The sequence below is a fragment of the Amblyomma mixtum genome, chromosome 4 (genome assembly GCF_055824585.1).
Source record: "Amblyomma mixtum isolate Tamu chromosome 4, ASM5582458v1, whole genome shotgun sequence".
Taxonomy (NCBI): domain Eukaryota; kingdom Metazoa; phylum Arthropoda; class Arachnida; order Ixodida; family Ixodidae; genus Amblyomma; species Amblyomma mixtum.
Genome location: NC_143015.1, coordinates 78,397,078 through 78,469,166, shown reverse-complemented (window position 1 = coordinate 78,469,166; position 72,089 = coordinate 78,397,078). Strand labels below are relative to the sequence as shown.

General features: G+C 45.9%; 2 protein-coding genes across 2 annotated transcripts; both read left to right on the top strand.

Moving 5' to 3' along the window:
* Nucleotides 1–20,066: 20,066 nt before the first annotated feature.
* On the top strand, nt 20,067–27,175 carry LOC149347142 (cytochrome P450 2C7-like). The gene is made up of 5 exons (XM_089541504.1): nt 20,067–20,302; nt 21,259–21,383; nt 22,366–22,472; nt 24,620–24,924; nt 27,169–27,175. The coding sequence occupies exons 1-5, from the start codon at nt 20,067–20,069 to the stop codon at nt 27,173–27,175; spliced, it is 780 nt and encodes a 259-aa protein (XP_089397630.1).
* Nucleotides 27,176–29,686: 2,511 nt separating this feature from the next.
* On the top strand, nt 29,687–48,594 carry LOC149347141 (steroid 17-alpha-hydroxylase/17,20 lyase-like). Its single transcript, XM_089541503.1, has 3 exons — nt 29,687–29,931; nt 43,714–43,904; nt 48,413–48,594. The coding sequence occupies exons 1-3, from the start codon at nt 29,741–29,743 to the stop codon at nt 48,592–48,594; spliced, it is 564 nt and encodes a 187-aa protein (XP_089397629.1). The 5' UTR covers nt 29,687–29,740.
* Nucleotides 48,595–72,089: the final 23,495 nt, after the last annotated feature.

The following is a 72,089-nucleotide window of genomic DNA, read 5'->3' as shown; positions in this document are numbered from 1 at the left end:
GAGGCATGGGAGCTGGTGGAGCGACAGAGGGAAGGGCCTCTGCCACGCAGTCGGCAATGACCTTTTGAAGGGGCGCCAAATTTTGGGACAGCTCGCAGTTCGTCGGAAGTAAAGATATCTGGCGAGCAACTTCCTCCCGGATGAGTCTTTGAGCTGCTGCAGCAGCGTGGAGCTCCCAGATGTAGAGGAGAGACCAGAAAGTGGTTCCAAAGTCCCGGAAGGTGGTGGAGTGATGAGGCGCTGCTTGCGCAACTCATCGTAGCTCTGGCAAAGGTTGACAACTTGGGCAACAGTAGTCAAATCCCGGGACGTTAACATTTGAAAGGCGTCATGTTCGATGCCTTTCAGGATGTGCTTGATCTTGTCTTTTTCGGACATCTGTGCGTTGACGCGACTGCAGAGATGGACCACATCTTCAACGTAACTTGTGAATGTTTCGCCGAACCGCTGTGATCGATCGTGCAGGCGTTGTTCGGCGCGGAGCTTGCGTACAGCAGGACGACCAAACACGGTGGTAAGGTTAGCCTTGAATGTATCCCACGTCGTGATATCGGCTTCGTGGTTTCGATACCACAAGTTGGCAACTCCGGTCAAATAAAAGATGACATTTGTTAACTTAGTGACGTCATCCCACTTATTGTAGGAACTCACTCGCTCGTGTGACGCGAGCCAGTCGTCGCAGTCTGTGTCGTCGGTGCCGCTAAAGAGCGCAGGGTCGCGCTGGCGCAAGGAGCCAGAGCAGACAACCGGCTGGGTCATCGGGGCGGCTGGGGGGTGTCCGTCTTCAGCCATACGAGCTCGTCTTGGCATACGTGAGGCAAGGAGACCAGGTAGCACCTCCACCAAATGTAGAAGAAGGACTTCGGGGACGGCGTCGAGGTCGGCGTTGGAGCGGGGCGACCAAGACCAACACGATCTGCGCGATGGCAATCCCACAACCGCTTCTTCTTTATCGGCGTCCAGCGAAGGGGTCCATCTTCTTCTTCACAAAAGCAACACTGACTAAGTCGTCTGAGGTCATACCCCTTTCTGCATGCCACACCTGTGCCACACCTGTGCCGTTTCCCCCCCGGGTGTGCTCACCTTGTGGTCACGCTAATGCCGCACAATTTCTTTTTTTATTTTTTCCTTTTTAATTTTACTATGTAAGCTCACATTTTTTTTCTTATATTTTTTTCTTTTTTTACATTCCTTCCAATACTTCCCCTCAACCAGGGGTGGGTGCACTATAGCTCGGTGCGAAGAAAAAGCACTACTTTAAAGGTTTTCTTTTACCTATTTCACTTTTTTTTCGAGGTTTCTTCCTTGCTCTGTTCATTTTCCTTTTTTTTCTTCTTTTTTTTCTGTTGTCTGCTCCCTCTGTTGGAGGGTCATATTTTATTTTTTTGCTCTCGCGGCCAGGAGAAGGAACAAGTTTTCGCATTTTTCTACGAAAGTTGTTGCACGGCCACGCACCTGTCGAGCACCTCCCAGCTGGACACGACTGTCAATAAGCAAGCCTGTGGTGCTTAACAAAGCAGAGGCCGCATCTGGACGTTGTATTTTCTGACTGAGTACCTGTTCCTCGCACTCTTTTTTTTTTTGGTGTATGTGTGTGTGGTCGCACTGCCTCTAATAATTTTTTATGCGTATTTTTCTGCTATGTGCTTTGTGTTTCCCACTTACCTGTTCTGTGTCCGCCCCAATAAAGGGGATGCATTCACAATGTAAAATCACTCCTGAAGAAGATCGGTCTTCCGATCGAAACGTCGAGTTTAATAAATATGTTTCCTTTAACGAAGCGTATACTTCGCTATATATTCTTATAAGCAGTCTAGTACTTCACGCTTTCGCAACCTATATATATATATATATATATATATATATATATATATATATATATATATATATATTGTAGTGTCCCAAGTGTGACAGGTTCCGCTACCGCCATGCGCCGACACTACGCTGCCCCTGACGACGACGAAGTTATGCGCCGACCCTACGCTGCGCCTGACGACGACGAAGTTGCCCCACTCTCTTGGTGCTGGCTACGCCCGTCTACGCTGCCAGTGTGCATCTCAGTAAGCGCAGTCGGGTCAAAGTGGCGCAGGATAGGAGGCGAAACCAAAAGGCGGCGCAAGGTGTCGAAGGCGTCATCGCAAGCAGGCGTCCAAGCGGAGAGGTTGGAGCTGCCTGCGAGTAGCTGGGTCAGAGGAGCGATGATCGAGGCGAAATTCAAGATGAAGCGACGGAAGTACGAGCAAAGGCCAACGAAGCTACGGAGCTGCTTCAGTGAAGTGGGCTTCGGAAATTCGGCAACTGCACGAAGTTTGGCGGGGTCCTGAAGAATGCCGTCTTTAGAGACTACATGTCCTAAAATGGTGAGTTGTCGGGCAGCAAAGCGGCACTTTTTCAAATTCATCTGGAGCCCAGCGTCAGTAAGACAAGTCAGAACGCGCTCCAGGCGGATGAGATGAGAAGAAAAGTCCGCAGAAAAGACGACGATGTCATCGAGATAGCAAAGACAACTCTCCCACTTGAGTCCACTAAGGATAGTGTCCATCAGGCGTTCGAAAGTTGCCGGGGCGTTGCAAAGGCCAAACGGCATGACGTTGAACTCATATAAGCCGTCAGGTGTTATGCACTTTTTGAGCGATCAGCGTCAGCCATGGGCACCTGCCAGTAGCCCGACCTCAAATCCAGCGAGGAGAAATACTCAGCTCCCTGCAAGCAGTCCAGGGCGTCATCGATTCGTGGCAGGGGATAGACGTCCTTGCGTGTGATGTTGTTGAGCCGGCGGTAATCAACACAGAACCTGATGGCACCATCTTTCTTTTTTTACCAACACAACAGGAGACGCCCAGGGACTGTGGGAGGGCTGTATGACACAACGACGGAGCATGTCGTCCACGTGATCAGAAATGACGCGGCGCTCAGAAGCCGAGACACGATAGGGGCGCTGGGGAAGAGGGGCGTGTGTACCGGTGTCGATGGTGTGCGCAACGACAGACGTACGGCCCAAGGCAGTCTGAGGAAGATCGAAAGAAGAACTGAAGGGCTGGAGGAGGGCGACGAGTTGATCACGTAGCGCGGATGGAAGGGCGGCGTCAATGGCACGGTGGAAGACGTCGGAGGGCGGTGGATCATTCTTAACATCACAAGAGCTGAGCACATCGACATCGAAGGAAGCGGTGGTATCAAGAATAGGGTAGGGAAGGCAGGAATCAAGTTCTTCAATACTCCCGAGGCATTCACCTCGGAGCACTGCTGACGGGCACGAAGATGGGTTCGAGACGTAAATTGCACTTTGTCCGTGGTCTATCGTCAGAACAGCAAAGGGAAGCAGGAGGCAGGGATGGCGGGAAGCGGTTTCGGAAGGCGTGAAGAAAACAGTTGAATGAGTGACGCCGGCCCAGGAGAGGGGTACGAGGGCAGCAGAAAACGGAGGAATGTCGGTATCAGTCTCGACCACAAGTTTGGCAGACTGCGTAGGTATGGATGGATGGATGGATGGATGGATAGGAGCGCCCCCTTTGAAACGGGGTGGTGGCAATTGCCACCATGCTCAGCTTTTCTTTATTTATTATTTTTTGTTTATTCTGTTGGCAATTCTCATTAAGATTCTCCATCACCTTTGCCTACGGTTTCCTACAATTCTAACCTTATGCCACATCTCTGCTTTTCAGCCACCAATCCTCCAATCGCTTTTTGCTGACTTCCACTGCAGATTTATTTACATGACCATTGTTATCTTTAAACCCTAGGGCCTCAGAAAGACTGACTGTGCCTGCATCGACATCCGGAAGGATACCATCACATTTGATTATGAGGTGTTCAATTGTTTCCACAGATCTACCACACACTGCACATGTGTCATCTTCTTCGTTAAATTTCTTTTTGTAGCTGCGCGTTCTAAGACACCCTGATCTAGCTTCAAAAAGTAGGGCACTGCCTCTTGAGTTATCATAAATAAATTCGTTCCTGATCTGCCTTTTCCAGAATCGATATAGTTCTACACTATGTTTCTTTTCCATTGAATTCATCCAATTTTTAACTTCCGCGTTTTTAACCTGTCGTTTAATGCTCTTTCTTTCTCCGTCCTCATGACCGGCATACTTACTGGTTAGTTTTCTAGTTCTTTTCCGCCACTGTGAGTCAACGTTCTTTCTGTATAGATATTTAAATACCTTAGCTGCCCATCTGTTATCGGCCAATTTCCTCAGGCGTTCTTCATATAGTATTTTACTCTTAGCTTCCCGTGCCTCGAACGATGCCCAGCCCATATCCCCCTGTACTGCCTCGTTTGTGGTTTTGCCGTGGGCACCTAGTGCTAATCTTCCAACAGCTCTCTGATTTACGTCTAATCTCGACTGAACTTCTGCCCTTAAGCACAGAACCGCATTGCCGAAAGTAAGTCCCGGCACCATTATTCCTTTCCAAATACCTCTTAGTACTTCATATTTGTTGTACCCCCATAATGCCCTATGTTTCATTATCATGGCGTCTCTTCGTCCTTTTGCCCTAAGAGCCTGTTCATGCTTTTCCGTGTATATCTGCCCTTCGTTTAGCCATATCCCGAGGTATTTGTATTCGGCCACTTTGGGTATTTCGTGGCCTTGTATTGTAAGCACCTGATCAGTTGTATCGTTAAAAATCATCACACCTGATTTAGTTGCGCTAAAACTGAATCCTAGAGCGTCTCCTTCGTCTCCACAGCAATTAACCAAAGTTTGTAAATCTTCCTGGCTATCTGCTAACAGTACAATATCGTCCGCATACATTAAACCCGGGAGTCGCTGCTCAACTACATTTCCGCCTAATCTGTACGATAGATTATAACCCAGATTACTTTCTTCTAGCCTTCTTTCCATATTTATCACGTAAAGCATGAACAGCAGCGGTGATAGAGGACAACCTTGCCTTAATCCTTTGTGCACCCCCACAGTTGTGGTACTTTTTTTCCCTTCCCATGTAATTTCAACTTCATTATCTCGGTAGATTTCCTGTAGAAAATCAATTACCTCATCACCAATACCTAAATCTTTCAATATGCTCCACAGGAGTTCCCTGTTCACGTTATCGTATGCACCGCTTATGTCCAGAAAGGCTATAAACAGAGGTCTATTTTCCGCCTTAGCTATTTCTATGCATTGGGCAAGCACGAACAGGCTATCATCTAACCGCCTACCCCTTCTGAACCCATTCTGAAGTTCTCCGAGTATCCTATTCCCTTCTACCCATGACTGCATTTTTAATTTCACCGCCTGCATTGCCAGCCTGTACATAACAGATGTTATCGTAATCGGACGGAAGGATTTTATGTTCATCTTATCTCCTTTCGTCGCAAAAGGAAGCGTCACACAGCGGAGAAAAGGCAATTTCAGCTCGAGCGCAGTCAATAACGGCACGATGAGTCGAAAGGAAGTCACATCCCAGGATGATGTCGTGTGAACAGTGAGACAGCACAATAAACTCGATGGTGTACAAAACATCTTGAACGAGGACACGGGCCGTACATGCGGCTGAGGGATGAATGCGCTGTGATGAGGCGGTGCGAAGCGAAAAGTCAGAAAGTGGGGTAGTCACTTTGCGGAGTCGGCGGCAGAGAGCTTCACTTATAACAGATACTGCAGCGCCCGTGTCGACGAGGGCGACAACCTTGACACCTTCCACGAACACTACGATTACATTAGCGGGACGACACGGAGGACTTGAGGAGTTCGAAACAAGCGCAGTTCTTGCCCCCGGAACTGCGGCTGTTAGTTTCCCTCAAGCGCGGAGCTAGAACGTCGCAGCATCGGAGAAGAGGAACGGCGTCGAGGGGAAGGCGATCGGTGAGTGGTGTAAATTTGGCGATCAGGGGAAACAAAGGGGGGACCAGGTGGCCTTCTCGGCGAGGATAGTTCGGCATCGTACGGGTAGGAGCGCAGATCAGGAGGCGCTGGCGGCAAAGCCGCCCGACATGGCCGGGCAGACCACAGGCGTAACAGATGGGTCGGTTGTCCGCAGTACGCCAGGGATTCGTAGGATGTGGGCGAACCCTTGAGAACGGAGCTTGAGACGGGGGCTCAGACGGCGGCGGAGGACGGAAAGAAGGGGCGGCCTGGTAGGAATCGGGTGCCGGCGTATGTCGTGGCCTGGCCACCGCTTGGGCGTACGTCAGGGGTGCTGTCACAGGCGGGAGCACAGGGCTCGACGGTAGCAGATCAGCGACTTGGTCTTGCACGACACGGCGAATGGTAGGAGCCAAAGACGGGGTCGAGTCAGGAACTTGGCGGGCGGGGTCTTGAATATGTGATATGAGGGAAAGCTGGCGAGCTACCTCTTCACGAACGAAGACTTTGATTTGGATGAGGAGAGGGGAGTCCTCAGGAGAAGTACCACCCAGGGCCAGTGTGGAGAGGGCCTCGTCGCAGACACCGGCACGCCGTGTAGAAGCACGCTGCTTGCGGAGCTCGAAGTAGCTCTGGCAAAGCTTAATAACCTCACTGACCGTGGTGGGATTTTTCGCGAGGAGCATCTGTGTGGCTTTTTAAGCCCCTGTGTGGAGGACCTGCGGGTCAATGGCCGCAGCCCATGGACGTAGGATGAGGGGAGAGTCCCCAGGGAACGATTAACATTCTCTCGTGTTTGCTGTATGTGCCACGACTCGAGTAGAAGCCTCCTGCGTGGGTTAGCTTCCGTTTCCAATACAATGGTGCTGTCGAAGTCAATTGGGTGGTCACACCCTTCACAGTGTTCGGCCACGGCGCTGCGTTGACGATTCATGCTGACGAGGAGCATGAATCGTCAACGCAGCGCCGTGGCCGAACACTGTGAAGGGTGTGACCACCCAATTGACTTCGACAGCACCATTGTATTGGAAACGGAAGCTAACCCACGCAGGAGGCTTCTACTCGAGTCGTGGCACATACAGCAAACACGAGAGAATGTTAATCGTTCCCTGGGGACTCTCCCCTCATCCTACGTCCATGGGCTGCGGCCATTGACCCGCAGGTCCTCCACACAGGGGCTTAAAAAGCCAAGCTGCGCTCGCCCGTAGTCACACCGTGAAGAAGGGGCCGAGCCGGTCCCGAAACGTCGTGTTTTTCCTGTATTTTACTTGGTTGGCGTCACTTACCTTCTCCTAGCATCTGAAATGCGTCGTCAGCGATGCCTTTGAGGATGTGGTGGATCTTGTCCGCTTCTGGCATGGCGGCGTTGACACGTTTGCAGGAGTCAACGATGTCCTCAATGTAACTTGTGAAGGTCTCGTCGGTGTGTTGAGCGCGGTCCCGTAAGCCCTGTTCGTTACGGAGCTTGCGCACCTCAGGGCGGCCGAACACTTCCGCAAAACTCTTCTTAAATACGGGCCAAGTGGGTAGGTCCGCCTCATGGTTTCGAAACCAGAGGTTCGCCACGTCCGTGAGATAAAAGATGACGTTACTCAGCTTGATAGTGTCATCCCACTTGTTATAGCTGCTCACTCGCTCATACGATGACTACCAGTCGTCAACATCTTGGTCGGCAGTGCCACTGAAGAGGACAGGACCACGCTGCCGGATGGCGCCGGAACAAATGACGGTGGTTGAACTGGCCGCCGGTGTTGGGGCAGTCTCATCTGGCATGGTTGACACAGGCGGCAGCGTACGGCTCCGGAGTTCCAGGTTGGTAGGGGACGTACCCAGCACATCCACCAATTGTAGGGGTGCGTTTATTAGGCGTCCTCAAGAGACCGAACCGCCGTGCAGGATCTGGCAGCGTATACGGGCGTAGCCAGCACCAAGAGAGCGGGGCAACTTCGTCGTCTTCAGGCGCAGCGCAGTGTCGGCGCATAACTTCGTCGTCGGCAGGGGCAGCGTAGTGTCGGCGCATGGCGGTAGCGGAACCTCTCACAGTTGGCACACTACAATATATATATATATATATATATATATATATATATATATATATATATATATATTATAGTGTAGCAGCCGCGCTCTCTCACTGTGGTGAACTGTGGTAGTAAAAGAGGACGACGATCCTTAGGTGTGAAGCTCTCTCGCAGCCCGAACGTTTGGCTCAACCTTTGCTGAACGCTGCAGAGCGACCTAGGTCCTGCTAAGTCACAATCCCCTCCTACCTTTGGTGGAGGCTGCTGTAAGTTCCCCCTCTCGTCCTCATCCTGGAGCTCCGTAGCCGCACCTTACCTTTGCCGCCCGTTATGCCTGAAGTCACCAGCCAGACAGCCCCCATTCCGTCGCCTACCATCCTCTGTTCTGGCGGGCTCCGGCAGCGAGATCCCAGCGTCTTCAGCGGTGCCGACGACTACGATGTTGGCGACTGGTTGGCGACTTACGAGCGCGTCAGCGCCCACAACAAGTGGGACGATACCACCAAGCTTGGTAACGTGCTCTTCGATCTTAGCGACGTTGCCAATTTGTGGTTCCGCAACCACGACGCCGACTTGCCTACCTGGTCGTCCTTTAAGACCAGCTTCTCGGAGGTATTCGGCCGCCCAGCTGTGCGCAAACTGCGCGCCGAACAACGCCTCCGCGCTCGCGCTCAGCAGACCACTGAAACCTTCACCAGTTACATAGAAGATGTTCTAGACCTGTGCAAACGCATCAATTCATCCACGCTGGAGGCCGAGGAAATTAGTAACATCTTGAAGGGTATCCCAGACGACGCGTTCCAAATGCTGCTCGCCAGGAACCCACAAACAGTGGTGGATGTCATCCAGCTTTGTCAGAGCTATGACGTCCTCAGGAAGCAGAGGAATTCTACTCGCCGACCCGGCGTGCTCGACGAGTCCTTTCCTGCGCCGGCGGTCTGCAGTCTGGTCTCTGACTCGGCCTCACTGCTTCCCCAGATCAAGGCCTTCATACGGGAAGAGGTGGCCCGCCAACTGTCCCTCCAGCCTGTGTCTGGCGACCCTGCGCCAGCCCTCGATCCCGCACTGCGACGCACTATCCAAGAGCAGGTCGCCGACGCTTTGCCTTCTAGCCCTCGGCTTACACCTATGGCTGCCCCCCTCACATACGCTGAGGTTGCCGCCAGACCCCGCCGCCACGACGCCTATGTTTCCCATCCATCTGCTGCGCCGCTACCACCTGCGCCGCCACCTACCTGTCGTCGTCTGCCGCCTCGCCGTGCCGTCATGAACCCGTGGCGCACCCACGACAACCGCCCCATATGTTACGCATGTGGCTTGCCGGGCCACGTCGCCCGACTTTGTCGCCAACACACGCCGAGTTTCCGGGACGGGGCAGGCCCATTCCACTACGACCCTGCGCCTCCTTCGCTACATGTTTGCTCCGGCACCACTGCGGACTCCTTCCATCTTGACCGCTCTTCATATTCTTCACGCCTGTCGCCTTCTCCCCGTCGCCGATCTATCTATCCCATGCGCCGGCGATCACCTTCTCGTCCGGAGGAAAACTAACAGCCGCAGTTCCGGAGGCAAGAACTGCCGTTCTATCGAACGGCCCAAGTCCTCCGTCTTCACCAGCCAATGTTATCGAAGTATTTGTTGAAGGCGTCGCCGTTCTCGCCCTTGTAGACACGGGCCCTGCTGTATCCGTTACTAGCGCAGCCCTTTGCCGTAGACTCCGTAAAGTGACGACGCCTGTTTCGAACTTTTGCCTCCGCACTGCAAGCTTGCACCGCATTCAACCTCTAGCGTCATGCACAGCTCGCCTTGTTATCCGGCATGTTGTGTATATCGCCGAGTTTTTCGTGCTGTCCTGCAGTTCTCATGACGTCATTCTGGGCCGTGACTTTCTAACCCTTCATTATGCGATCATCGACTGTGGCCGTGCCAGCATTGAACTGTCTCCGCTCTGCGCTACTCTGCTTTGCGACACCTCTCCCCGACTCGGTAAAATGCTGGTCGCTGCAGATACAGACATCCCTGCCTTCTCTGCAGCCCTGGTTACCCTCTCTTGCGCCTGCGATCCTGATTGAACTGTTCTCTTTACTCCGACTGATGCTGCTGTCCGTCGCCACTGTTTCCTCCTTCCGTTCGCTCTTCGGACTGTCTGCGATGGCTACAGCGCAATCTATGTCACGAACCCTTTTTGTTGTCCATCCACGTTTCTCCGCGGCGAATGCCTGGGACATGTCGAATCAGTCGATCGCGTTCTTCTATACTCCGTCTCGGAAGAACCTGCCCCTCTCCACATAGATGCTATTGGTTCGCCTCCTGCTGCGCCAAACCAAGACACCGTTTCTTTTTTTTTTCGATCTATCGATGCCAGCCTTTCACCGCACCAACGTGATCAGCTCGTCGCATTACTTCAACGTTTCCGTCCGTCCTTCGACTTCCCGCACAGCTCTCTTGGCCGCACATCCGTCGTCCCACACAGCATTGATACCGGAACGCATGCCTCTTTGCGCCAGCGTCCTTATCGCGTGTCGGCCCCTGAACGCACCGTCATTACCAAAGAAGTGGGCGACATGCTTCAGCGTGGCGTCATCCAGCCTACTCACAGCCCCTGGGCCTCTCCCGTTGTTCTCGTGCGGAAGAAGGACGGATCCATCCGCTTTTGCGTTGATTACCGTCGCCTCAAGAAGATTACGCGCAAGGCTGTGTATCCACTTCCCCGTATTGACGATGCCCTCGACTTCCTGCAAGGCGCGGAATTCTTTTCCTCATTGGTCCTCCGCTCCGGCTACTGGCAGGTGCCCATGGCTGCTGCTGATCGGCCAAAGACGGCCTTTGTTACGCCCGACGGCCTCTACGAATTTAACGTCATACCGTTCGGCTTGTGCAATGCAAAAGCCACATTCGAGCGCATGATGTACACAGTTCTCAGCGGACTCAAGTGGCAGACGTGTCTCTGCTACCTGGACGACATTATCATCTCTTCTCGATACTTTTCGTCCCACCTGGTCCGCCTCGAGCTTGTCCTGCAATGTTTAACCGATGCCGGCCTGCAACTGAATTTGAAGAAATGCTGCTTTGCAGCCCGGCGGCTTACCATCTTGGGCCACGTCGTCTCCAAAGAAGGCGTCCTTCCCGATCCTGCAAAACTGCGAGCAGTCGCCGAGTTCCCCCGACCCACTTCCCTGAAAGAGCTGCGTAGCTTCATCGGGCTGTGCTCATATTTTCGCCGCTTCGTGCGCAATTTCGCTTCCATCCTGTCTCCCCTGACTGATCTGCTTGCTGGCGACACCAGCCTCTCGTCTTGGACACCAGACTGTGACGCGGCGTTCACCACGCTTCGGCGCCTGCTTGTGTCCCCTCCGATCCTTCGCCATTTCAACCCCAACCTGCACACTGAAATTAACACTGACGCCAGCGGCGTGGGCCTCGGCGCCGTGCTGGCTCAGCGGAAGCCCGGCTGCGCCGACCATGTTGTTGCGTATGCGTACTTTGACAAAGGCCGAGCGCAATTATTCCGTGACAGAAAAGGAGTGCTCGGCAATAATTTGGGCTATTGGAAAGTTCCGACCTTACCTATACAGTCGCCCATTCTCTGTCGTTGCCGACCACCATGCCCTCTGCTGGCTGTCGTCCCTCAAAGACCCCGCAGGCCGTCTTGCTCGTTGGGCGTTGCGCTTACAAGAATACGACATTGAAGTAATCTATCGATCTGGCCGTAAGCATTCTGATGCCGACGCACTATCGCGGTCCCCTCTACCTCGTGACTTAGAGTACACATCTTCCGCCACCACTGATGCCTCCTTGCTTGATATTGCCGACATGCCATTTGAACAACAACGGGACTCCTGGATCGCTTCCCTCCTCGCTCTCCTGTCTACACCATCTCAGCGACCTGCGACCCGCTCTCTCCGTCGTCAAGCCCGCCACTTCGCAATACGGGAGGGCCTCCTTTATCGCCGCAACTACCTTCCCGACGGGCGCATATGGCTCCTTGTCATTCCTCGGCACCTACGTTCCGACATGTGCGCCTCTTTCCACGCCGACCTCCAGTGTGCTCACGCCGGTGTGGTGAAGACCTACACGCGCCTTCGACTCCGCTTCTACTGGCGGGGAATGTACCGGTTCATCCGACAGTATGTTCGCTCCTGCCCGGAATGCCAACGCCACAAAACCCCTTATCGCCGTTCTATTTCTCCTATGCAGCCCTTGCCTTGCCCCACGCGCCCATTCGACGGCGTTGACATTGATCTCTACGGGCCCCTTCCCATCACTCCGGCTGGACACCGCTGGGTCATAGTGGCAGTCGATCACCTTACCCGCTACGTCGAAACGTCATCCTTGCCATCCGCGTCTGCGTCCGACGTTGCGTCTTTCATCCTGCATCATCTCGTTCTACGTCATGGTTCCCCTAAGGTGCTTCTGAGCGACCGCGGCCGTGTCTTCCTCTCAGACACCGTCGAAGTCCTACTTCGCCATTGCCGCATTGTTCACAACTCTACAACGGTCCACCACCCTCAAACGAACCGCATTACTGAACGTTTCAATCGCACATTGACCGACATGATGGCCAATTATGTTGCGTCGGACCACTCAAACTGGGACCGCATTCTCCCATTTGTGACATATGCGTACAAGACTGCCGCACAGAGCACTACAGGCTTCTCTCCGTTATTTCTTCTTTACGGCCGCGAGCCTACCTGTACCATGGGTACCGTGCTTCCGTATCGCCCTGATGTTTCCGAGTCTCTTATCCTTTCTCAAACAGCCACCTATGCTGAAGAATGCCGCCAGCTTGCCCGCTCTTTTACAACGCAAGATCAGAATTGCCAGAAGCACCTTCGCGCCCCTACCAGTCCGCTTCCGTCCTATACCCCAGACTCGCTCGTGTGGCTTTGGGTTCCCTCAGCCAGTCCCGGTCTCTCCACTAAAGTCATCTCGAAGTACCACGGCCCGTACCGTGTCGTCTGCCAGTCCTCTTCAGTCAACTACATTATTGAACCGCTATCGCCGCCCCAAGATGCGCGCCGTCGTGGTCGTGAAACAGTGCACGTTGACCGTCTCAAGCCATACTACGACCCGCCTATCGTGTGTGCGCCCTAAGTCGGCAGTATGCCTCCTTTTTCGCCGGGAGGTAATTGTAGTGTAGCAGCCGCGCTCTCTCACTGTGGTGAACTGTTCCCCAAAAAAGTCGGCGTTCTATTTATATTTATAAAATACTGCAGGCCTTGAAGTTGCCCAAACAGGAGGGGAATATAAATGATAATAATACAGCGGAACAATACAAGCCGAGATATAGAAAAGATTAATAAACATTGCACGTATTACCAAACCAGTCAACCAGCTGTAAGCGTAGTTGTAACGAGAAAATCAGCAGGAAGCAAAGTTTCCGCTTTGCTTACCTGCGATTTCAGCGCCAGCATTCGGCGCTCACTGGAAAATCCCGCGATCGTACGCCTCTACCACAACAGATGGCACGCGAGCAGCGAAGCAGACCCGCTTCTGGGAGGCCTGTGCGATGGATGCGCTGCCTTCTACCAGTGCGGGGCGCTTGTTATAGCGTTCAGCATTTACAGGCGAAGCTTGAGCGACGTCCAAATTTTATTTCTCTTTTCTCTCGAACCCGTCATCGGTCACTTGTGCTAATCTTTTAACGCGACAGAATTTACTATTAGGTGGTAAACCCAGAAACCACATCACTGAAAAATCCTGACTGATAGAGGGAGTAGTGGCGTAGTAGTGGGAGTAGCGGCGTCGCTGAAAAGAAATAGGGAATACAACTTGCACGGGAAGGAAACTTGTATTCCGCGCGCACGTTCTTTCTTGATGGCTAGAGCTTCAATGCCGTTTTGAAAGGAACTTCCTTTGCGTGCCCACGCTAATCTCCCTCCACTCGCTTTTGGGCGCCGTTATGAGAGAAGTCCGCGGCCTCATATGTTTTCTTGATGTGCTCGGAGGGTGTTTTCACACTTATATTTCGCTTGGTCTCGTGCTTTAGAGAAAGACGAGCGTGTGTGCGCGGCGTTAAACAAAACACCCAAAGAGAACGTTGTTCTCGTCAAGCCTAGTTTTAAGCCGAGAGTGCATAAGCACGTGGATATGAAGATAAAACTGAAATTAAAGACTTCCTTCGAAAGAAACGGCGGTGTTTATGAGTTACGAGTTTTTTTTCTTGCCTTTATATTTTGCTTGCTCACTTCGCTCTGTTTCCTTCCGCCCCGCATGCCAGCCACACCTTTCCGTTACTTTCTTCTTTTCTTTTTCAGCGGTGTTTCAGTGGCTCTGGCGCTAGGGTGCTTGCCCCCAGGTAGCAGGTTGAATTTTGTCGTGTTTAGATTTCGGCAGAATATGAAACCGAATTTTGCGATGCTGCTGCGCGTTGGTTAATCCCAGTCGCTGGAAATTAGAGACTTTTAGCATGGGCGTGCGGCAGGTGCGACCTATATGGTAAAGCACTGCCGTTTCCACCGTTGTCGCGCTTGCCTAGCCGCTTTTGCTGGAAGCTCGTAGTTACCGTAGATGGCGTATTTACCAAACAGACATATAAAGCGCTATGTTGATCCGGGGCCCTTCATATGGCGTTGCCCACACTCTACCTTCAGCCATGGGACGTTGAACTGATCTGAAAGGCAGTCCACATCTTGCTGTCTTTTTTCCGGGAGACATGACATTGCGGTGAGGTGATTTAGGCAAGAGAAGCACGAAAATAAGCTCCTACTTTGAGGCTACTGCGCAGGCGCCATGCTTTTTGTTCTTTTTTCCAAGGCGCACACCTGGACGATTAATGAACGTTGAAGCTGAACCATTTTATACATACCGAAATGAGATAGCTTAGTACAGCAGACGGTGAGGCCACTCACTCGGTTATCTGCGTAACTTTTTATAATGCAGAAATTTGACGAGCATGCTGTCTTTTGAACTGAGTAGGTGAGGGCAAAACTGAAATGAGAGAGACGATCGTTTGAAAGCATTTGAGAGGCACTGGACATCTGTTTGTAATTACATTAAGGTGCTTTGAATGCGCTGCTGTGAAAAAGATATATCATTGTCATGCAGCAGCATTCGTCCAAATGCTTATGCTGAACAGTCAGCATTACTGACGTAGCAGGATATCAAGGAAAACGAAGCAATTAGAACGCTTCCGAGAAAACAGTCAGTGAAATGCAATTCGACGATATGATGTAAAAGTAGAGCAGCCACATTTAGATAGAACTTCAGCGCTCGAACTTCGGCAAGCCAAATACCTATGCGAAATACTTTTAGAGCGGTTAAATTTATAGGTAATAAATTAATGGTTGAAAGATAGATTTTAATATTGCGCAAGATTCTGAGCTTTCTTCCTCCTTAAACCACGCGCTTTGAACAGGTACATTTATCAACCATTCTTCTGTCCTCGGTGGTGGTGCGACATTGTGATAGCAAACGCTGCTCAGACTAAGAACTCACCTTCCCGACTGGCGCCATTAATTTAGCAACCTCCTCTACAGTCCGCTCAATGGTCATTGTCCTTAAGGGATAGAGTAGTGCAACTGTCAGCTGTTTCGTGAGGTAAAAAGTTCATCACACTTGCATTCCTTCGCATAACATTGCTGCAAGCGATAGCTGTGAGTGCGGCCCGCAATACACGCGCGACTAACGCAGAAGTGAGAGGCAGCTGATCGCAGATTCAGCTGGATTCTTTTTACAGCTACAAGTGAGACGTTACAGCTTGTATCAGCTGTAACAGGACATCACAGCGAGTCACCAAGGGTGACTGTCACTTTTGTTGCTTCTGGGGCGAGTCATGTTCATAAACCTGCGCGTTCTCGTTGCGAGCTCACACTGAAGAACGAAATCGTGTTTCCGTGCCTCATCTTCTCTTTAATGATGCTTTTTTGTACCTGTTTTTAACCTTTAGTTGTATACTGTTGCAGCAGTTTACTGTGGTGATCTATCCTCCGCGTTCACTCCAGTTCATTTCGCGATCTTCTTTGGGCAGCACCAGCCAACGCCCTGACACGTGCACACCGTAAGGTGAGCCACATATCTTGGATTAGCATTCGCTCTTCACCCTCCTTTCAGCCATTATTTTTATCACCGGCACGAGGCAGATTGTTATTGCTTCTTGGGGCTGCCGTTTCATAAATGGCACTTTACCGCAGGGGGAAAAATTCCAGTTCAGCGGCACCAAACATCTGGCATGTTGTCTCCGTTTATCTTGTGGCGTATTCGAAATTTGTCCTCTGGAATGTTATAAATAACAGTAGCATCATTCGAGGAAAGTGACATGAGCTTGTACGTCGGCTGATACTCTTGCATATAATGTCATATGATTATACATCTCATATCTCTGTATTATTTTATCGCGTCGTACCCTTTCATCACCTGCATTGTAGCAGTTCGTGATTGTTACAGAAAGTGTATGTCGATATCTGCGTCAAAAAAGACTAGATGTGCAAACTACTTGCACATTTGCAACTAGAGCTCTTTGCGAAACCCCATCCATAGCATCGAAACATAACCTTTATCCACGCGAGTAAGGATGGAAGCTGGAAAGCGAGGTGAATTCGTTGCACTAACGCCCTAGGCTCTCATTCCGCGAGGGTTAGCGTGAAAGATGGGAGGTGAAGACTCCTCTTGAGTGGGCACACTCGATGCTAATATCAGGCGTTGTTGACATTACCGTGAGAGAAGCTGGGAAAAGAGGACAGGGTTGTGTACCCTTGATTCAACAAGAATGGCGTTAATATATATCTCGAGATGGCGTAAGAAGCTAAAGAGGCTGCAAAAGCTTCTGAGCTTTCATCGAGTCTAGCGCAATACGTGGCACATCGTTAATGCCATCGCTTTTCATAAACAAACTTCAAGAAGCCTGGTATGAAGCGTCGTCGCACCAATCTTCCATAATCTCCCATCTAGTTCATAAGGTTCTCTAACTTGAGATCCATCCTCCAGGGAAAGACTGGCTTAAAGAGTCGACAATACCGGGTGTTTTTTTTTAGAAGGTCCAAAATTTTTTAAAAAAGGTAAATTGCTTTAGATTTATTTTAGCACTGGGGCTATACTGGAGGCTACGGCGGGTGCCAGGCAAGAGGAAAACTGCTTTAATTAGTTCGCTGATTAATTAAAGATGTTAATTAACTTTTCTAATTTTTGTTTTAGGGGATATGTTGTATTCGCAGAATTGGAGCTCGTCCTCTAAACAGTCCAACCGAGAAAAAACAATTTTCATTAAAAATTTTTCACGCACGTTACCAGGCGCGAAAAAGTCACCCTGGTAGGCATCTTCACACCGTATCGCATCGGCGGGAGCGCCTCTGACGTAGTTCACTCCGCCCTGTGCTTTGCGTCACGCGTCCCGGACTGGCGGCCTGCGCTATCGCTGCTTATCTCGCTTCGCTCCGCGGCCTCACGGAATGCCGCGCTGGAACAAAAACGCATTGACACAAAGTGCAGGGCGGAGCGAGCGCTCACAGACGCTGTGTGACAGTGTGAAGTTGCCTACCAGGGTGACTTTTTCTCGCTTCGTTACGCGCGCAAAAATTTTTTTCATGAAAATCTTTTTTCTTGGCTGGACTGTTTGGAAGACGATCTCCAATTCTGCTAATACAACATATCCCCTAAAATAAATATTATAAAAGTTAATTAACGTAATCAGTTAATCAGCGAACTAATTGAAGTAGTTTGCCTCTTACCTGGTGTCCGCCGTAGCCCTCAGTATAGCCCCAGGGTTAAAATAAATCTAAAGGAATTTACCTTTCTTTAAAAATTTTGGACCTTCTAAAAAAAACACCCTGTATAAGATCAATAGCACGGCAGATGCATATCGTGGTGTGCTAGGACGAAATGGAAGAGCTGCTAGGACGAAATAGGGAGATCAATGTTAGGCCAGTAGGAAAGCTTTGAAGGGCCAGAAATAAAGAGGAAACGCCTGTTGAAGGCGTTTGCAGAGAGTTTGCAAAATATGGCAACCGTTTTGGTGAAAGGATGGGAAGGGAGATCGGCTGGCGCCTTGCGGGGCCAGCAGTAGCTTTTTTTTTACTGGCACCACATAAAATCAGGGTGCAGGGGTCGGTGGTAGCCAACAAGAAAACTTAATAACGAAAGTTTAACACCAGGATCAGTTACATAAACATGTAAGAGAGTTAGATGTCTTGAAATCGGTCGGCTGTTAGAGAAAGAAGAAATGCGTAAACGCTCAGCGCGAGACACACCTTAGAGATCTAGAGGATCCGTCTTTTACCGATGGCTATATCTGAGATGGGTGCAACAGAACAACAACGAAGAATCAGGGGGGGGGGGGGGGGGGTATGCTGATAAACCCATGAACACATTCAGAATGAAGAGAATTAACTTCAAATGAACATGTCTTGGTGCCCCGAAAAATTGTCAATAAAAGGACGCGGCTAGGGGTAGCCAGGCCCATATACGGCCAGTAATCAAATGCAGGCAAGGAAAAGAATATCTACTTAAATGTCTCAATGAGAATATAAAACAGTTGGGCATAGACGCTTTTTCTTGGCTCCTGTCATTAAAATAGTGTTCCACACAAAGTGCACTTTTATCTCAAAATTACTAATCGTGTTTTCTGAAACGTCCTTCATATATGAGCGCACACTCAAAGAGATTCAGTTCTCTCGCATGATTAGTTGTTGCTTTCGGAGACAAACTGGTTTGCCGTATGCAACTCTTCGTTCGAACCGAGCAACGTAGGTGTGCAACCCTTCACCCGAAGAAAGACACGGCTGAAGGGAGAAAAATATTTCCATTACCGTGATGGAATTGATGAATAGAAGTCTTTATTGTTTCGAATGGCCTCTAATAGAGCAAGGATGGGTGGGCCTCCTAGTTCGGCAGTCCATTGGTCTTCAGCGCAGCTTCCGCCCTGATCACCAGTGGTCGCTAGTCTTCAAGGTAGTCGTTGAGCAGAATGGCCTCCCATAGTTCCCCAGATATGTATTACCACCTGATATGGCGGGCTGAGAATCGAGCCTCTACCACTGCTATAAACGATTGCTTTTGTTTATGGAAGTTTAACGTCCCACAGCAAACCCGGCTATGAGGGACACTGTAGTGAAGGGCTCCGAAAATTTATACCACCCGGGGTTCTTTAACGTGCGCTGACATCTCACAGTACGCGGACGTCTAGAATTTCGCCTCCATCGAAATTCGACCGCCGCGCCCGAGATCGACCCCGTCCGTATCTTTGTGGTCAGCAGCCGAACGCTATGACCACTTAGCCACTGCGGCGGCGCTGCGAACGATTCGTTGGTTATATAAGAAACGTTATGAGGTAACTGTAGCCGAGGCGCAAGTGTTCTGAGGTATGGCTAATATTCGCGCAATGTATGGCTGTTTTATTGTCATAAGCTTCCGGAGCAGGCTTTCGATGAGAGATGGAAGTAACCGGCGTGCTTATAACGGCGTTCTTCGCACACAAAATGTGATCGAGCCGGATGTGTGTTGAGCACTGTGCTTCGCAGCGGGGACTGCCCTGAGGGCGTCAAAGTTAATTCGACACCTTTGGGTGCCGTATCGGCGTGGTCTGCTGTCCTTGACGGCGGTTTGGGTAATGTCTCGACTTTCTACCAAGCTCGGCGACATTATGCCAGGTGGCGTCAAGCGCAGGGTTCAGCGACTACGAAACGCCTGTTGTCACCAAGCAGCGCGTCACGGCCACAAAATTTAAATCCATATACTTGATGCAGCGAAACGAAATTGCGTATATCTTTTCAGTGAGCAAAGCAACTCACACCCTTACACGATTCGAAGAGGTACTGTATATAACGCCGCATTCTCAGTAGCATATCGCTCCCATACCACAAAGCCTTTATCGGAGGCTTTTAAACAGCCTTTATCGGAGCTGCACTCTCAGCCTCAGGATAGATAGCCACGATTGTTTTGTTCATGACCATTATCTCAATATTTTCTTCACCTTTTGCATACTCTTATGGACACCGATTACAAAAGGCCACAGTTTAATAACCAGCAAACTCACCATCGGAATAGATGACTTGGAGCAGATGAGACCACGCAAGCGGCTGCTAAAAATGATGTCGTACTTCTCTCTGCTCTTCTTTTTTTTTCGCAGTATGTTGATTTCCGGGGAATAAGAGTGACAATTTTTCCCGAAATCTAGAAAAAATTCCTTGGAGTGTAATTACTGATTAGGCACAAAAGTTCCTTTTTACTAGTAATAGGTGGTATAATTAGTCATTGTACTTTTTTTCATTTCCCTCACTGATTCTGCACCGCTGGAGAAATGGACCTGGATTCAAGAGCTGCAGTTTCAGCTGGTGTAGCCGTCCTGCTGACGTGCCTGTTGCTGCTGTGGCGGTATCGGAATAAGCGGCGCGTGCTCGTTTCTGTTCCTGATGGAGCTCAGACGCCTCGAAAGCCAGCTCAGGTTCCTCTCCTGGGAGGTCTGGAATTCTTCATGGAGGGAGTGAGTGCGCAGAAAGCATTTGCCTGGTCCCGCACCTATGGACCCGTCATCAGGTACTCATTCAGAGCACTGAGCGCGTAGCTGATGTTATAAACCTGCGTTTACTTTCTGACCCAATCTTCCCTCTTGCCGTCCCTTAGCGTTACACCGATCATTACCGTTTCTATAGTTCGCTGCGTTGTCATTAACCTAAGTTGAACTCTTTTCGCGATCCTCCTCGTTTCTATCTTATACATGGGTACCGGTAAGATATGGCTGTTATAATACTTTTCTCTTGACGGATACTGATAAACTGACATTCATGATCTCAGAAAACATGCCAAATGCGCACTATCCCATTCTTATCCTTCAGTTTATTTCACTTTCGTGAATATAATCTATTCTTTGGCCACTTTCTGCCTTAGAACACGTATTCCTTTACCACTTCCAGCGCCTCGCTACCAATCTTAAACTGCTGCTCCTTTTCGAGAATGTTGTTGATTGCTTTGGTTTTCTGCGTATTAATTTTGAGACCAAGCCTTCTGCTCTGCCCAAGTCACTATTCATGCTTTACAGATCATTCGCTGAGTAACTTCCGCAGTGTAATCACGATTCTCAGGTAGCTAAGGTATTGTTCGTAAGCTCTTATCCTCAAATGTTCGCTATTCGGGCCTCTGCATAGCTCGTAGACAAAGGCGGCGAATAGTATTAGCGAGATCGCATCTCTCTACCTGACAGCCTTCCTTATTGGACTTTTATTGCTGACTTTATGGAGGACTATATTGGGAGTGCAGTCGTTATGGATGTCTTACTTATAAATAGATATCTTGTTTCTGACTGCAGCGTATACATGCCTGCCGCCTGCATTTAGGGTCGAAGAATCGCATGCAAGTCACAGTACGTAATTGATAGTAATGTGCGCTCTCGATACATTGCGCATCACCATGACCTGCAAGGCAAAAAAACGCTTTATTTGCTGTCATGTAGGCTCGGAGAGTAAAACGCGATTTTTTTTTATTTCCATGCGCAGAATCAGAACTTGTCTGAAAGAGACAGTCGTCCTGAACGATTTAGAAACGATTAAAGAGTTCCTGAATCACAAGGATCTGCTCTACCGTTCGCCGCATTGGATCTTGAACGGCACCGTAGACTTAGGTAAGACCACCTTTGCAGTTTCAAAGCATGAAATGCGTGGGCTCTGTTCTTCTGCTTTGAGAGTCTGCACAGCCTTTTGTAAGTGAATAAAATGTATGAAGCGCAACAAACTATGCTGCACGTTACTACGAGCTCTGGAGGCATACATGCATAGAGGGACGTCAGTGATTCCGGTGGTGCTCCGTTTTAATTGTTGGCGAAGACGGTGTATCAATTGGCTTGCAATTTTCCGGAATTGTGCTTAAGGTTCAGGTCCTGTGATGACAACATTTCAGCTCTCTGACGAATGCTTGACCACTATGAAAAGAAACCACTTTTCTGCACTCGTAGTGCATATCCTTTCGTCCTTTCTCTCTGCCTTTCAATCTTTCAGCCTTTTTTCACCCCTTTATTTCTTTCTCTCTCTGTTTCCTTTTTTCCTCTCTTTCGGCTGTCAGAAGGTAACGCCTGTGGAATAGCGGTAGGCGTGAATGTCTATCACTGGGCTTTTTCTATCCAAAGTTCTAAGATAAATTGTGGAAGAGAGCCACTGAATTTTTTGAGGTTCCTCAAATGCTTCCTACCAGCGCAATGGCCTACGATTTCTCACGATAAGTTTGCCATAGGCGCATATATATTGTGAGCATTCTGAGCTTGCTAAGAACATATATATGCGCCTGTGGCAAACTTATCGTGAGAAATCGTACATATGTATCCGCTAGTGTGTACAGCACCATAAGAACAGAATAATCTTGATCGTAGAGGCAAAAACGTAAAAATGTAAAGTAGGTAGTGTAGCTCAGCATTACAACGCAACAATAATAGCAGAAATAATGCAACATTCATAACATATTCAAGCAAAAAAGGACAATCACTCCCACAAGAAAGACACCGCTATGCGTCTATACGTTTTCTTCCCGAGTTCTGTTTTGCAATTACTAAAGAGAACGGGATTATTATTCGAAACTAATAGTTCCAAAGTGCTCAAAATCATTATGCACAGGCTTCGCTGTTTATGAAGGCAAAGCATGGGAGGAAAACCGTCGTCACTCAGTGCAACTTCTACGCAAGCTGGGAGCCGGAAAACCTGAAATGGAAAAGATAATCGCCGTGAGCGCCTGCTTTTTCTTTCATCTAATCGCGCTTTTATATGATCAACATTTAAGCTCGTCAGTGGACATTTCTTCTGAGAGATCAGTAGTGACTTTCTATGAAGCAATTTGAACATGCAAGTGCTGTCATAATCTGAGAACATGCGCACTTTTCTATGTGCGAAACTTTGTTACGTTATAATAAGCTGTCAGTGTGGGCAAAATTGAATGAATCACTGCAGAAACTTGTTTAAGTATGGCGGCTAAAGAGAGCAGATCTCCAGCGAAAGTTCACAAATTTAGGTTTGATGAATATCAGGAGCCTGCGTTCAACACTTCACTGTTCCATTTGTTACACACACGATGCTTTGTTGGCTCCTTCGCGGTTGATGTTGCGCCGCTTTCGTGTTCGCCCTGTATGTACTAAACAGGACTTTTGTTGTGCCCAAGCCGTTCCCCTCTGCAGAAAACGTTTGCAGCCTAGCATTTTAGGCTGTCTTGGCTCGGAAAATTATAGCAATGCCAACAGCTATATATAAGTCCAAAATACGGCAGCTGAAAGGATAGGTTTTGATCCTAATAGTCATACCTTGCCCATGTGTGCTTTTTGCCAATCGAACTTTATTTTGATACTCCTATTATGTATTTATACCTAACGCTTCCCAAACGCATGTGGTATTTTAAGGATAATGCCACTATTCCTTTCTGAAGAACTGTGAATCCTGTTAACTCTTTCCCTACCATGGGGAAAATGACCATTTTCGGAAGGTTTCAGTAGATTTTTTTTCTGTAAAAACTACTTAATTCAGTATTGATTGCAATACCTAAAAACAGAGCTGAATAAAGGTGCTTTCTATTAATATACGTTTAAACAACAAATTGCATGTTGCAAGAAAAAATTTTATTTGCTAAAAACGAGACTTTAGAAAAAATTCAACAAAACTTGCAGAAACACGCTTGTCTATTAAAAGAAAAATGTTAAAAATTTTCTGGAATATGCAAAATGTTTGTTTGTCTGTTGGTCACTCTCTGCAAAAAAAAAAATCATTTCTATCTTGAATAGTATTGTTGCCACAAAAGAATACCTGGAAACCCTATTGTTGTGCATCGCAGCGCGGCCACCTGTGTTTCAGGCTGGTTTCCATCATCACCGATGTGATAACTGAATCATCTTCAGCACCTTGCAACATTTTCAGGCTCCTTGTTGCACAGGACGTCGATTAACTCACTCGCAGACGAAACGGAGCCCTGAGATTTGCTACGTCTTAGAGCGCGTGCCACGCATGCGGAGTTTACCAAGGGACTTCGATGGTACCGCATCTTCGGAGTGGTTTCAAAAAATGCCATTTTGGGGGGGCAAAAAAAAAACTACATCAGAAACAAAACTTCACTTCTCCGGCTATAAGCCAGATGCACATCGTGTCTGTAAGCAACGCGGAAGGCTCCGAAGTCGAGCGGCGAAGGCGTCATCTGCGGGGAACATGGCGGGCAATGAAAGCAGGTCCGCGTCTTCATTTCTTCGCAGCGCGTTAAAAAGGGCCCCCTCGCGACACAAAAGAAAACTACATCGGATTCAAAACTTTGGTTCCTGGCCTACAAACTACATCTGCAGCGTGGTCATTAGCAACGTAGAAGGTTTTGAAATCGGGGCATGAAATTATCGTTAGCGGACTAATGATGCTCAATGGGCGCGGTAGGGAAAGAGTTAAAGAGTAGATTACCTTCACGTGCCTCGCTGCGTCTCGAAAGGAAGCACCTGCAGGTGCCTACGCTTTTCTTTATTGCACGATTTGCTTACTAGATCAATACCCCTGGGAATGTGACAGCAGTAACCAGGCTAATTAGAAGCAGTTTGACTAAAATTAAACAAAGCTAGCTGCACAAGATGGCGGTTAATAGAGTATTAAAGAGTCACTTCACTGAAAGAAGTCGTGGAGCTCTAGGTGTGGCTCACTAGCCATCGCGTTCTGGTACTCGTCAGAATGGTGTCAAATCGAATAAAAGCCTTAGCTGCCGCATTTCCATTGAAGCGAAACACTGAACACGCGCCGAGTTAAAGAATTCACTATGATCTAAATTAGTCGGGAGCCCTTCCCTAAGGTTTCCCCTATGGCACATGCTCCATCTCGGGGCTTTAAGAGCTTACGTGACCATACGCCTTCACAGGAAGCATGCGAGAACTTTGGCAATCGAATAGCCGAGAAGAAGGGGCTGCCACTGGACATGTCTGAATTGCTGCTAAGCAGCACGTGTGGCGTCATCTGCCGGCTGCTGTTTGCCTGCCAGTGTCCTGTCGAAGATCAGCGCCACCAGGAGCTTACATGTGCCATGCGAGATGAGTTCTCGAGCAGCTGTCGCGGGACCATGGTGTCGTCCCTGCCACGTATTCTGGTATCTTCGATCAGGCGTCTGCCATTCACAGATGTGGGCAAGCTGTTCAGGGCCATGGTGACCATTCGAGAATTCTCAAGGTAAGCACGCGCAAGGTATGCTTCTGGCATATCAGATGATGAAAGAATGAACGTATGAGCTCTGCATCTAAAGTGCTTTTAAACCTTGATCAGTGATAATATCTAGGAGAATTGTTTGGTTCCGTGTTCGCTAAGAAAATATAGTTCTGAAAATTCCGGAGAGTGGATGCATCCTCCTCAGTTAACACCTCGTTTTGTTGCCCACGCAAGAAAAGCTACAAAGTCGTCTCTAACTTATTAACAGTCTGATGGAATGTGGTGAGCAGCAAGATGGCAGTACCCGATGGTGAGGGGCATGCAAGCCAGGGTGACTGTCGACAGCAAAAATGCCATGCGCCTCATGAGATTTGCGCTTCAGGTGTACACGTCTCAAGAGAGGGGGAAAGTTGATTATCAAAATGCTAGCCTCTGCCTCCACTTCAATGGAGTGTCTGTCGCATGAACCGTCTCGCCTGATACCTATTTTCAAAAATTTTGGTGCTCCGCCACTTTATCGTAGCACCAATGTTAAGTCCTGGCTGAAAAGTATCTGAATTCCCAACATGACCACTGATATCGGCCGTTTTTCATGCATGCTCATATTTCTGAAGAGCCTTCTTTTCACTGGTGGGGACGCCGCTGTCGCGCGTAATTCCTGCTTTCTACGAACATGTTTGCCAGTCGCACGTAACGCGTTCCCACCAGAATCGTCTCAAAGCAGCATTAGATTTTGCCTTATGATTATATTCTTCCCTTCTCATTTGTTAAAAATCAAGGATAATAAAACTTGTCCATGTTTGTTGCAAATCCAGTCGTAATTATGAGCTTTCGGCGACACCTCTTTCAGAGAACACACGCACCGTTTCGCAGGAGGTCTAAGGGATGGCAATAGCAGTTTTGTACAGATGTCTCTACAGGAACACCGGATTGTCTACAGCAGCACGTACTCCTTTAGCATCCGTAAGTACAGCAGAGCGTATCAATCCGACTAACTGGAAGGATTGATTTCCCGTTGTATTGGCCCCATCATTAGAATTTTTTTTCGGGTGTCCATTGTCAGAATGTCGTGGGTACCTCAAGACAAGTTCAACACAATAGCGACACCGGCGAATTGGTGAAAACTTTTTCGGAAACGAATCAAAAGACGCGGCCGAAAGGGGGAGATTCGTCTCCCATAAATTGATCTCTTCCTTTTGTCCACTTCTTTCGTGGTGTTGCCGAAATAAGCTAAAAAATGCATCACTCACAACTGCTTTTTTTTCAAGCCGGTGGTTCAAGTTTTTGAGCACTCAGCAAAACCTCCGCAGTGTCAGCAAGTGCAAGTGCTTTCAAATTAACAAAAGTAATTACAACTACACCATTAATTATTAGCTACAGCTATTCAACATTCAACAAAACTTAAAAAACAAGAAACTTGATTTTGATTCTCGTTTTAAACGGAAATTTGTTCTCTTTCAATTACGTTTCAATAAAAGATTACCGAATGATCTCTTATGATGATGCCACAGAGCGCTTGTGTCCAACGGGATGATGGACACAAACAACGTCTTTAACAGATTGTTCTACAGGCAGGTGTTCGGACCCGCTACGGGTGCCTTCTGCCTAGTTACATGCGCCAACCTGGCTCTGGAAGCAATCGAGGCACTTGCGCTTGCTTCCTTTAACCGTCAGCCAAAAATAGTCCTGCGCTATGTAGATGATTGTTTCTGTACATGACTGATGCAAGAACCGTCAGCTCTACTCCAGCACCTAAAATCTATACAGCCAACGACACAGCTCACGGTGGAAGAGAATGACGATTCTCCCGTTTACAACTAGGGTCATTTCACATTCAGTCAATTCCGGACGCACTGTATCGGACATGTGGGCCCATGCCTGCAGCATACGCATGCTCATTGCAACGGCCTTCACGCGTATAAACAGGGCTGTTACGCTGTTCATTTCATATGCAAACGAGGGACCTCTACGGGTCCCGAAATGTCATTTGTTTTACTCCATTTCTATTCTTTCTGGCGAGAGTGTGATTTTAAAGTGGCGCCATTTCCTTGCCACACGTGCTATCGCCGAACTTTGGGCGAAGAATTGCTCGCTGAGGTGCTGCCCTCCACTGACAAAAGGAGGCAATGTCTCAGGGCATGATAAGAGGTTTAGGGTGTCATTGTTGTTTAAGGTTGTGTTTATAAAGTCTCATTCCCGTCATGCCTGGGAGAGTTTCAATGCCACGCTTTTTAGGAAACAGTGTGCGCTACCCATGGCCTCTCGCAGCCAGTGACACATCCACGGGCAGTGTCAAAACACTATGTTGTTTCGGACTAACAAAACCATTCTCAAAGGGGGTCCATAAAATGTAGCCTGGCTAGAGAGCATGCGGTCATAGCTCTCGAGAGAGCAGCGTTATGATGAGCTCAGGGACACAGGCGCAAGCATCTCAGCGATATAAAACAATTGCACACACGGCGCCACTGACGAAAGCACGCGGTATTAATACAAATTCGACATGGTACAGGAAACTTGGCGCCAGACATTACCGCCACTTGCGTTAAATAACGCTTTCATCCGCGACTCGCTGCGCGTATTGCGTCACTACCCTTTCAGATGTTGATTCCAGCGGCCGCCATAAAACGGCTACCACCGTACACACCTCCTCTTTAGAGTATTCGGAGAAGGCGGTCCTCGCTCTTGTTTTCACCGCTCCCAATATTGCAACCATTGTCAGTAATAATAAATCAGCCATCGACATCCGGCGCGGATCGGATATCCTGTCCAGCCCTGTCCCTGCTCCATGAACATTTTCCAACCCACTCTGTCACCCTTTTTTTGGACCCCCCCCCCCCCCCTTACAAGCAAGCCTAACTAGTAACGAGGTGGCTCACGCCTGCACCCGAGGCTTCTCTGTCCGGGCGCAGGCCATGAAGTCCGCTTTCGGCAACCTGGCCCCGATTACTGCGCGGGACCGCTTCCTCTCCTTTCATGATACATATCCCCCACTGCAAAACCTCTAGGTATCACGAGATTCTGCGGCGTAAGCTTCAGGCTCGAACTTTTCCCACTCCTATCTTCCGCCATCTCATCCACCCAGCTGTCTATCCCTCCTCACCTTTTAATTTCTGCCCGGCCAGAGCCAATTTTGACAACATCATGTGGGGCTGTTTTCTTCACTCCTTCACCAAAACCCCTGAGTATTAATGGGAGTGTGAGGCTTGCCCACGGAGTCCAACTCCTGAACTCAAGGACAAGATCCTAGATCGGGCTCAGAGGGTAGCGGAGGCCTACGCAGCCTAAGTTACCTCTGCCTCTACCACTGCTCTCTTCCCTTTTGAGATAAATAAAACTGTCAGTCAAATCAATCACTGCCCCGCTGGGAGGCGCCGCTTCTTCGTCCATGATCAACTATTCAGCGGCTAGCCCAGGCTGCCTACAGCATAAATCTTCTGGCCGCGCCGCATTCAACACCCTTAGTCTGTAATAGGGACTTGTACGTACCGCGCGTCTCCAGAGCGGACGGGCTGATTGGTCATGACGTGGCAGGCGTGCGTACCGCTGGCATGCACCGGGTCCCATCAATCACCCTCATGGTGATCTGCGTATGCGCACTGACGTTGCGAGGTAGCGATGGCGATATGTGCCACGCTGAAAGTCTCTAATCGCAGTGATGCACACATGCCAGCGCCTCTCAGCAGGAGTATGAGTTCGGTCAAGCGCAGTTGCTCTGTACCAGGTCGCACGCGGATCACGGAAAGACAGCGCGCAGTTTCCTTGGCGAAAAGGAACCATAGGCCCCAGAAGTTAAAATTATGGTCCATTGAGCAAGCCCGCCGTATATAAAAGCTGAAAGTTTTTGAGAGAACTCTTGATAGTGTGATAGTGCGTTCAATTTCAATGCCGTTCTTTGTATACAAAGAACGGTTGATCCCCCGGTAGGCACCACACGAGACAAAGCAGATACTGATACTGGTGCGAAAGCTTGATAATAAACTTCATAGCGGTTCGATGGTAAAAGCGTTTACTACTCAATGCTCTAAATTCTAAACAGCGCTTTTTTCACGGCATGATAATGACGGAAAGCGCAATCACATGACAATTTAAATTGTGCTTTTTGCAATCAGCTCCTCCTGGCGTTGTTAGACAGGTTTTCGCTAGAGTCTGTGTCGTAGTTTTAGGTCTGGTTTCTCTTGTAAGAGCTAAATATGCTAAACTTCTCGGTTCCACCAAATCTTTAAAAGATCATTCGCGTACAAACCCTTCAGGTTGCAACGAAGACACAAGTCGTGCCGGGGTCGGCGGCCTTAAGACGTTGATAACTAGTGACCAGCGCCATAACAACACACGAAAGCACACTCCGCTTGACCCTTTCGGCCGCGCGTCGCTGTTTCACCACGTCACCGCGAACGGAGGTGTTCGGCGCATCGCACCTCCACCCGCCTGAGTCCAGCTCTGTGGCGGCACTCACTGCTGCCTCGAACTGGATACAAAAAGAATTGACAGATCCACTAACCCAAAAATCCTCCTTGGCAAATTCACAATCCCAGAAAACAAATTACACCAACTTACAAGAGCTGAGCTGTATAAAAGCATTTATTAACAGTGTGCGTGCCCAGGCATTTCTTTTATTTTTGAGATTCAATTTTGGTGTCGTGTTCCCATAAGGCCTCAGGCGAAGAAGCTACTTTGTCCTTTTGTTGTTGTCATGATTCTATATATGGCGTTCTGAAACCCTTGGACCTCTTCCTCCCAGTGAAATCTGCTAACAGAACTGATTCATTATGCAGCCTCGGGCCTTATGGGTAATACCACAGCCCTGCTTCTGGCAGGAACTGTGTCCGTGTCGGCTTTCCTGATGAGACTTTTTGTGCTTGTGGCCACCAATGTGGACGAGGTTCAAGTGCGCATCCAGCGAGAAATTGACTCAGTCACGGGGAGCAAACGGCAGCCCAGATGGCAGGACCGCTACGCTACGCCGTACACTATGGCTGTCATCTGGGAGATGCATCGATGGCATGCGCTGCATCCGCTAGGACTACCCAGGTGGTAAGTATTAAATTTCAAACAGCTTCATCTAAAAAAGCCGAAAAGAATTCCATAGTAGCGCTGGTCTTGATTGTGAAAAGGTTAAGCGTTGGCTATTTTCATCTTCCATAACTACCGAACATTTTACAGCGCCGATGAAGGCGCAGAGAAGATGAAGGTACACAACACACAGACAGTTGATGTCTGTGTGCGTGTGAGGCTCTTTTTCATGTGGCATTAATCATTTCCTTGTGGTACCAGCTGTCGCCGCGGCCAGGGCACAATTACTTCTTTTTATAATCTACAAGAAAATGATTCCATATGATGTATAGGCCGTACCTGCTATCGGATGACCCTCATAAAGCCATGAAATAAGTCTGCAAACTTCTACGGTCAGATTGGTTTCAGCAAAAGCGAGCGTATTAGTAACAACTGAAGGTTTTGGTATACATCTGTGCTGGACAAGACGGTGCAAATATCCAGTGGATCCAGGCGTACCAACTGTGATTGAACGTACCACTTAATTCCTTCAGCAGCAGACGCTTCCAGAGCTTCGTGCGCTTCTTTCATAACAAAGGCTTAGCGACCAGAAAACAGATACACATCCTGGAGACCCTCTCCCTTATTCATAGCATGTGGCGCAAGTCCTCAGGCGGGGGCCCAAGAAACAGCGTTGTGTGCGCTGCATGTCTGCATCTTCTCAGCGCCTTTGTCTGTGCCGTCAAATGCGCTGTAGTTATGGATGTCAAAAGCCTTCACATTATATTCGAGAACTATGCGGTTCCGTCTCCTGACGAACAGTAGCTTCTATAGTCAGATTCATAGAATTACCTCAGCTTACATAAAGTGCACTCATTGTTGGCGTTTTTTAATACGCTGAAGTGGTTTCGTGCTTGTGCATCGATTTTGAGAAAGATTCTATGGTCTGCATCTACGGAGCTGTCCATGCGATGTTGCTCACATCATCTTATATTGGCGTATTATTTCTTCAACAGCCTTAGTCTCGCCTGTGTACGCTGTGTTGTATTCGGCGAAATGATTTTTGTAGGGAATGCCTTGGGCTCTTTCCTGTGTGGCCGGATTTTGGGTGCGGCTAAGTGATGCGCCAGCGTGTTTATCGGTTGATGCGCTACACGGTAGCTTTCTGTTTTTGATACACGTGCGATGGTTTCACTTCTCATGGACTGTTTAAAGGTCCTAAACTTAAAACACAGCGCGTGGTTCGGGTATTCTACACAGGTGTGTGGATGACGGTATACCTGTTTCCAGTTGGTGAATGCTGTCTTCAAACGCAGATGTCATTTTTTGAAGACGAGGATTGTTTACGCGGAAGTGGGATGTGTCTCCCTTGGTCTCGATTGAAGCTTCGGCGGCGGTGAGATTTCTTGAAGACAAGTTTGTGACCAGGTTGGAATTGTGCGCTGGGTCGGTGGTGTCATTATGACTTCTTCTTTTGCTTGGCGCGGTGCTTGTTGGTTTAGGATCACATGGTTTCTTTGGCGAATGCTTCTATAGTTATACAGCAGGAAATCCGTGTTGTTGACGAGCGAAGAAAGCGTCAATTTCTTTCTGACTAATCGCGTTATGTCATTCTGCGCATTTACAAGATATTTAGTTTTTTCATCCTTCTTGTGCGGTTACCTGGTGTCGTAAGTGCAGGCTTCCATCTCAGGGTGAATTAAAGGAGTTTCTTTAAGCCGAGATGCCGTTAACTTTCAGTCCTAGTGATTCCAATTGGAATCACCAAATTTAGAGGCCACTGTCTTGAACTGAACGAGAAAGCCCTGCTGGTTTTGCAATAGTTCCGACATTTGACAATTCACATACATATTTCAGTGGAATTTCACAACCATTACGTATGCTACTACGTAGGAGAGAGATATATAAACTGTATACGTTTTGCGCTTGCCATCGCCTGGTGCCACGTCCTCCACTGCACCTTGTATGCCCCACGTTGCTCCTTCAAAATAAATTATTTCGCCTGAGCATATTTACAAGCGCGAAAATATTTCACAAATAATAATGATGCCAAATGGAATCCCTGGAACCTGGGGGCCCTTTTCAAGAATAAGCAGAATGGTCGTATTTGAGATGCTCGTGGCTGCTTGTGTCGTCTAAATGTTGCCTCTTTAGCAGCCTACACGTAACAACAAACGTTTTTTTTCCCGAAGATCAGTACATTCAGCGCAAGGACTTTTCATACGGAAACAACGAGGTTTCAAGAGCGGCCTACCAGACGTATTGAGGTGTCGATTCATCCACTTATTAAGAAATATCATTCGTCGCACATAGATCAGTAAAAACATCTCAAAAATAAAGCTTAATAAAAAATAATTCAACCTCTATAGAATATCGTCCATGCAAGCAAATTGAATACTAGAGGACAATGCAGTACCGAATGGTAGCGCAACTACACCGAACGTTGAAAGCCATAGCGCTTTCAACCTCCTAAAAACCAACCAACTCGCCCAACAGTTCGTGTTCTGGGACGAAAAGTCATCACAGTAAAATCTGTATTGTGGATGCAACCCGATACCGCTGAACAAGAAAGAAATCATGAATAGCAAACACCACTGATGAGCGTCTTCACCGCACGAATAATTTACATCAATAAATGTTTGAGATATTCCCATTACAATTTTGTAGTTTATGAAGTTAGTAGATGCAGTGAGCTCGAGGCTGGAAATCTGGATACTGGAAGCGTGATTGCCCTGTCTCTTACACGGAATGTCTCAAAAGAACCAGTACTTTTCTGCAACCGCCTCAAGAACTCTGTTTACATAATTATAATAATGATAATAACTTGTTTAACTCCATCAATGATCGGGGAGACTGCGGATAAAAGCCGCTTGACAACAAGCGACTTGACTGAAGCCCGCAGCCTCCCTACAAAGCAGGCAGCGATAGAAGAACAACAACAAAAAAGAACGACTCGCAGAAAGCGCAATATTCAAAATTAATGCACGCACACATGATGGTCACAAGAGGTAAACATAACAAAAGGTAAGATAACACTTTTAGTTGTTATTGCAAGCACGGATTGTTAATGAAATGTTTGCGTAGGGTTCATACAGAAATTGTGTGTAAATCTATGCCTGATTTGTGGAATGAATTTAAAAGTGTTGGCAGTGTGTATGACACTTTTTGCTTAGAATAATTTGCCTGCGCAGTGACCACTTTCCTCGATTCTGTGTAACGAGTGGTGTGGGAATGTGTGTTTTTATCGAGATCTGATAATTCATAAAAAAAAATTGAGATTTTCTTTCACCTCCCGTTTGAACGCCAGACTTAACTTATAAAGATTAAACACGCGTATTATGTTTGCTTTAGAAAATAGCTCTCAAGTATGGGAATTATGCGGTACATTAAAAAGTGCTCAAGCAACTTTTTTTTTGCAGTATATGTATTCGTTCAAGAATTGTACGTGTCGTGTTACCCTATAACAATACACAATAATAAAAAGAAGAAAAAAGAAAGTATTGTAAATAAGAAGCTTTATATTGAAAGGTAATAAATATAGCTCTGTGTCGCGCCGTCATACCAACAACACGAGATAGCTTCCCTGAAACAGATTCAATGTCCGCATCCCAAAGCATATTCTGTGTGAAGATAACTCCAAGTACTTTAACACTACTCTCTATTTCGATTTTTTTTTCATTCTCGTAAAGAAGGGTGATGAGACCGCTGTTTACTTGCTTCGATTTCGACCTGAATATTACGGCTTTTGTGTTCTCTGTATTAATTTGTAGACTGTTTGCTGCGGACCATTTATGAAGAGATCTTTGAGCAGAGTTGGCCTTATTCTGAAGGCTACTAGGTTCAGGTGATGAAAAAAATATACTAGCGTTATCAGCGTATAAAATGTATTTTGCATCTCTGTAGATATGAACTGTCATTTATATAGACTATAAAAAGGAACTGGCCAAGAATACTGCCTTGAGGAACACCTCTGTTGATTTGTTTCAAATCTGAACAGCAGTTCTCTATGTGTACATACTGATGGCGATAATCTAGGTACGATTTTATGAGATTTTGACAGTATCCTCTAACGGCGTAAGTCTCAAGCTTTTCAAGTAATATGGAATGATGGATGCAATCAAATGCTTTAGTGAAATCTACGTAAAGGCCGAGCACAAAATTCTTGTTATCAAACTTGTATTTTTGCTCAAGTAGTGCTAATTTCGTCGATCGGCGTTTTGTAAATACAAACTGGGCAGAGGAAATAAGATTATGCTTATCGAAAAAATTAGACATTTGCATATGTATTACCTTCTCTAATTACTTAGATAGCACCGGTAAAATGGAAATAGGCCTGTAATTTTTTTCTATCGTTTACGTCACCTTTCTTAAACACGAACGAAACTCTTGCAACCTGCATCCTCCTCGGAAAGATAGCGCTCCCCGAAGCCATGTTAAAAATACAAGTGAGATATGGAGAAAGAATATCTAGCACATATTTTATTGGCCGGACCTGCATGCCTTCTACGTCGCAACTTAAGCTATTTTTGAGTGAAACGAAAACTGACTGTACCTCAAGTTTCGTAAAAGGCCGAAAAAAAAAGTGAAAATTGATTTCTATCAGGCAGTAATGTCGAAATATCAGTCGATGCACAACTATTGGAGTAGCCAACAAAATAATCGTTAAATGTATTTGCTAGAGCACTCCCCGATATTTCTTTGCCACCAAGAAGTAGGACCGCACAACGGCACCACACAGTGAGAAAGTAACATCAGAGATAAACGCTCTCTCTTACGTCATTTTTGCATATTCTTGGTAAGAACTATGGCATCCTCTACTCGAACAAAGAGTACCGAAGTTTGAAAGAAATTTATATCTAAAGTTTCGAACAAATTACGAAAACTAAATTCTTCAAACTGCTTAAGTCCCAATGATTCCATTTGGTTTATGGTTTATCGTTTGAGGGGGCTCAACATCCCAAAGCCATTCAGGCTATGAGGGACGCCGTAGTGAAGGTCGTCGGAAATTTCGACTGCGAGGGGTTCTTTAACGTGCACTGGCATGGCGCAGTAAACGAGCCTCTAGAATTTCGCCTCCATCGAAATTGGACCGCCGCAGCCGGGATTGAACCCGCGTACTTCGGGTCATCAGCCGAGCGCCATAACCACTGCGCCACCGCACCGCGGCGGTGATTCGATTTGGAATCATGTAAAAAATGTTATAAGTAACCGGCGAAAACTTGATTCCATCATTTTATGGAATTATCCTTTCCTGTATATGCTAATTTCTCGATATCGATTTTTCGACATAGCAGTTTTAATTTGGGCCGGAAAGGGTTAATGGGCTTGAAGTAAAGTCGCGAGTAAAAAAGATTAGCACTTTTGGCGTGCCAATCAGAGCAGCACAAAGCACCGCTCGGCACTGTGGTTAGGAACACGCAGATAACCAAAATGCCAGGCGTGTTACCAAAGCATGGCGCCTCGCCAGCAACAGGGAGACAATTTCGCCGCTCCGGTGACGTACCTGTAATCAACTCTGTTACTTGAGGCTCTATTTCTTACAAGCTGCAGGGCTTCTAGCTGGGAGTCTGCACGAATACACAGTAAGCTAAGCATTTCGACAGAATTCCCTCTCTTGTTGGGAATCGCATCAAATGCTGGGACATTTTCTTTGAGCAACACTTTTTTCAGTTTAAAAAGTCCCCATGCTTCGAAGCCGGCTCGGCTCCTACTACAGAGCTTCCGGAGCCGAGCCGGCACCAGAACATTGGGACTTCCTAGAATTAAATGTGGCGCCGCCGCTTTGGCTCGGTGGTTATGGCACTCGGCTGCTGACCCAAAAGACGCAGGTTCGATACTGGCCGCGCCTATCGAATTTCGATGAAGGTCGAATTCAGGAGGCCCGTGTGCTGTGCGATGTCAGTGCACATTAATGAGCCCCAGGTGGGCGAAATTTCCGGAGCCCTCCACTACGGCGTCCCTCACAGCCTTGGTAGCATTGGGACGTTGAACCTCCATAAACTAAAATAAAATGTTTTGTCTGGGGAATTTGGAGCCCAATTTCCCATAATTAATTTCCAATCGAACATGGGAATTGTGTGAAATTGTTGTTTTCGTATAAATACATTTTCTTCACAGAACCATAGGTTGTTATCATTGGCATCGGATATGCTGACATCACCGGCACGTTTTTGTGGAACAAGCCGAGGTGATCAAATCGCCCTTTTTCATTCGCAATAAAGCACTTGGAATATACCTAGGAACGGTAACTTAATAATAACCATCAAGGCATTTTTCTCGCTTCAAAAAATGTGATACCTTTACTACGAATCAAACTAAGCGGCGAGGAGACTATTTCCTAGCGGCGAGGAAGCTCGCTAGGTTCAGGTGCTTTGGTAACATTTTCAGATTTCATGAACAATTATTATATTAGTTACACTCGATTAAGCGATGAAACCTCAATCTAAACAAGCTATGTTCGTGCGCTGAAACTTTCGCTTGAGTACTGGTGTTCCCGACAACATTTTTGTTATGTTTTTTTTCAAGAACCAAACCTTCTTGACATTTCATCCCTCTGGTCTTAGGCAAACGCATCTTATACGGCACTATCTTTAGCTGCCATGCACAATGGCATTTAATTTCTTGTATTTAAAAAACTCGATGATAGAAGTTCAGGAGAGCGTGCTGTCGTGCGAGTTGGTGCTGCATCTTGTGAAAAAAACCAGCGCTAACGACACAAGGAACACAGGAAAGAACTCACATGGCGACGACAGGTCTGTCAGAATTGTTCATTGCGTTAAATATCTAACGAGCATTCGATGTCATGTTGTCACAATAGATTAGTTGGATTCCCTCTTGATCTCGTAGAGGGAAATTTAGTTAATGATGATGGTTGTAGGATTCTTGACGTCTTGAAGATTCGAATTGCTCAATCACATTGCAAGAGGACACTTTAGGAGAGGTTAACTTTGTATAACAATTAAAAGCACAAAGGAGGATACAAGCAAGGAGAAAACATATTTACACTTGACTGGCTCGTACTTCTACGTGACGAAACCAGTCCTCGGTCCTGCCGAAGCAGCGGGTTTTAAATCCTATGTCCCCGCCCTCGGTGGGAGAATAACCAATCAGGTACTATACAAACATCCACCCAATAACCCATTGGGTAAAGGAAAATACAACCAATGAATGATTGGGGAAAGAAGGTAGCCCCTCGCGACACCGTACACATATGTACACTTTCCAATATCACTGCTGCGAGCTTCGCGAACATTCACTTTCCCACTTTCCCAACGTCCGTTGACCCAAGTTCCAGGAAAGCCACTTCAATCCATCCGTTTCTCATCGTCGCTCCTCATGCCTGCAGCTAGCGTGACAATACGTCAAAGCGCGCAGCTGCCGACATAGCACAAAAGCCACGCACTGTGACGCGGGTCAGCCTCGCTGTACACAAGTGCACACAGGATGCCACCTAACGACTCCGTCCATGAGGGGAGTTTGACGTCTCCCGTAATCCCCCGCCATTCGGCGCCCCCTCATCTCCCGCCGGGTTGACTGACCCCTTTCTGTGCGGCTGTGCGGAGGGCCCAAGAAAAAGGACGTAATGGGCATTCCCATAAAGCGACCGGATGCAGCAAACAAAATACGGCACCGCGAACTTCACTCCTCCCAACCAAGAATGTCACACGGACACTTGTTGTCAGTGAGACATTAAAGTTCAGCCACGGTGTCCGACAACAAAAGTACATACACACGCACGCACACGTACGTCGGCTGTCCGGTCAGTCCCAACACACGCACACGTGCGCCGACTGTCCAGTCAGTACACCAGCACACACACATGCGTGCACACAGCGGATATTTCAACCCGCACACACAGGGCTGGAAACCAATCTGCACATTCCAGAATTCACCATGTCAGATCGGTGCCCAAAACTGGCAGAAATTACTTCTAGCCGCCTACATCTCGAAACAGAACGTCAAGTTTCTGTTGAGCTTTGTCCACAAAATTGGACCAGAATTCAGAATGATCCGGCACAGCGCCGGATGCAAAGGCTGCCGCCGCTATCAGATAGATTGTTTCCCTCAAAATCGACAGCGGTCACCTGCTCCATGCGCTGTACGAAAACTGCTGCCACCGCGTTTGCGATCGTCCCTTTGACCTTCCCATTAGGTTTACGCCTGCCATCGGCTATCTCACGCGCAGCCCTGCATAGCGCTAGCTCTTTGTAAGGCTGCTCGCCGATGTTCTCTTTTAAAGAAAAGCATGCCCTCGTTCATTCTCTTCTCAATAATTCCTTCAGCAGCTCGCTTCCGCACTGCAGATAACGAAGCATGTTGCTCCATGTCGAAACATAAAGAGATGGGCGCATTATTCCAATCCTGCAGTTCCCTATCAGCTTCGAAACCCACTGAAGCGATCAACCGCGCATTCCTTCCTTCCTCGGCATCAAATGCAGCCTCATCGCTCGTTGCTAGCTCACAATCTGCGGCAGAAACTTTTGCAGCTACCGAATTTGCCTGAAGTTCTACCGGCGCCTCGGGTTTGTCTCGAACAGACTCATGCGCAGTTTTGAAATCGTGTTCAAAACATGCTCTCTCATTTGTTACATATATCTGCTCCCTGTCTGGCTGCTCTCGCAGCGAGTGTGTCTCAGGTGTTGTCAACTTCCCTACACCTTCAGCTATAGCATCTGCTGTCACTGCGCAGAGTGTCCGCTCCGGCTGGCTTACCAATTCATCTTTGGCAGCCTGCTTACCTTCGCCTTTAAAGAGTGTTCCCGCTATTCGCGCCGGCTCTACCTCTTCGCCGATCGTTACAGCTGCCCCAGAGTTTGCGCCAACCTGTCCTGGCTCAATGCTGAACTCCTGTTCACAAACAAAACACTCATGTGCCTCCTGGGTCTCCTCTATTTCAGCTTGCTCTGACAATCAGCGCTTCAAAGGCGTGACTAACGCCCCTATGCCCTCAGCCATCTCTCCTGGCACGGCACACACGGTTGGGCCCTGCTGCCTAAACGCTGCATATCGCTCATCTCTCAAAGCGTTACCGTACCTTGCGAGTTATGTTACATAAAGCTTCGAAACGGCGCTTATATACGACACGTGTGGGAATAGGACACGTTTACCTCACTATTGAATTACAGACGCCAGTCTATATCCTATCACACACCTGGTAGAGCGAGCAACTTCGAGCTTTTTGGACCGCACCGGAGAGATACGCTCAAAGGGGGAAGCATTGCGCCTTTTGCTACTTCTTGGTGCAATTCTTGGTGTAATGAATGGCTTATGGAACTTAACACTGATAAGTGCAAAATTATGCGAATATCAAGAAGTGCCAACGCTCCGCCTGTGTACTACCTAAATAACGTTCCCTTAGAACCGGTTACATCATTTAAATACCTGGGTGTTCATATTTCTGCTGACCTTAACTGGACGCGCCATATTGAGTACATTGCTAACAACGCTAACCGCATGTTGGGCTACGTGCGCCGTAACTTTTCCAAAACTCCGTCTTCCTTGAAATTATTGCTTTATAAAACACTAATACGCCCTAATCTGGAATACGCCGCCGCCATATGGGATCCCCATCATGAAAAACTGATAGCTTTGCTTGAGCTAGTTCAAAATAACGCTGCTCGTTTTATCCTGTCCAGCTTTAACCGTACCGCAAGTGTAACAAGCATGCAAGCTAATCTTTCTTTGCCTCTTTTAGCATCCCGCCGGCAGACAATTCGTTTGAGCCTCTTTTATAAACTATACCATCATCCCATGCTACATGATGCCCTCATTTCGTCCCCCAGATACGTGTCAAACAGCATTGATCATCGTCACAAAGTTGGCACTGAAACGTGTAACGCTGTAACTTCATTTCAGTCTTTCTTGCCTCGTACATCACGCGAATGGAACCGCCTTCCCGCAGATATCGTCGACATAAGTGATAACCAGCATTTTCGTTCTGCACTAGCTAATATTGTATAACAGGAATATGATAATACCTTGCTTTGTACCATGTATTGCATCTATTTATGTATTTTCTTGTTTTTGTAACAAATCCCCTCTTCAATGCCTTTGGCCTTGAGGGTTCAATAAATGAAATGAAATTAAATATTGTCACGCGCTACGCATGGGCCCTGAGGAATAACGGAGAAGTGCGCGCGCAGAAAAAGTGGAAGTTCAGTATTCTGCCGCTGGCGCACACAGGCTTGGGTCGACCTGCCCATGTAAACTTTGTGAATAGAACCTGTAACAGTGTGGTGGAGGTGCTGGGTAGATCACCACGGGCGCCTCTAGCCATCGCTGGAGCCGAAGAATTGCCAACTTTCCCCCATTGCCCGTCCAAATGACCCAAGAAGCCGACGCACGTCCGACCGGAGTAGCAGCGTCCTCTTTGCAGCATTATCGTGAGCCGCGGACGTTTTCCGGCAAGGCTGGCGAAGACATGGATGATTGGCTCACCAATTACCAGCGGCTGAGCAAATACAACCGCTGAAGGGCCACTCTTCAGCTGGCCAATGTCGTTTTCTTTCTGGATGGCACCGCGTGAACTTGGATCGAAAATCGTAAAGCGTCCTTAACGAGTTGAGCCCGCTTCGTGGAAGAGCTCCGCAGCTGCTTCGGGGATGCCGTCGCGAAACGAAAATGCGCTGAGCAGTCTTTGCCTCAGAGAGCGCAAGTGCCTGGAGAGACCTGCACGATCATACGTAGAAAAGGTATTGAAACTGTGCAAAATCGTTAATCCCCGTATGTCCGACGAAGATCGCGTTGGCCACCTCCTCAAGGGCATCGCAGAGGACGTCTACAGTTTTCTTATTAGTAAAGAAAATTTAGACTCACCCACGGATATCATCATGCACTGCCGCACCGTTGAAGCTCTTAAGCTACGTCGAGTTACTCCCAAGTTCTGCCCTTGCCTAGCGGCACCACTATCGCCAGCGTGGATTTCCATGAGCCTGTAAATGCTGTTACTCTCCTTGACGTCTTTTGTCAAATCGCGCGTGACGAACTCTCCGGGCATCATGATTTTGGGCGCCGCAGTGAAGTTACGTATGAGAGCTGTTCTCTGTATGCAGCTCGGGCCTACCGCTCCTCCCCTGGGAGTTTGTCCAGTCAGGCACCTACCGGGGCCAATTGCATCGCTTAAAGCAGCGCTCCCCGGATCATCCGCCCCAGCCCACGTTCGCCAGCTTGTCCGCAACGCCACCTTCAGCAGCCGGAGTACGATGGCCGCTTCGACACTGGCTACGAGGAGTGTTATTCCGAGTCACCCCGAGACCCACTAGTTTGGTACTGATGTTGTCTGATCGGTCACATCTCCCGATTCTGCCATCGTCGGGGCCAGTTTTCCCACTACCAGTGCCAACACTCGCACCCTCGTCCGAGTTCCAATGCGCCTGTTCATGACCATATCTTCACATCGTCTCAACGCCCATCCAGTTACGCGCCACCACGGAACGACTCCCCTGGCTTTGACCGAAGCCTGACTCCACCTCCGCACCGCTCTCGCCGATCGCCTTCTCCCCAACGTTACCCAGCTTGTACAGTGCATATTTATCGATTTTTCGGAATGAATTTGGAAACTTTTTGTAGTTAATATTTAGATTATGTCGTGTCCTACCAAAATTTTTGCATGACGTTACATGTGCATTCGGAAAGACCTATTAGTTTATTCCTGGCTGTTGAATAAGAAGAGCAGCCATTTTTCACACTGTGAGCGCAAACTGCGCAGAACCTTAATCGAAGACTTACAGCTGTTTATTTTTGCCTAAAGCCGTGAACTTTTGTGGTGCCCTTTATTGAACAAAAATCCTATAATGCCTTCTCTTTGAAAAATCTCTCTTCTTTGCAGATAAAGCCTGATAAACGATAAACCTTTTATATGTTCTCATTTTTGTAAAAATGGCTGACAAAGTAATGAGCATTAGCTCTTATTGAGTTTGCTTTTGCAGTTTGCTTCCATAGCTTTCTTTGGAATCTGTCCTACGCCTCTCTCAGAAAAGTGCTTTTAACGAAGGTTCGGCTCCTCCAACTGTACGACGACGTAGTACGCCAACAATATTCGAAATACCTAGGGATGTCACCCGGAATATCACAGGTCGTTACCTCTGGCAATAACTTCTATCGTGAACGTTAGCACTGCGTCAGAGATGTTTATTCCGAGCAGTGAATTCAAACGATGGAATTCCTTGAAGTACACTCCATGTTTCCACAGTGAAATGACTGTGTAGTACAGTGGACTCGTCTATAGTTCCACTTTTTAAGAAACATCGGCTGTGGTCATTGCCGGGAAGCGTGCTTTATGGCGCGAAAAACTGCATGCGTGAGAATTTAAGTAGCAAATGGTAGTTGGCCATTAGCACATCAAGTGCCACTCTCCTACAGACGCAGCATGTACAGGCGTCACCACTTTGAATAAAAAACGTGTACAGATACTGATACTTGGTTCTAACATCCCTACGTACAGTTTACAAGTGTAAATTCAAGAGAAAAAAAGAATAGGTTCAAAAAGTACCGCAGGAAAGTGAAAAATGAAGCGCCTCACGCGTGGCAAGAAAAGCCATAAATGAACGTGCCTGTTTCCTACGAAGCATGCAATGTACCTTTTCTGCGTTGCATAATAACTTTTAAAGAATCCTTTGTCCCAAATAAATTTCTCAGTTTTGCTTCGTACATAATTTTTACAGCATGAATGGCGCCAGTGCAAGCTCTATAGAAATCGGCCGTCGCCACTCGCCACTTAGGTTTTAAAATCGAGCTTTTCTAGCACTATTAAAGGGCGCTAACTAATGTGTCACTGAATACTGTTAGAAATGCTTGGGTACATGTTAATAGAAACTTAAAAATCTATCTTTTTTCTTTGCCTACTCTGTATCCAGAACTCCGTAACAGAACTTGTGCATATTTAAACACATTACACTAGCATCGCAAGAAATTGCTTTCTTATGCTATTAAAAAAACCTAAGCAGAAAATATTTTATTGCAAAAGCTAAAGGAAGATATGGCAATGTGAGTAAGGTTGTTTAGTATACTGCGCGCCGAATTTTCGTACACCACCAGCCAGATTTATTTCGCCAGATTGTAATGGCGAAAAATGTATTCAGAAGCAGAATCCGCGCTGTAAAGCTTCCAGGACTGAGCTTTCGGTAAGCTGACGGCAACAGGATTTGTTTTTTAAAGCATGTCGTGAAATGTTAAAAAATTTGACTTTCCATATGTGGTGGCGTTGCATACTTGTGTTATTATTGATTAGCCTTCTTATCGGGTTAACTGTGTCAAGCAATTTTAAAATTACCAAAAAGAGGTTTTTCAAGGGAAGTTTTAATTCAGGAAATCGACCTTCAGTACTAAAACGAAACCAAGACCATAAAATGTGGTAAATTTGCGTTACAGATTTCCGTCGATGTTAGCGTAATAAAGGCTCGTCAGTGCATGAACTTGGGCTAGTTGCTTTACCAGCAGTAGAAAATCACCGCAAAAATCGACTTATTGTGCTCATGTTTTGTCTTTCTCTTGTGAGTCCAGTTTTTAACCCTTATTTTGTACTCATATTTGTATTAAATAAAAATATTCGGGATTTCAATGAGGTCCTTTGAAATAAGTACATATAGACCAATTTTTTTGGGATAGAATAAAATACTTTTTATTCCACCGTTCTTTTAAAAGAGGCACTAGTTCCTGAAACTACGGTGTCTATTTTTGCCTTCCTTCTCCAGTGGCTATTTTAACTGTGCAGTGGTAATATTTCTCAAACAGACAAAAAACAATTTGGTGGAAAGCTTGCACAACGTCGTCTGACTGAACCCTGAACACGACCTGACCTCTTAATATCATTGTATATATTTTCAGCGCAGGTCAAGACGTCGTGATAGGGCGATACTTCGTGCGAAAAGGATCCACAGTCGTCCCCAATATTTGGGCAGTCCACAACGACCCAGAGCATTGGACTGAGCCGGAAAAGTTTGATCCGACGCGCTTCTTGGCCGGAGATGGATCGCTGGCCTCGGAGAGGTTGAAGAGAGTCATCCCGTTTTCAGTGGGCAAGCAAAACTTTGATACACACTTATTAATTACATCCATACAAAGCATTATGTCACTATTAAGGAGCTGCTAATTGTTAACAAAAATTTCTTGGACTAGAAAGTTTTTGGAGAGCAACTACACTAACGTGTTTGTTTTTTTTACTACGAAAGCAGTACTACAGTCACCGCCCCCGGAAGTATGATGTTTTTTGTAGTGAAACCTCGCTGCCCAGCAAAGCGCATCTACTCTACACGGAACTCTACAGAAGCGCCACTCACCAACCTACCTCTACCGCACCCCCCGCTGGAGAGCTCAACATCCTAGAACCACGCCCTACCCACCCTGGCCTAAATTTACGGTCCCGAAGCACCATCCGACACCAACTCACCCAACTCTACCCTACAATAGCGCCACCCACTGCCAATCCTTCTACCTCCACCTTCCAGAATGTCTCCACAAGCTACCAGCCCACACAGAAACGCAATGAAAAAGCATTAGGCTAATTCAATTAAAAACGCAGAGGGAAGTCCTGCTGCCCCCAGGAGCTAAAGACACATCCTAACCACATCCTAACCACACCTTAACGCACTCTCTGCCCACTTCCACCCACCTCCACTGTGCAGATAAGTTCAATCACGTACGTGAAGTATTGGCTTAGCATTCACTGAAGTAAAAGGATAAAACTATTCTTTGACGGCAAATTCTACTGCTGCCGCAGAATTGTCCTCTCAGATGTCTCTTGATGGTTTACGTTACGAGAATTGACAGTTTACGTTACCAGAAAGTATCACGGGTATGTACTCTGTTTCTCATATAAAATACAAAACTTTGTCTATTAAATTCAGGTATTTGCTGCTTTCGCTAGTCTCGTCCAAGGTCTGGAAAGCGTCTACGCGAGCCGCTGTAGTGCAGAAGACGCTAAAATGCGAATATGGCCTCTTTAAATTTTTCTATTGCTAAACGCTAATGTTTAAAAATGCAAACATTTGCATGCAGGTCACTGCCATTAAAAGAAGCAAAGGTTTAAGTTCTTTATTTCTGTTTTACAAAAACGACTATTTTTCCTTGCTGATTGTCTCTTTTGTTAGTTTCAAATTTTTCTTCCAGCGGAAGGACTCCGCAAACACTCCGTTGTAACAAGGGCGACAATATTCCCATTTGCCAGTTAATAGTTACAAGCCTTTCAATATTCCACATTAAATAATATACTAGTGATGTTTTCCGCAATTATCATGCACGATGCGAAAAAAATTTCAAGAAATTTTTGTTTGGAGGGGAAAAAAAGAAAAATTCATCATCATGTGCTTTCAATTTCGAAACAGTGCCAGTAAGAGATTAATTTTCCAGGAAAAGCCACGCCACAAATAGCGCCAGCTGGTTTCGTAAACTTCAGTTAAATTGCGAAACCCTGTACTGACATTTGAAATACCTTCCCTAAAACTTCCGGCATCCTCGCCTAAACATAAAGAGGAGTTGGACTTTTCGGCTTAAACCAAATAAAAACGTCGAATGTTGGCTGAATTCACCTTTTTAAATTGCGTTTTGACCGAAGAAGTTGAGTATTTTTTTATGCAATGCACAGCTACAGCTGGCTGTCGATTACGAGTAACAATCCAATCCGTAAAGGTTGAGGATTAACCAAGCAGGGAAGCCAAGGGCATGATGCGACGATGGAACAATAGTATAATTTTGTGGTCGAGTAAGAATTTCTTTCCCTCGACAACCAGTGAGAGCATTATAGACATCCTTCAAAGGTTCCGCTAAACCAGGTTTTAGAAATATGGATCAGATGATCGTCTAAATTCTAGAGTCAGTCTCGTGATTACTTGGGACAAGTAACGCGATTTTATTTCTCTAAACATTCCGCATGGAATGGAAAATTTTCTCTGTAATGTCACGCAGCCACCAAACTAATTATGGTGACATCAATGATTTTGCTAGGCGACTAATGCTGCAAAGTGGGAAAAAAATATTCAACCCCAGGCATGTCATTAACAATTTCGGCGTTCAAAATTTATTTTTAAAAATTCGGTCATGTATATAGATGTTGTACGCAAGTTAGCATATTCGCAAGCCGATCGTTTTCGTTCCAGCCCAACAATTTTTCAAGCAATTTGTACCATGTTCAGATTGTTTTCTCTTGTTTCTATTTTCTGTATTTGTTCCGATTTGCGAGTACTTTTCTTTTTTGCGACAGCATTTACTTTGTCATCTTCCCAAAACGTGGCAGAGTTTTAACGTAGTTAAACCAAGTCGACGTGCGAAAGTACCGTCTTTGTCAAAAGTAACCAGGCTGCATGGTTTGCTTCTAGCTTGTATAGTGGAGCCCTCGTGGCTTTCCTTAAGATCAAAAGGTGCTGGAAGATAAGAATACCCCCAGTACTTACCTTTAACGACCATTTCAGCTTCAGCGAAGCTGTAAGAGCTCCACTGCATGAGCTAGAAGTAAACCAGGCAGCCTGGTTACTTTTGACAAAGACTGTACATGTCCAGCCTTGTTGGCTCACTGCTGGGTCGTCGGCAGGTCTTTCGACGATATTCGATTTAGGTTCAGCCCTGATCGAGGTATATTTGATATCCCCTGTTTTCGCCACCGATAGTTGATGAAGACGACGTTCTGCATTGCACAGCGCGACAGTGTGTTCCAGTTTGTCATGAGGAATTATCCGCTGTAGCGATAGCATATTGCTCTCGGGCAATGGCCAGCGAAGCTGATCTGTTCGTGCGGCCGTGGGATGGAAACAGAGCCACGGCAATATTTATTTTAAGACTGCATACGCTTTTGCTAAGCTAGGTACGGCCGAGGTCACACTCCAATTGGGTACAGCTGGTCCGACGCTACTTCGAATTTTCCCGAGCTTCTTCCCGGTGGCTGCAGCTTGCACGATGCTCCTCCGAGCTACCCGAGCTTATACCTCTGTCACACGGACAGTATTGATCCTCATTGAGTGAATGCTGATCGAACTCAATGCAGATCGACGGTAGTCACACGGCCACTTTCAAGCGCAATCGAGCTCGATCCTGCTTGACTCGATGCCGGCCCCTCAAGAGTGCTTGAGGTTCCAAGCACAATCGAAAGCACTCTTGCTCTCACGAAACTATAAAAATAAACACTAGTTAACGAAGCCAAACCACAAATGTTGTTGTTGTAATGAATTTAAATGCAAGGCAGAACATTTTCAGGCACTATGCCTGCTTACGTGCAAACATATTTATAAATAATCTCTACACCACGCCAACCACGCTCCAAGCTTCGCCGTTAGTGTAAACAAAACTGGCGTCCTCCTGCTCGTCGACGCGCCAACTGTGGAGCGAGCGCGAGAGAGCCGCTCTCATCGACTGCTGGCTAGACCTCCTAGATGATCTGCGGCGCCAGAAGAGAAACGCCGCGGTCTACGCAGAAATCGCGGAGGCGTTGCGGACCCTCGGGTTCCATCGCACAGCAGCAGAGGTGCGCCACACGTCTGGCTACGGATTTGGCTGCCGCTGCAGCCGACTGCACAGTGTTGCCGGACATCACCATGTTCTGGCTGTCGTAGGAACATTTGGCGCCACCTAACACACATGAGGGAAACTTCTCAAGGAGCACTGAAAATGCCTGCGTAGCACCGGATGTTTCGAGCGTGCTCGAAAATCTCGATGCCGATAGAGTTCAATGAGGATCGAAATTACTCGTGTGACAGGGGTATTAGTCAAGTTACTCCGAAGCTTCACTCAAGATTCTTGGTCTGGACTGGGTTGAGTAGCGCTTTCGCAGTAAATTGGCAGTGTTTGTGCGTAGTTAAATTCCCTGATAGGTCCATTGGTTACATTAACAACAAAAGGCTGTCAGAATGCACCATCAGATTTTAAATGCTGAAGGACCCCCTAATTTGGCCCTTGGCACAATCCGAAAATTTCTCTCCTCACCCACCTCGGACATTTGGCTCTTGGCCCACTCCATAAGTTTACTATTTGGCCAATCGCAAATATTTTGCCCCTCCCCAATTTTCTATTTGACTCACCCCTAAAATTTGCGGCTAGCTCCCCTCAGGTGAATTAGGTTGTCATATTGGATTTTGAGCTCCAGCGTGAAGGGGTGGCGTGAAGCAAAACGGGCGGGAAACTAGTTTTCACCGCTTCTTGGCAAGAAGCGGAGGCAAGCGTGTGGCGATGGAACGCCGGGCGTCCGCCTGCCAGGGGCGCACGGATAGGATGCCGCCTGTCGATGTCTCTATAAGGTGGTTTTTATGTGTTTGTGTCTGAATAAAATAGCTATGGTGAAGAGTACAAATTTAATCCCAGCAAAGAAAGATTGAAAAAGCGACAACCAAAATGATATCGCATTTACTCCGCTATGGAATTGTTAAGAAGGCTCCTTATTTTTCTATTTTTGATCTTCAAAGTTTTCTAAGTTCTGTTCATGACCACCGAAAAATTTGCGACATGTTGAAGGCAGTTTCAAAGCAGGCAATGTGACGCTATTATTTTAATGCAACGTATTAGGCGACCATGAAGTAACAACTTTCCTTTCGCTTTATTTCAGGGAAACGAATGTGTCCTGGCGAGGCTATAGCTCCCATGGAGATCTACTTGTTCCTGACATACACACTGCAGAAGTTCTGCATTCGCCCACAACCTGGGTGTCAATTCGACCCGAACATCGGCGACGACCTTATCATGTATCCAGGTCGACACATGTTCAGCTGCATTCCACGCGCGCAATAAAATTTTTCTCCATATCATGTGAAAGCGTTGACGGCATAAAGATGCTTTCACGAAACACAGCTAATGCGCCGACTCGCCCATCACTCCGCTTTCCCAGCCACCATTCTGCTTCTATGCAATAAGAATGATATAGGAGCTTTTTTACATCTCATGTAAGATTGTGCATACCTAAGATTGTGCATTGTCTGTAATGTCATCGCAGTCTGAGATTTTTGTTATAGGTATGTAAAATAGTAAAACAGCAAATAATTCCGTCCGTGTGTACGCGAAAGAGTTTATTGTTATTGTGTGCACTTTTTTTCGCAAAATACTAATGTGATAAAGCGTTGGTTTTGAATTGCGTTAGAAAGCCAGACGTACTTCATCGAAGCACAATTGCGGATGACTATGAACACCTCCTTATTATTTGCCTATTTATATAATCTCATTACTCTGGAGTCAATGATACGACACAACCAGCTTAAAAACAGCTAGAAGTCCGAGGTGGTTGGCCACGCAAACTTTCTCTGCATTCTTGAGCGCATTTTAGCAAAGTACTGACTCTCGAAGTATTTTCCCTTTAATAAGCATGCTCAGATTTCGCGCACCGCATCACCGCCTTCCTCATAGTGCAAATAGTGCATAGTGTACAGTACTCCTATACTTCAGTCTTGGCGTGCTTTTCAGCCTCGAAAGAGTTGTCTGCTGTCTGGCTCATTTCGATGTCTCCAGATGCTTCCAACTGCTCAAAATTATCTGTTCGTTCTCCATGAAGCCATTGCTGCTGTTGGAGTGTTTGCCGATACCGACACGAACCGAAGGTTGCAATGACAAGTAGGGTGCTGGCAACTCGACGTACGCGACATGTAAAGGGGGCATAAAAGTAAATGGAAGGCAATATTAACGAAAAGATTTAATCATTGCCCGCTCAATTCATGCATCCTTGAATACATAAGTGCAGACTAATTGTGGTTGTGCGAATTGCACTGTGCACCAACAAACATGGATCATAATGCTTTAGATTTAAAGAAATTAAATTTTTTTGACAAAGTCGCCTTCCATTTACTTTTGACGGCAACTGTAGATATTATTACCAATATCATCTCCCTAAAATGCCATCGATATAAACTGCAAGCCGCTGTTTATGCTGAGCGCTCCTTACTCAACGTGAATACTTAAAATGTCAGTTTCTAGGTTCGTCAGGAAAATGGGAAAATAACCCAACTGACAGACACACGCGCACGGACGGACGGGTGGACGGGTATTGGAATGGCCTTTCTCTCGGGGCGGCGGAAGCTCAGAGCGCCATTTATGGGCAGAAAGTTTGAAGAATATCTCTTCCACTGCTTAAAACATTCACTTGGCGCAGTACCTACTGCAAAATAGCGCACCAGTTAACAATAACCACTGCTAGTGCTGCAATCTCAATTCGCACGCCACATGGCTAAACTGTGTTGATTCCTCAGTTTTATTTTTAAAAAGTAATTTAGAGGCTGTTTTCGGTTTTGAAAGTGGGGCTCCTTCTGGGGTATTCGGCCCAGGACAAGCGGAAAGGTGAAAGCCTAAGGCAGCTAAGACGGAGTCGCCAGAGACGGGTGCGCGGAGGACGATCAGTCAAATTGCTTGAATCTGGCGGGTTTCTTCAAAGTCGAATATCACTGGGTAGAAAAAGCCTTCAAATTTCAGGATAACATAACGTAAACATCTCAACGGCGCGGGACGCGCGTACCCCATGTACTCCGCCCGCCAGCGATGATAGCGCGTACTTCAAGGGCGATCTGCGCAAGGCACCGATAAGCCGAGGGTGGCCAACGAGCTTCTCCTCCCGTTTCTGTATGCCACCACGACACCACGGTGGCGGGCTAACCCCTCATGTGAGGAAAAAGGAGGACGGTACTGCTCCGTGAGGTTGTAAATGTACTATCGGGGACAAAAGTGGCATATTCCACGCGGCGAGATCCGGAGCAACAGAAAACTTCGTTGCAACGACATCTACGGGCGGCATCTGGGATCAAGACATGCAGTGCGGGACCTTTATTATCAGCAGGCATGTCGCTGGGTTCGGATCAATGTTTCGTGCTTTAGCTCGCCAAAATGCTGCAGTTTTCCGTTGCTCCGGCTCCCGCCGCGTGGATTATGCCACTTTTGTCCCCGATAGTGCATATCGCACTGTTAGCAGTAATCGGCAGAACTACCCTTACAAAAATTTCTTTTGTTATTCTTTAGAAAGTCTTTCAAATTTACTCATTATAATGTAATGTGTTTCTTTTAGATCTGTACGGAATTTTTGTCCAGAGTTTCAGTAACTAATTGGCCACCGCATTGTTATAGGTACACGGCTAATGTCCTTTAAAAGAAACAGTGTAATGAGTTGCTTTAGAAACTTCTTGAAGAGTCTCTTTAGAAACACTTTTCAGCGCACTCATTTCATTGTAATGTGTTGTTTTTGAATCTGTATAGAATTTGGGTACAGTGTTTCAATAACTAATTGGCCACCGCATTGTTATAGGAACACGGCTAATGTCCTTTAAAAGAAACACTGTAATGAGTTGCTTTAGAAACTTCTTGAAGAGTCTCTTTAGAAACCCTTTTCAGCGCACTCATTTCATTGTAATGTGTTGTTTTTGAATCTGTATAGAATTTGGGTACAGTGTTTCAATAACTAATTGGCCACCACATTGCTATAGAAATGTGGCTAATGTCCTTTAAAAGAAATAATGTAATGACTTTCTTTAGAAACTCCTTGAGAAATTGTTTAGAAATTCTTTTCAGTGTACTCATTTCATTGTAATGTGCTGCTTTTGAATTTGTATAGAATTTGGGTACAGTGTTTCAATAACTAATTGGCTACCGCATTTTTATAGGAACACGGCTAATGTCCTTTAAAAGAAATACTGTAACAACTTTCTTTTGAAGCTAGTTAAATGAATTTTAGGTAAATCCATTGGAATGCAATTATTTCATTGCAATGCGATACTTTTGACACTGCATAAGATCTGAGTAATGAGTTCCAATAACTAACTGGCCACCACATTCCTGTAGAAGCCCAGCATGCACAATGTAACATATATGATGTAACCACTGATTGCTGTAAGCATGCAAGAAATCATACAGAGCAACAGCACATGACATACAATCAACTAACTTTATTTCACTTGCATCTTTTACAGCAGCTTATGGAATGGAATGTTTGCAGTTTCTGGCGAGCCTTAGTAATTAGCAGCATTTATGATGAAAACTGATAGGAGACATGGCACACGAGCAGTACCAGCACATTTTATTTTGAGACAATCAAGTAATTTTAGATTCATTTTCTGCGCCACATGTGCAACAAAGATCACACCTCAAAGAGAGTATGTTTTCACGAAATAACAGTGGAGTAGCGACTCACACAAATACTGCCTAGCCTTCTGCCTTCAATATCTCTGAGTATATGCCTGCCTTAATTTTATTCACTTATGCCCTACATAAGGTACACAATGCTAGTAGGAGCCACAGCAAAAGGCTAGCTGCATGTTCATTCTGTGAGAATTAAAAGTTAGAAAGAAAGCACTGTGTACCTGTATGTAGTATTCTGAAAGGATATCATTTACAGCTGTCCCAAGGATTGCGTGCACAATAGAGTGAACATGATGAAGGAGTCACATTTGTTTTGAAGAGGACACGTGAAATCTACTGTCCAGAATTAAACTGCCTCTTGTTAAACAGTACACGCACCTAATTTTGGTGGCATGTTTTCTTCTCCACAGTAATGTGGAAAACACTACTACGCATGGATCACCGGGTGGTATTCACCTGCAAACTATAAATAATTTATAATTGAATTTTTCTCTCATGCTGTTTCAGTTTCACCAGCCTAACAACGAATGTAACGTTAACGTGCCCTTATAGGTCACATGAGGCATAAAAAACAGCAAATTGCTGCTTCTTCATTTGTTGTCATTCCGGCTGTTGAGGCTGCTTGGCTTTAGCATTGTAGCAAATTAAAAGGACAAAACAGTGATTATATCACAGTTCCTTCATGTCTTGCGAGACTTGTAAGCACACTTTGATGTCACAGTCATCGTTCGGCTGTTGAAACCGAAACAGCATGAGAAAGAAATTCAACTGTAAATTATTTAGCGGGCATACTAGAATACCACATAATAATCCATGCCTTAAGAATCATTACAAAGCAGAAAACATGCACCCAAAAGTTAGGCGTCTGTACTCCTTTGAGCAGGAATAAATTCTTAATTCAAGCACGACACAAAGTACAAGAATGACAAAACAAAGAGTACATTATTCATTTCTACTCTACATGACTAAAAATCGTCCCATGAGAATGCAAATTTCAAGGAACACTTTACGTCTGATACTGAGCAATAATCATCCAGATAGCCATCATGCATATTACCGTTTGCTACAAGGGCGCGCCTTTGTTAGCATTTTAATTCAGAATGGTTTGCACTACCCGCTATTAACCACAAAAAAGCTGTACATCAAATATCTGACTGTGCCAACAAAAGAACTGGTTTTTTTTCATTACATATACGTAACTTGTGTTTTTTCTACGTTGCTTCTTGTGTACAAATTGGTCCAACCATAGGGAATACAGGGCAGCCAGAATAGGATGCTTGACAGTTGGCTGCTCAATAATCCTTGTTAGGTGACAACACAAGCTGTGAATGTCATCTGTTACAGCCCCCTTTCTTCACACAACTGCTGCTGTCCACAGGCAACTAATATTATAGCTATGCATATGCTTTCCTGAGCTGTGTTTAAGTGTTGCCTGGATTTACAATGGTCAGTTTGCCCAACAATCTAAGAGACCATCATAAACAGGCTGCAAAATTCACTGCTAAAGAAAGCTATGATATGCTGCAGTATCAAGTGAACAAAAAGAAAAATGAGAATAAAAGCTATATCCGGTTTAGAGAAGAAACAAAACAAATATTTCGAAAAGCAATCTGTTTCATGTGCGTTTCATTCTTTTGTAGTAAATAGTACGGAGGATAAATTTGTGGGGATATTAACAATCAACTCAAGCACGCATTTAAAATATGCAGCTGCTTGATGCAAGGTCTGACTTTCTAACTATGCTGGTATAGACATATTTAGTTTAGAATGCATATATTTTAATTGAGCGCTTAATTCTGCAAATAAAAATTGGTCAAAAGGAGGCAGTTGTTGATTCATGTCGTCACTTCCAGCTTCTTTGGATGTGATCTTCATTGTGCATATCCCGCAGTAAATAATTCAATGGCATAGATACCAGCATTTCCTTTCATAAAATGTGCTGATGACTTGCGGTAAGCCAATGATGTGACCTGGCTGGTAGATTATTAGGTGCATCATTCTTGTCTGTGCAGAGATGAGGAGGCGTCAAATAGGCACCACCTATGCTTGCCAGTCTGAAGTACCCAGATGTCTGCATATAGGCCAAAGAAAAAAAGTCAGTCAGTGAGACCTAGCACACAACTGCTTTCACACTAATGCAAACAAGCAGCAGCACTCTGGTGATCTAGCTTTGAAAAGACTACTAAAAGCACAATACAGAAAGTACGATTACAAAATAAATGCAATGTACCCTTAGAAAAGAACTGTAAACACCATCCAGCTGTGACTGATACCCCTGCCAGACTAGAATATTTCATGAGAATGAATAACTATTACATTAACCTGTAACAATATTAATCTAATACATAACCATATTTATTGCCAATAATGCAGTGACATTCACAATCACTTGTTTTTAGAGAACTAATTCACCTGTCTTCTGTGTTTTACAAGTCACTGATTAATTACAGAAAGTAAATTAGGTGCAGTGACAGCTGAGAACAGCAGTCACTCAACCTCAGCAGCTCAAAGGCAGCACAAAGCGTCTACATCTGAGTTTCTCGAAATGGCGACTTAGACACAGTAATTGCACTCACTAAACATCTGACAAGATGGTGATGCTGATGACCCCTTTCTTTAAGCAAAGGGATGGATTCCGATCCTGCTACAATAAAAAACTTTTCACTTTCCTGCTCCACTAGTGCTGGATTGGCACTGCTTAAATAGTTGTAGATAGTAGGTGCATTAACAATGTCACATAACTATTTTGAACTGCTAGCCTGTATAATCCATTCAAATGACTACATTCAGTTACATACATTGAAAACTGACGATATCTCTAGCATTCTGGTAGTGAGATCAACAAAGCTATGTTCCAGTTGCTGCAGAAAAGCAGTGAGGTTAAAGCCAGGCAAATGAATCAGCACCAATAACACAAACATAACAAAATACAATGTAAAATGGTAAGCTTTTTACGGCATGACACTACAGTGCAAGTGGGAACTCCAACTACACATCTTGGCGAAATCCAAGTCTCAGTACTTCTCTCTTTGAAGAACTCTGGAGAAACCCCATGCGTCACCATAAAGTCCTTCGAAATAAAATTATTCAAAAGCATAGTCGAAAACATTATGCGCAGTTTGCGATAAAGGTGTGTTACTGTGTTTATTTTGCAGAGGTTCATAATTGCACCAGTTCGAAGTATGCTTGAAATGCCAAAAAAAAAACCAAAGCCAGCCACCACAAATTGCTTATACTCTCTATGAGCGAACAACGCCCGAAATGGATTACCAAAAGTTATTTTCGCAGCGAATCGCATCGGCAAAATTCGTTGTGCATTTGACGTGCGCAACTCAAGGCAGTTGTAGCTAGATCGTCATTCCACTTCTAGGCACTGAACGGCCTGAGTACTGTGAGCATTTGTAACGTGGACTCGGCAGACCATGTTTTGTTGAGCTTGGAATTATACCCTGTACACATGCACACATACACATACAAGCACGAAAAACTGAATGCCGGGAACCACTGCCACAGAGAAGCATACGTCGTTCCGACAGTGCTTTCCGCGCGTTGGTTCCATTCGTCGCAGTAATGAGCACAACGAAATCGTGAGATTAAAAACATGCAACTGCACTCCATGTCACAACTTCTTCGCTGCGGAGAGGAAGTTACGGTTTCCGTGGCTGTGTGACTGGTTCGCGATCACGCGAAAACAACGCACTTGCAAAAGCCGTTGCATCGAACTCAAACTTCTACTGGACTCCGAAGAAGTTGTCAGACAACACCCAGCAGCATTTACAGCACTTCACGAACCCCAGCACAACATTTTGGAAGCTAATTTAAAGAATCTACTCACATTCATAAGCAATCACACAAGGTCGTTCTTTCTTCCACGTTGATGCCGGCGTTGTCACGGCGTGGTGCAGGGCGCAATACGACGCCCAATATCTTCAGAACTTCAGGTGCTTTAGAAGGTCTTTCGAAGCGCGCAGGTCGCACACCAATTTCGTAGTACATCCTAAGAACCACAGCACAAAAACGCCACAACAGGCGCAACAACAGGAAAAAAAACTACGCGCGAAACGCCACCCGCATGCCACCCGGCACCCTGCAACAAAAAAAACATGGCGCCGGTGCTGACGACTTTGGGATTGGACTGGATTGGCTTCGGTGTGACTTTTTTTATTTTTTTTTGCCGCTGCTCCTGGAGGGAGTTTCGGTTTCCTTGGGAGAGCCGGTGACTCTGGGGTGCGAAATTCATTTTGTGCGGCAGGACTCATAATTAGCAGTGCTGGCATTTCTACCAGCGTGGTTCTAGACGCATCTCCCTCCCTTGAGAAGGCAACGCCTGGTTCAGCGTCCTTGAGTCGAGGATCGACTATCAGACTGCGCGGTAGGCGTCCGCATGAAGCGCGCGCACATCTGCTCGGACTAGAAAAGCCAACATTGCACCTAACATAGAGTTAATATGCACCTAACGACTAAATACTCAAGGTGGGGCCATGCCAACATGGTAAAGGAATTTTCGTCACACAGTGAAGTTGACTTGTAGGCCTTACAGCTGGTCTGTTGCAAAATGTGGGAAGCGCTTAAAACAAACAATATTTATTAATTTATGTCTACAGATACTAGCGAAGATAAAAAAAACACGTTAGGAGCATAATCTTAATAATGGGCCTGTTTACTGTAGCGGCTGCCCGTCTCAACTACAGGTGTGCTCTTTTGCAAAACTCACGAAGTCAGCTTCTCTTTACAGCGGAAGGAGTCTTTACCATTGAGGTCATTTTTTTTTTTCGTGAGGGGGGGGGGGCAGAAATCGGGTGCAGCGCTGGAGAAATATATTGTCCGAAAAATGTCGCGCGCCTCTTGTGCACGCTTCTGCCTTTTGTTGTCGCGGCGATAAAGGAATTAGGCGCATAACTTAGGAGGGTAGATGTGTAGGCCAGTTGGTGAGACATGAAGGAGCTAGACACCGCAGCGGTGTCTATCACCTTCATGTGTCTAGCTCCTTAGAAAGCGTCGATAGCTTGCGAAAGAATCTCACCAAGAAGTCTGGTACCGCCCTGTGTCGTCTTCTTTCTCTGTCCCGTGTCCGCTGCGGTGTCTAGCTCCTTCATGTCTCACCAACTGGCCTACACATCTACCCTCCTAAGTTATGTGTCCCCAGACGTAGGCTCTTTTATGTGTTCCTTGGCCCCCGAGGATCAGTGTGCACTGTGTTCTTCAATCATCGCTTCTTCGACGTGCAGAGCTAGGGCCTATGCCTATTGCCTGCGAAATAATACCTGCCCCCTTGACGTTTCGTCAATGTTCGGGGTGCTTGGACCATCTGTAGGACATTGGAAAAGGGTTTCGAAAATCCTAAAAGCAGAATGCTGGAGGCAAGTGGGATTCTTCAACGCTTGGCTTCGAAATGTGTGCTTTGAAAGCTTTGGTCTTGGATCGTCTGGTTGGAGGCGATGGCAGGACTTTCGGCGCACAACGCAGCAGTCGACAGAATTCCTTTGGAACCGCTTGCGCCACCAGCTCCCAAGGAAAGGCAAAGGGAAAGAAGTGGGCGTTGTTCCAGTTACCTTCCTCGGCAACGCGAAAGTTCCTGCAGAAGTGGAGGCCGTATTACAGCATGGCCCCAAGTACAGCTTGGAACCATCGGTGGACAAGTATGACCTTGTAGCGTCCGTGCACAGAGTGGCCAACAAGGCTCCGGCTGAGGAGAGGACATCCTGCCTTTTAGAAAGCGTCGATAGCTTGCGAAAGAATTTCACCAAGAAGTCTGGTACCGCCCTGTGTCGTCTTCTTTCTCTGTCCCGTGTCCGCTGCGGTGTCTAGCTCCTTCAATTAGGCGCAACTCTGTCAAGCCATTTCTTCGCTGGTGAAATGAACCGTCACCTCGCTGCAGTCGCGACGGAACGGTGAAACGCAGCTTTGCCAGACCTCAGTGCTGCACCCAACTCCCGACCCTCGCGAGCCGCGACGCCATGGTAAAAGTGTTTTTGAGATGCTGGAAAGGTGACTTACGAAGTTTTGCAAAGGTTCTGCTAATACTGCACCGAATTACAGTCTCACAGTGCGTCATGTGCTTGGTCTACAAACATTGCTCGTGGTAGAGCACGTGCGCAGCGTTTATGCTATAGAGGGGGCGTTACGAGAAGAAGGTCCATTTTTTCGCCAAAGAAAAAAAAGTAAACAATTGGTGCAGACGCAAATAAACAAGAACTCGACAAAAGGCGAATGCAATGACAACGTTGTACAAGGCTACTCCTATTCATGCTCATTAGTCAGTAGTGAGAGCTGATCATATTTTCTCTTTCAATGAGGAAAAAATATTCGTTACAGATATTTGTATGCTTTGTTGATCCAGTTTCCGGAGATTTCAAGTGATCGTAACGGCGGTGAGGTTTCTTTACTCAAGAAAGCAAACGAATACATACATTGCCGCTGTTTTCTGCCAAATTTTTCTTGAGATTTTTCTTGAGGTGCCTTTCGAAGATTTAATGTTTTATGCTTGCGTTGAATTATTTCTAGCTTGCTTATGTACAGTTTGATTTAAAACTTTACCGCCTTTTAGTGAAAACTGAAAACTGTGAAAACTGCGAACAATATCTATAAATTTTGGCTCAAGAAGTCTTACCGAGAGAATGCAGCAGATTCTGTTTTGACTGCGAAAGGAGCGAATTCATTTAGCGAAAGCACGAAACAAGCTCTATAAAATTGGACTCATTTTGAAGCGATACCGAGCCATTTCTATAGAAGTTGTTTTGACTGCCAACGACGCGTGTTCATATAGAGAAGGCACAAAACAAGCTCTGTAAAATTCGACTCATTATAAAATCTTACGGAGGAAATTCTATTTAATTTGTTTTGACTGCGAAAGGAGCGAGTTTATATAGCGAAGGCACAAAACAAGATCTATAAAATTCGACTCATTATAAAGTCTTACGGAGGAAATTCTATTTAATTTGTTTTGACTGCGAAAGGAGCGAGTTCGTATAGCGAAGGCACAAAACAAGGCCTATAAAATTCGACTCATTATAAAGTCTTACGGAGGAAATTCTATTTAATTTGTTTTGACTGCGAAAGGAGCGAGTTTATATAGCGAAGGCACAAAACAAGATCTATAAAATTCGACTCATTATAAAGTCTTACGGAGGAAATTCTATTTAATTTGTTTTGACTGCGAAAGGAGCGAGTTCGTATAGCGAAGGCACAAAACAAGATGTATAAAATTCGACTCATTTAAAGTCTTACGGAGGAAATTCTATTTAATTTGTTTTGACTGCGAAAAGAGCGAGTTTATAGAGCGAAGGCACAAAACAAGATCTATAAAATTCGACTCATTATAAAGTCTTACGGAGGAAATTCTATTTAATTTGTTTTGACTGCGAAAGGAGCGAGTTCGTATAGCGAAGGCACAAAACAAGATGTATAAAATTCGACTCATTTAAAGTCTTACGGAGGAAATTCTATTTAATTTGTTTTGACTGCGAAAAGAGCGAGTTTATAGAGCGAAGGCAGAAAACAAGATCTATAAAATTCGACTCATTATAAACTCTTACGGAGGAAATTCTATTTAATTTGTTTTGACTGCGAAAGGAGCGAGTTTATATAGCGAAGGCACAAAACAAGTTCTATAAAGTTTGGCTCATTATGAAGTCTTACTGAGGAAACTCTATTGAATTTGTTTTGACTGCGAACGGAGCGAGTTCATATTGTGAAGGCACGAAAGAAATTCTATAAAATTTGGCTCATTATGAACTCTTATAGAACCAATTCTAAAGAATCTGTGTTGACTGCGTACAGAGCAAAATTTTATAGTTAGGTCTCGTTAAAGAGTAAATAGACTACTTAATGAGCCGACTCGATAGGCAGCGAGTTCCTATAGAGATCCTTTAGAATCATTAAGCTCCCCATACATGTTCAATAGAAACTCGACATCCATTTTTACACAGACAGAGATGCTGTCTAATATCTGATTTCTTCTCGTCGTGACGCTATATATTGTTTACTGATGCAAATTTTATTTGTTACTCTGAAGAAAGCTTCAATGACATCTCTTTAAGGTCGACGCACTTTTAGATACGAAAAAAAAATTCCCGCCTTTGCGAGGGCTTTTTCCCTTGTTAACTGCTGTCACTCTCTCATTTTTTTCGTCAGGAATTTTAAAGCGACCAAATACATGACTCGTAAGCAACCTTTGAATCCCGATGTTAGGATTGAGTGTTTGCCAAGGTCAACGCAGTTGGCAACAAGAGAAAGGGTACTAGCATTTGGAGTTGTTCCTCGCCAGTCATCTCCTTTGGCTGAACCCGCAACTGATTGTACTGCTTGTGCTTTTTTCGACAATAGCAGCGCTGGCGGCGAGCCCTGAGCTGGTATCTAAGCTAAAAGGTATGCGCCAAAGGTCGGAGTTGAAGGCGATGAACCGCGTGGTCACATGAGTGCCTAAGACCGTAATCCTGCAGACGCAAGGAAAGAGGATGTGCCGGATCGTTCAACGAAAACTACGACTTGCACCAATTCTCCTTTCTGCCCATCTCATTCAGAGTTTTTGAGCCCCATAGGCCATGGAAACTCTATGTTAGAAAGGGATGTTATTGCTCTCGTTATAGACAAGGCTACAAACAAAGGTCTGGCGTCGAAGGTGATAGAAGACCTTTTAATATCTGGCAATCTTCTGTTAAGAAGAAAATCTCTTCAGTACACCAAATATGTATTGCAAATTCTTCTGGAACCTCAGCGCAGGAGGTGCGATTTCCCTTCTGCTATCTCACTTGTGACCAGTCCCCGGTGAATTCAAATGTGATGTGCGTGCCACACAGCCACTACAAAGGACATAATTGCTTAGGGCCTTATGTTAGTTGATATCAATAACTTCGGAGTTTGAGCGGCATGTCCATATTTATTGCCGTTATACAGAAGTCACGATGGGGCTAACTCTTGGATGACAGTAAAACATTCACTCTTATATAGATAGTGCTGATGAGTGCAATCTGTCTGGACAGTTTAAATGTAATACAAAGACTCTGTTGCAGCATATGCCACTGTTCTTCCTTGACAAATCGAATAAGTAGCCCTAAACTTGCATGTCTGCACGCACTTAGAGAGTATCTGTCCAAAGTACCGGCAAACATAGCGCCTTATTCATCGAAAATGCCGTAGAGGTGGCTTCTCTGACTCAAAGTTATGAATTACCCACTTTCTACTGCTAGGAAGTTGTTACTGACCAACTCGCATGCCTTTCTGCATGTGGAATGGAGAAAAAAGTACGCATTTCTTTCGTTTTCTTGCTTCACGTTACGATTCTTACGTACTAGCAGAACTTGATTCTCTAATTCTGTATTAATACTACAGTATTTCTGATATTGCAGACGCACCAGGATAGTCAACAAGGCAAGACAGGGGGTAGTTTGAAGGTTTTTACGCCTATGCCTCGCGTCTTCAGCTTGGAGAATTCATTAAAGGAGGGTAGTAACGTACACAATTTGAAACTCCAGTTGCAGGTTTTGTGCATTGCAGCTTTTCATCTCGAGACAACTATAAGGGATGAAAGCATCGATAGTGGAAAGCTCACAGTCATTTATTGCAAAATGGAAGACACGTGCCACAAAATATATAAGCTATCTTTCTAGCTCTGAAGCACTGCTGCTATGTCGTGGAGGCAGTTGAACTAATGCTAGTTAAGAAGATGTATTAACTACCGTACCACTTTTATGCCATCGATTACTTACCATGGCATGTATATACTTATTATGTGCAGCCTCTATCACGTACCCTGTAAATGGTGCCTTCAAAGAGACACCTAGAGGTACCATGTTGACTGACGTAAGCACGGCAGCATCCCGGGTCCTCACCATGATTGGAGTAAAAGGATCGCCACCAATAAATAACTTTCCACGTTTTCACATCGCCCGGAGTTTTCGGCCGGACTAGATGCACTGTCTTCATGGTGAAGATAGTGCGAAAGATGAGGACGAAAGAAAAAAGAAAGACACATCGTGAGCTTTTGCTTTGTTATTTCTTACTTTCGTGCACGTCTTTCGCGTTACCTTCTCGTGAATCCGATTGAACTCGTCCTAGTTTCCACCTTAAGCACAATGTGCTACCTGGTGTCACGCCGATATTACCTACGCGTTGTTTTTCAGACGCAGCGTAAGGCGACTGCAATGGAACAGCCTGAAAATAGCAGAAGTGGAGGAACACCTGTAAAGTCAAAGGCCACGCATTGCGTTCAATCGAACGCCATGATCAACGAAGCTCTGCAAGTAATGGAACACTGCATAATCGAAGTTGGTGGCAGCTGTAGTACTGCTTGCTGCATTTGGTATTCCTCTTTGTGGTACTGCCGAATACTTTGGTTTCCTTTAATTAAAACCTTATTTTCGTAAGATTCTTGGCGGATTGCTTCAGCATCCACAGTATGGCACATCGTGCTTCCATGCAGTGAAGGAGGATTTAAAAAACACTTAAAGCTGCAGTGCGAGCATGCGGGAAAGCATTGACAACCCTGGCCTTACGGCAGAGATAGCAGCATGGTTTTAAACTCTGATGGCACGTCCTTCCTTGTCCGGTTGTCCTTTTCGAACTTACTTCTTGTCATAAATGAATAACGTTCACTTGTTTTCGATGCAGGCGCTATGATCCTGTATATTTTACATGAAAAATCAGCACAGAAGAAGCTTTGCAAAAGCAGGGGCTCCTGTTTACACTGCAGACATAGGTGCTTCTTTTGCTAAGGCAGCTGTCATAGGCAGCTATATCCTAGAACTTCGTTTCAAGGCTGTACTTTATTCTCACTACTGGCCGGCACTCGAGACGCTAGAAAAACCCGGGGTGTGCCGGTGATTTTGCGCTGAAAATTGTTAAACAGGAGCTTATAAAACATAGAAAGAGCCTTGAGTCCTAGTGTTTTGCTAACAAGTCAAAATGGTTACAATGAGTTACACACTACCTTCATAAACGAGTTCAAATGATACAGGAAAGCAGCTGAAACCACTTGAAACATTTCGCATAATCGAACAGTTCGCGCTTGGCTATTTGTATATGGACCGTTGGTGATGACTCAAGCATGTGTAAAGAAATGCCATTCGCCGCTTGTGAAACAACGCCGTCTATACTAAATAAGCACTTTATGTTTTAAAAGCTCAATCACACATCACACGATCTTAGTGGCGCGGTCTTTAAGCCCCTGATTTCTTGGGGGCTCAGGCCTACAGGCACTGTCTATACATAACGGCCCACTTATGCGCTATCTTGTTTTCGAAAGCACCCAAGTTATGAGACGAAGCCGGTTCTCAAGTATTTATGCTTGGTGGTCTGAGCAGAGAAAGAGAGGAAGAAAAAAAAATCCTGTGTTGCGTGTGGGTAAAATAACTGTCAAATAAGGTGCCAGGGCTCGTGAGACAGGTATTACGGGTTTGGTGAGTATATTAGTAGGCGACCGGCAGAAATAGCAAGGCTTCAGCGAGCTGCTACCGAAAGGTTATTCATGTGCATTGGCGGTGCCATCTGCTTTAAGCGGCGCAAGTGAAAATCTTTGTTTTTAGCAGATAAGAGGAAAGTTTTCGAACTCTGCTTAGAAGCTTTTCAAGTTTGTTACGTTTACTAATCTGAGGAAATTTCTCGCATGGTATTAAGTAATCTATCTTAATTTCGTTTACAGTGTCTCTGTGGAGACATGGTGGAGGGGCTATACCGCTCCTTTCAAGAAGAGCAGTAGTGTTTTCTCACTCAGAGATCCACGAGGGTTCTTTTGTTACGTTAGCTTATCTGTAAAGAGTTTCTGTAGAAAATATTGGAATGGAAGGACGGCGTTCAATGGATACTTCCAGACATGTCTTAACTAGGAATTATCTCGGCGCGAACGACGTGTTCCAGCTACACCCAGCACTCTGACTGGTGGGATACTGAATGCATAGCTTCTGTAGAAATTTAAGAGCCAAGGAAGGTTTATTTCCCGGCTGTGTAGCGTGACAATGAGGCGTCCTTCCAAGTTAGTCTGACTTTGCCAGAGTTAATCTTTATCTTACCAGAGTTAACCATACCATTAAAAATTCAGGAACGCTGAGAAGCACTGTGAGCTACAACGTGTTTCCTAGAGCCAAACCCACTGTGCTACCTATTTTTCACAGCGTACTTACATGCAATTCAAGCGTCAGTGTGTAAGATGTACAGATTTTTAGCTCAGCGTCACTCCATAGAAGCTAAAACTTCGCACCTGACGGCAGACATTCGACCCAAACCTCCTGATTTGCGGGGAAGTCGCTAATAAAGAAATTATTTTTTTTCGTGGAATACGTTATGAAGCCGTAATATAACCTGGTTATGAAGCTTGGTATAGATTTGGGAATGCTACGACATAGTCAGTACTGTGAGCTATGGAACTTCGTTAATACGCTGTTTTTTTTTCGGTAAAAAAAGAGTACGAGGAATATAGCTATTGCAACATAATAGTCCTATTCTTGCTGTTTACGAGAGGCAACACACCGCGTTTAGGTCATTGAAGTAGCCGACGGAGGAATTGGGCTTCTAGTTGGAGACTGCTTCACAGTCATTTTGTTTTTTATTCTCTTTCCGAAGCCGCATACCCTCAAGCCCGACAGAAACTTTGTTCACTGCGTTGTAACCTCTGGAACAGCATCGGTTAATAAACGTTGAAGCTGAACCCATTGATACATACCTAAATGAGATCGGTTGGGATAGGAGACGGTCAGGACGTGCACTGTCATATGCGTCCCTTTGTTGCAATTCACTAATTTGATGGACACTAAGCCGTCTATTGAACTCTATTGGAAGGGGTGGGTTATAATTAAGAAAGAGGATCACTTTAAATCATTCGAGAGGCACTGGTCTGGAGTTTCAAACAAGTTCACGGTGGTTTGAACGTGCAGCGGTAAAGGAAATATGTCTTGTAGTCGAGGGTTCGACGGCACACCGTCTGGTCAGGAATCATGGCTTGATGAGATTCACTGGTCACTGACCATGGTCCAACACAAATGACGTAAAAATCTAGTTTGGGCGAGTTGGTTCATGTTGAAAGAAAAAACTGGTAATGGCGCAAGAAACGGGGACCCAGAAGGCGCACAAAAGACAGGACTGGCGTCAGTCCTGTCTTTTGTGTGCCTTCTGTGTCCCCGTTTCTTGCGCCAATACCAGTTTTTTCTTACAAATGACGTTTCGGGAGCGCTGCGGCTCCCTTGTTTACAAAGAGGCTCATTGTGAACAAGGGAGCCGTAGCGCGCCCGAAACGTCATTGGTGTTTGACCATGGTCAGTGACCAGCTAAATATCTTTTATTATCATACACCAGCATTCATCCAGATATTGATGCACGCGCATTAGGCATCATTAATGTAATACGTCCTGAACACGTTACAGACCCTAAAAAGGTCAGTAACAGAAAATTGGAAACTGTGTTGTGTAAAAGGAGTGTAGTGACCTTTAAATAAACATTATTGTTAAAACTCGGTAGAAGCCAAAGCTGACTCGAAATTTATTTAGAGAGGGCAAGAACTGCTGGATAGCATTCGCATCCTCGAGAAATAGATTTCAAAGGTTGACGAAATTCTAAGTTTTCTTATTCCTGAAACCACTCTGTTTGAAAGCGTGTTTATCAATCATTCTGTTCACCGCGGTGGCGGGGCGGGTCACATTGCATTACAAACGCTGCTCTGACTAAACGTTCACCGTCCCGAATGTCGTAAATAAATTAATGTCCTCCTCATCCCGCTGGACGTCCATCGTTCCCACTGGGTGGAGATACGACAGTTGCATTGCGAGGTAAAAAGTTCATCAACAAGTGCATTCCATTGCGCAACTTTGTTGGAAGAGACATCTGTGTGTTCCGCGTGCAATAGTTGAGCGACTAACGTCGAAATGAGAGGTAACTGCTCGCGGGCTGCGGCACATTTTTTTTCTTGCGGCTACAAGTGAAACGCAGTCATTCTGAATCGTCTGCGCCGATTCCTCCACTTGAAAGAGCCGCTCGGTGCGCCAATCGTTTGTTGTTTCCGGAGCGTTTTATGCTGTTGAACCTAGGCGTTCTCGTTTACAGGTCAGGCTGAAGAGCGAAGTTTTGCTTCCGTGCCTACATCTTCTCTTTGATGACGTCACCGCTTTTTCATTCCTTCTTGCAACATTTCGTTGGTTATTGTTGCAGTGGTTTGCCCTTGATCTACCCGACGCTGTCACTCCAGTTCTTCCAAATGATTTGCGTGAACTGCTAAGCCAATCCCCAGTCTTCGCCTAGATACGTGCATGCAATAAGGTGAGCCACATTTCCTCAATTATTACCAACACTCAAGCATCTTTTCGCATTGCTTTTATCCTCGGCACAAAGTGGAAAGTTCAGGTTTGTCGGGACACCCGTTTCTAGAGCGGCACTTTGCGGCAGGAGGAAAACTGCCATTTCACTTACTCTAATCAACTGGCATGCAGCGTCCGTTTACCTTGACACATAATCAAAATATATCCTCTCTACTGTTATAACGAATTGCAGCAAGGTTCGAGGAACGTGATAACAGTTTCTACGTCGTTTAATACTGTTACATACAATGCAATACGGTTTTGCATTTGAAAACTGTGTTACTTATGTCGTTTCGTACCACACTACCACTGTCAATGTAGCACTTTGTGACTAATACAGAAAGTGTGTTTTGTTATCTGAGTCAGAAAAACGAGATGGACAAACTGCTGGCATTATTGTACCCGGAGCGCTTTGCGCCACCGCTTCCACAACTATGTGGTATAACCTTGTTCTACGTGGCTAAGCACAGGGGCTGGGATGGGAAGTAATTTCGTTGCACCGGCGCGCTCGGCTCTCCTTCCGAGCCGGTGAGGGTGAAAGAGGGGAGGTCAGGGCAACTCTAGCGTCGGCACAGTCGACGCTACTGTCAGGCGCGAATAAAACTAGCACGATAGAAGCTTCCCACTGAGAGTGTTATTTTGCACTCTCGCTTCTACAAGTATGGCGTTCCAAAATGTCCCGCGAAGCCGCGAAAAAGCTAAAAAGCGCGCAAAGGCTTCTGAGCTGTCATAGAGTGTAGCGCCATTCCCGGCCGATTGCTAATGTGATCAATTAACATAAATACTACCATGATGGAGCGGGCTCTGCACAGTCGTCTTACCCATCCCTCAGGATCTCGAACCCAGTTCACCACGTTCTCAATGTCAGACCCATCATCGAGTAGAAAGATTAGCTTCGGGACTTCATTATTGGAGAGCAATAGCACTGCAGGTGCATATCGTGTTGCGCGAAGTACCGTAGGTACTAGGATGGAATGAAGAGGTTAAAAGGGAAGTGGTAACTGTTGGTAGGGAAATAACGAAGTTAAGCCAGGAGAAAGGCGTAACTTAGAGGTCTTAAACTGCCAGTTTCTATTAATAGACCACGTGTTCATGAGGCTTTCTTACTGCGGGCTATGGCCGACAGTCAGATCACAGCAATCGCAAATGATTTAGCCACAAACAATGCAACAAGGCACAAGGTACTAAATGGCAGCATTTAAGGAGAATATTTCTCATTTTGCACAAGTGTTCAGAAGAATAATGTATCATGCTATTTCTGTAGCTACTTATTCAGATAGTTTGAAATCTCTAGAGTGATCCGAGTTCACAAACGCGGTGGTTTTAATGACCCAAGCAGCTACCGTATAAATTCAGTTAAGAGTATCGTTATTACTTCATTAGTCAAATTTGTTGGAAAAAAAATTTAAGAAACCATTTGAAAATTGCTAAAATTTTGTCTGGTTGCTAACATGGTTTCAGGAACAGCAGGTCTACACCTACAGCATTATTTACAGTATCTCACGAGTTAGGTTCAGAGTCGCTGAATAGTGAAATAGCTCTAACTTTGTGCCTCAACTTAAAGAATGCGTTTGACACTGTTTATCCTTGTGGATTAATTCAAAAGTTAGATAACAAGGGTTTTAAGAATTGCAGTCTTGATATCTCCACAAGCTATTTTAATCACAGAAAACAAGTTTATCCTTGTGGATTAATTCAAAAGTTAGATAACAAGGGTTTTAAGAATTGCAGTCTTGATATCTCCACAAGCTATTTTAATCACAGAAAACAAACTATTTCACGTGAAACACTTAAAATAATCTGAAAAAAACGTTTTATTCTTCAGTTCCCCAAGGGTTCGTTTTAAGCGCTGTGCTATTTTTTTACTTTAATGAATTTCTACTCTGACGAATTTCGAAACGGAGATGTACGCTGAACACACTGTAACAGTTTTGCAGGCAACAGTCTGGCTAAAATTGAGGCTAAGATAACCAAGTTGTATCATATCTCCGCCAAGCTAGGCGATACTATGCCAGTAGACGTCCTGTGCTCGGTTACGCGACTACGAAGGATCGTTTCTCACTTCAAGCCGTTCTTCACTGCCAGGCATTTTGCGCGATAGCGTATACATAGGGTTGTTTGTTTTCGGGTAAAACCCGATTTTACCCGATTTTCGCCCCCCGAACGTGTTCCTGAAATATCGGGTAAAACCCGATCTTTCCAGATTTCTGAAACAATTGTGCACACGGAATTGCTGTGCCTCCAGTCTCAGACAAAGAAGAAAACCAGTCGACACTGTGGAAACTGGGAGCAGTACTCGATCCGTTCCAGAAGCGGCTGCTCAGTTAGTCGTTTGATGACTACCGACCTCTCTTTATTTCCGTGATGGATGATGTAGGCTCGCTTCGCGAGGAGCTTAATCACTACTTCCTGGAAGCAAGCTCCGCAAGTGAAGGTGTTGAAGTGATGGGGTATTGGAACGACGCAACTGTGCGTTACCCAAGGCTAGCAAATGCAGCGTTGTCATTGTTGTGCCTAGCTTGTGGCAGCTGTGACGTTGAGCGAACGTTCTCTCAGCTAAGGTACCTGCAGAGACCAGACAGGTCTCGGATGGAAACCGAGATGTTGCGCATGCAGATGATTATGTATGTTGATGAGGACGTGTAGAACGTCGATGACCAGCCCTCGTGAATAAAATGTTTCTTTTCTCAAAACTGACCGTTGCCTCTCACTGCGAGTAATTAATTACTAAAGAAACGCCAAATTTTGCAATACTTTCTTGAAGGCAGCCCAAAATATAGTCCTAATTGTTACCCACCGGTTAGAGTAAATGGAATAAATTATTAGTTTGCAAATTTAACCCGATAAAACCCCAATTTCGGAGATTTTTTCACAAAAAACCCGATTTCTCTCCGATTACCAAGCCGAAAAATAACGCCCGATTTTTACCCCCCGAATTTGAAAAAATACAAAACCCGAAAAGGAATAACCCTACGTATACAGCTCGTCTGCGTAGTAGTTGTCGGCACTGCGTGACGGAAACAGATGAGGCACCGTAGAAAAAATTGTATCATGGTAATTTATGGTTCTAGTCGTTGGTGATTGATTGGTAAGTGATGGGCGATGAGAAGTTAAGAAATCATTCTAATTAATTGATTAAAGTGATCGATGATTTATGGGTGTGTGACAGGCGATGACGAGTTAAGAAAATTGTTGTAATTAATTGATTATTTAATGAACTGAAAAAATTGAAAAAGGGGCTTCAAAGGTGTCAAAATATTCTAAATGAAAAGCCGATCTTTCATGATGTTAGTTAAAAATTTAGAGCGTGTAATTGGTCAATTTAGTCTTTAAAACAATTTAAAACAATGAAAAGTGCGTTTAAACGCATCAAAATGCTCCAGAACGAAAAGCCGAACCCACTGTGCTATCGCTTCATACCTTTAAGGCGGAGCTTAATGGTCCTGAACCATTTTTCAATTCCAGATACTTAATGTAATGAAACGGAATTGCGTGTATCCCTTCAGCATACCGCGCAACCCATGCCCTCGCACGCTCCGAAAAGCGCCCTTTTTATGTCACCAAATTCTCAGTAGCCGATAGCTCCGATATGACTAAGCCTTTCTAGGAGCAGCACTCTCGTCATCCGGATAGGTAGTGACAGTGGCTTCATCCAAGAACTTATTATTTTTTTCACCTTTTAGCGTACCCTCCCGGACTTCGATTACTAAAGGCCGCAGTTTAATAATCAGCCAACACAACATTAAAATAGACGGCGTAGAGCTGAGGAGACATTCAAAGCGAAGGCTTAAAGTGATGCGTTACGTCTCGCTTATCGGCTATGTGCACAGTCCGTGAGCCTCCGGGGACAAAAAGTCCTGGTTACTCCTCGAAATGTACCAGAAATTACTTGGAGAGAATACACTTATTAATCGCACAATATTTTTAGTACCGCACTTACGAGAATATATTTAGGCAATTTTGATTTTATTTCCAGTAGCCTGCCTCACTCTGCACCGCTGAAGGAATGAATCTGGATTCAGGAGATGCAGTGTCAGCTGGTGCAGCCGTTCTGCTGACGTGCGTGCTGCTGCTGCTGTGGCGGTATCGGAATTGGAGTCGCATGCTCGTTTCTGTTCCCAATGAAGCTGACACGCACCGACAACCAGGTGCGGTTCCTTTGATGGGATGTCTGGAATTTCTCCTGGAGGGAGTTAGTGCACAGAAAGCCTTTGCCTGGTCCCGCACATGTGGGTCTGTCATCCGGTAAGCAATATGTACGCTTTTCTTAAATGTTTGACTTAAACAGGCTAACATGTCGAAATTCCTCATTACCGTTAGTATTCGTGAGTGATCGAATATGATTTTTCTATCGTGGTTGTTTGTTCAATCCTCAGTAGCTTTAGACGTCAAAGGCCTTAGGCAACACTGCGGAAAACACAACTCAGCGAAACTCGATGTTTTGCTATTTAGCGACCGCTTACTTTTATATGAGCTGTCATAATGAAAGCATATTTAGCTGAATGATGGGACTTATGCCCTCTGCGACTGAACTCTTTTTATTCTGTTGTTTCGGAGAGTATTTTTCCAGTTGTACATTTATGTTCAATAAGAAGTAGCACAATTTCAATGTTAAGAATAATAATTTCAATAATAAGAAGTAGCACAATTTCAAATACACACTGCGTATTTCCATCTAGTTTTGTGTTTATTTTATGCGCTGAATGTCTTGTGCTCTCGAATGGAAGCAAGAAGGGCGCAGACTCTTTGCCAGGCATCCATTTGCCTTTTAGTCTACGCCCTATGCAACTGTACTTTGAGGTGTCTGAATAAACACTTTGACTTTCAAATTAAGACCGACAAGATTGGGATTTTCTATTCAGCGGTGGCAAAAATTACTTGACCAAAGCTCACCGGCTGAGAGCATTATTCAGCGCAAGCTGATCCCCATTAACGGCCGAGAGGTGCATAGTCACGGATCCATTTTGAAATCTCACAGGTTACTGCGCCGTTGGGCGCCTCATAGGCCCGTTTTGGAGTGTATGCGCTCACAAGTATACCGGCCTTCAACTGCTTCCGATGTCCAGTTCGATCGCGTTTACGGCACACTTCACGTACTATGGGGCCTGCTTGCAACAAGCAAATAGTAGTTCTCAGTGTTTTCTTATTTGCAGTCTAGACCTGCCGTTGGTTCCGAGGAAAGGAAGGGCGCATGACCGGTTCCCTGCGTCAAAGGAACCGTCTCCTCAATAGCGCTTTTAGACACGTGGCGGCGGTATCCACCCAAACCACTATTCGTGCCACGTTTACGCCTGCCGTTGTGACCTCTAAATTCCTTCTAAGAAACGGCTAAGGGCAGCTACTCATACACCACATGAACAATGGAAAGAGCTATGTCTGGTCTGACACCCATTCATGCTCAAACAATCGTGCTCAGGCGCTGCCAACCAAGGTAAATAGCACGTCCACTCGACAAGGTAATGGCGAAAAAACGACAACCATGAAAATAGAACAGAGAATGGTGCGAAAAAGGCAATAAACTGAAAGCCTCGCGTAGTAGGCCCGCATGCAAAGCTATTCTGTAGAACTGCCTTAAGGCTAGAAATTCAGGACAAGTGCTCCTGGTTCTCTCTTGGCTGCCATCACATGGCTCATGGCTTCGAACCTGGACATCATAAGGGATATAAGAACGAAACAGGATGAAAGAGTGGCTGCAGGACAGGATGTGATTGGCGCCAAACTTTAGCGGCGCTGGTTGGGCGCTGTCCAGGGTTTCTAGTGATGAGTCTGTAGTGGGGTGATGGAAAAACCGAGTGCAAGGCTATGCCTGAATCCAGTGTTTCTCATGCCGGCATGCTCAGAAAAATTTTGGATGTGACCATAGAGCCAATTCCGTGTGCATTCGCTGCAAGGTGGCGT

Coding starts and splice junctions, on each gene's coding strand:
- LOC149347142 (XM_089541504.1), top strand. CDS start 20,067: ATGGACCTGGATTCAAGAGCTGCAGTTTCAGCTGGTGTAGCCGTCCTG. Junction 20,303..21,258: donor ACCTATGGACCCGTCATCAG/GTACTCATTCAG, acceptor TTCCATGCGCAG/AATCAGAACTTGTCTGAAAG. Junction 22,473..24,619: donor AAATGGAAAAGATAATCGCC/GTGAGCGCCTGC, acceptor ACGCCTTCACAG/GAAGCATGCGAGAACTTTGG.
- LOC149347141 (XM_089541503.1), top strand. CDS start 29,741: ATGAGACTTTTTGTGCTTGTGGCCACCAATGTGGACGAGGTTCAAGTG. Junction 29,932..43,713: donor CCGCTAGGACTACCCAGGTG/GTAAGTATTAAA, acceptor ATATATTTTCAG/CGCAGGTCAAGACGTCGTGA. Junction 43,905..48,412: donor AGTCATCCCGTTTTCAGTGG/GCAAGCAAAACT, acceptor GCTTTATTTCAG/GGAAACGAATGTGTCCTGGC.